The sequence below is a fragment of the Eubalaena glacialis genome, chromosome 12 (assembly GCF_028564815.1).
Source record: "Eubalaena glacialis isolate mEubGla1 chromosome 12, mEubGla1.1.hap2.+ XY, whole genome shotgun sequence".
In the NCBI taxonomy this organism is placed as follows: domain Eukaryota; kingdom Metazoa; phylum Chordata; class Mammalia; order Artiodactyla; family Balaenidae; genus Eubalaena; species Eubalaena glacialis.
The window spans coordinates 103,844,247-103,916,335 of record NC_083727.1 but is presented as its reverse complement, the minus strand read 5'-3'; positions in this window follow the sequence as shown (position 1 = coordinate 103,916,335).

Below are 72,089 nucleotides of genomic sequence, written 5' to 3'. Positions count from 1 at the left end.
CAATGAATCTTTTCTGCTATACAGCATTACGAAGCATTTCAGCTTTTGGTAAATGAAAGAGGAAGGAAATAGAATCATGAGGGGACCATTTCATTCCAGGCAGATTATTAGGAGCACAGGAAAAATGAAACTAAGATGATTTGCTGAGCAGTAACATAACTACAAATTAATGACAAGACGTCCTGATTTCACAAATATACGTGCATTAATCCTCCATCAAGTTTGAATCCAGGCCACGTTAAGGTATTATATCTTGTGATCATGGACACATCCAGCCTCTCTGAGATTCGTTTTCCTTATCCATAAAATGGGAATAATAATACTTGTTCTACTTAACAGAGTTGGCTCAGGAAGAGATACTGTGTGTGAAAGTAGAAAGTATTTTACTAAACATAAAGCATCAGGTATATGAAAACACTTTAACTATCAGCACAAAAAGACTTCTCAGTTTATTGTTTAGCTTAGTGAAAGGAATTATTGCACCTCTTCAAGAAAGGTACAAAATGTACTGTTGTAAACTTTGGGTACTTGTTACTGTTTTGTGGTAGAAGAAAGTGTTTCAAAGAATATGCCTCCCCAATTACAAAGAAATCAATGAAAAAAGAAATGCAAATTTCATCCATTATAATGTACAGTGTCCTCTGTGGACTGAAAGCGTTTTCATGAAAATGCAAGTTAGTCATGTCTACTTTGCTTGTTCTTTAGTACCTTTTTTGAAGGGTAGTAAAAATACAGAAGGGCACTCTAATTATAAGTATACAACTTAATAGTTTCACCTACAAAATGAACACCTCTTGTGACACCCAGATTAAAAATCAAAGTACTACCAGCATCCAGAAGCCTTCTCGTGGGCCTGTTCTCTCACTCCCAAGAGAAACCACTTCTAACAGTTTACATCAGCTTTGCTAAGTTTTATACTTCATATAACTGGAATAATACAGTATATATTTTTATGTGTCTGGCCTGTAGCATGATGTTTGTGAGAGTCATTACTCTGTTATACACAGTCATCGTGTGATTATTCTCATAGCTGTGTAGCATTTTTTGTGTGAATACACCACAGTTTGTGTAAATACACCACAGTTTGTGTATTCATTCTATTGCAAATGGGCATTTGAGTAGTTTCCAGTTTGGGGCTGTTTTCATTAGGGTTTCTCTGAACGTTCTGATCCTGTCTTTGGTGAACATATGCACACATTTCTGTTGATGGTAAGACATGCTTGCGTTCAGGCTTAACTAATCCTGCCAGTTTTCCAGCCAATTAACATTTCCACCAATAGGATATGTGAGTTCCTATGATGTTACCTTTTCACCAACACTTGCTATTTCCCTTCCAGGTTATTTTAGTCAATTATTTTAGTCATTCTTATTTATGTTTGTCGTAACTCATCATAGTTTTATTTTGCACTACCCTGGTGCTTAGTGAGATTGAGCACATTTTTGTTTATTAACTGCCCATTTGGATATTCTGTGTTTGCAATAACTGTTCATTCTTCTACTGGGTTGTCTTTTTTGTGATGATTTGTAGAAAATTTTCACGAATTGCTAATATCTTTTTTCCACTTGCAGTTTAGTTTTCCTGCTCACTCTCCTATTGTGCCTTTTGATGAACACAAATTCTTCCTTTTTTTGGTAAACAGTTGGCCCTCTGTAGCCACAGGTTCTGCATCTGCAGCTTCAACCAATGGCGGATCATGTACCATGTTTACGATCCATGGTTGGTTGAATCCTCAGATGCAGAAGCTACGGATACAGAGTGCTGACTGTGGATTTGAGCATCCATGGACTTTGGTATCCGCACTGGGTCTGAAAGGATCCTTTCCCCCCACCCACTGTGGAATTAAATAACACATCCATCACCATCACATCACATATTCAACCCTTTTTAAAAAAGAACATTTAAGTTTGGACCTCTCTGGTGGCACAGTGGTTAGGAATCCGCCTGCCAATGCAGGGGACACGGGTTCGAGCCCTGGTCTGGGAAGATCCCACATGTTGCAGAGCAACTAAGCCCATGTGCCACAACTACCGAGCCTGCACTCTAGAGCCCACGAGCCACAACTACTAAGCCCATGTGCCACAGCTACCGAAGCCCATGCGCCTAGAGCCCATGCTCCGGAACAAGAGAAGCCACCACAATGAGAAGCCCGCGCACTTCAACAAAGAGTAGCCCCTGCTCGCCGCAACTAGAGAAAGCCTGCGTGCAGCAACGAAGACCCAACTCAGCCAAAAATAAATGAATAAATAATTTATAAAAAACAAAAAACAAAAAAACAAAAGAACATTTAAGTTCTACTCTCAATGAATTTCAATTATACAATACAGCATTATCAACTACAGTCACTACATTATATGTTAGATCCTCAGACTTTATCCTTTTTATAATTGAAAGTTTTGTATGCTTTTATCAAACTCTCCCCTGTTTTAATATATTTCAATTTATTTTTCTTCTATAGTGTGTTTTTTTTTTTTTTTTTTTCTGATTAGTTGCTCTTTACCTAGGTTGTAGTCATGGATATTCTCTTACCCATGAAGCTGTTTAATAATTGGGAGTCAGTACCAACAATAAAGCTATACAAAAGAAAAAACACTTTCAGCTTGGTTAATCATATGCAATGAAGCAAATGACTAAGCAATGAATATGAAGAGATTAATCTTTTAGCTTTGTAATCAGCCATTTTAAATCATGTCAATTTTTTTAGGGTGAAATAATTGGCCTGTTTTTTCTTTCTTGTATATCTGATTTCAGAAACATCAAGATATTATCTGTGATGACAGGCTTCATCCTTTCCTACATGCCACCCTCTTCTGCCCCCGGCTACCCTCCAAAAAGATAGAACCTTTTACATGATTGCAGAGGGGATGCACATTTGCAAACGGGATAGTGTGAGGGATTTCAAGATAGGAATTAAGAGACAAAGAGGGAATGTTGACTATGGTTTGTGACCTAAGCTTCTGGCAGGTGTACATATATTAGCAAAAGTCAATATAACTTATTCCCCATTTTCATCTGTTGACATTTCCAGTAAATATTGAAATCAGAGCAGTTGCCTTTTGGTGTGCAGGGATTCCTTCTTTGAATGTCAAATATTCTTTTTTTTTTTGATGTGGACCTTTATTTTCTTAAGTCTTTATTGAATTTGTTACAATATTGCTTCTGTTTTATGTTTTGGTGTTTTTGGCCACGAGGCATGTGGGATCTTAGCTCCCTGACCAGGGATCGAACCTGCAGGCCCTGCATTGGAAGGAGAAGCCTTAACCACTGGACTGCCAGGGAAGTCCCCTAATGTCAAATATTTTTGAACACCAGACTAAAACATCTTTCCCCATCAATCTCCCCTGGCCCAATGAAGCTAGTGTTTTGCTACAAGAATAGACTTAGCAGATGTAATCAATTCTTTTTGTTTTGTTTTTGCTCCTCATGTAAGGCAATCAAAGCAAGCATGCATTGCAGCACCTAAAGTCAATTCAAAACATTTGTGGCAAATCAAAAAATACCTGGGAGGGGTAATGTAATTTCTTTGAATAAGGATTTGGGTTTAGATAGGAGAAAAAATTATTTGTGGTTTATATGATAGCCCTCAGAAGCTATAATATGCTTTTGGCTTTTAGGAACTTTTTAAGGATTAAGAGTTGGGTATAAAATGTCTGAGAGTTCTACATAAAAGGAATGAATAGAGACCTTAATGAGACTTTTTAATGAAATGGTTGAAACTACTCTGGTAAAAAAGCACTGAAATCCTCACCTACTCCGTTGGCCTCTCTGATTCCCATGAGTTTGGACCACATAGAACTAACTGCCTTCAGGGATGAAAGCACCCTCTCTGGGACTGGGTACCAGTCACTTCGGACAATCCCCCCTTCCTCTGGGTCACTGCAGTTGGTTTGTCCTGTTCATTACCTGTTCTTTATCTATAATGAATGCCCCCAAAGATTTGGGAGGTTCATTTTATGTTTGCCTTGAGGCATTAGTCTGAATTTGTTTCTGTAAAAGAGGCTTTTTTTTCTCTAAGCCTTCAGCTCAAGAAGGCAAAAATTAAATGACCTCAACACAGTTTAAGGAAGAAACTAGGAAACAGAATGGTCTCAGAGGGCTGTAAGTTTTCTTGCTCTCTTTTCATACTTGGCCTTTCTGGAAGGGTCCTAAGTGGGAACAGACTCTGGGGGCTTCCCCACAGCACTCTTTAAAGATCCAAATCTAAGTTGTGCAAATCATATTACAGCCTCCTTTCTAACCACTTCCTAATGTGGTGTGTCCTCAAACGTCTATGGAATTAAAGCAGATTCATTTAAAAAAATTCCTTATTGGGATAGGTAGATAATGACAAACATTACGATTTGCATTTTTAAGAAATTTGGATTGTGGAAGGAGTTGTGTCACTGAAAGAGACCAACCATAATAGACTCTTGGGGATGTTGAGAAATAAAATAGCACAAAGTAATGAAATGCACTGGTGTGTTTTTTTGGGTTTTTTTAAACATCTTTATTGGAGTATAATTGCTTTACAATGGTGCGTTAGTTTCTGCTTTATAACAAAGCGAATCAGCTCTACATATACTTATATCCCCATATCTCCTCCCTCTTGTGTCTCCCTCCCACCCTCCCTATCCCACCCCTCTAGGGGGTCCCAAAGCACCGAGCTGATCTCCCTGTGCTGTGTGGCTGCTGCCCACTAGCTATTTATTTTACATTTGGTAGTGTATATATGTCCATGCCACTCTCTCACTTCATCCCAGCTTACCCTTCCCCCTCCCTGTGTCCTCAAGCCCATTCTCTACATCTGCATCTTTATTCCTGTCTTGCCTCTAGGTTCTTCAAAACCTTTTTTTTTTTTTTTAAGATTCCACATATATATGTTAGCATATGGTATTTGTTTTTCTTTTTCTGACTTACTTCACTCTGTATGACAGACTCTAGGTCCATACACCTCACTACAAATAAATAAATTTCGTTTCTTTTTATGGCTGAGTAATATTCCATTGCATATATGTGCCACATCTTCTTTATGCATTCATCTCTCAATGGACAATTAGGTTGCTTCCATGTCCTGCCTATTGTAAATAGAGTTGCAATGAACATTGTGGTACATGACTCTTTTTGAATTATGGTTTTCTCAGGGTATCTGCCCAGTAGTGGGATTGCTGGGTCGTATGACAGTTCTATTTTTAGTTTTTTAAGGAACCTCCATACTGTTCTCCATAGTGGCTGTATCAATGTACATTCCCACCAACAGTGCAAGAGGGTTCCCTTTTCTCCACACCCTCTCCAGCATTTACTGTTTGTAGATTTTTTGATGATGCCCATTCTGACTGGTGTGAGGTGATACCTCATCACAGTTTTCATTTGCATTTATCTAATGATTAGTGATGTTGAGCATCCTTTCATGTGTTTGTTGGCAATCTGTATACCTTCTTTGGAGAAATGTCTATTTAGGTCTTCTGCCCATTTTTTGATTGGGTTGTTTTTTTTTTTTGATATTGAGCTGCATGAGCTGCTTGTGTATTTTGGAGATTAATCCTTTGTCAGTTGCTTTGTTTGCAAATATTTTCTCCCATTCTGAGGGTTGTCTTTTTGTCTTGTTTAGGGTTTCCTTTGCTGTGCAAAAGCTTTTAAGTTTCATTAGGTCCCATTTCTTTATTTTTATCTTAATTTCCATTTCTCTAGGAGGTGGGTCAAAAAGGATCTTGCTGTGATTTATGTCATAGAGTGTTCTGCCTATGTTTTCCTCTAAGAGTTTGATAGTGTCTGGCCTTACATTTAGGTCTTTAATCCATTTTGAGTTTATTTTTGTGTATGGTGTTAGGGAGTGTTCTAATTTCATTCTTTTACATGTAGCTGTCCAGTTTTCCCAGCACCACTTATTGAAGAGGCTGTCTTTTCTCCACTGTATATTCTTGCCTCCTTTATCAAAAATAAGGTGACCACATGTGCAAGGGTTTAGCTCTGGGCTTTCTATCATGTGCCATTCATCTATAGTTCTGTTTTTGTGCCAGTACCATACTGTCTTGATTACTGTAGCTTTGTAATATAGTCTGAAGTCCGGGAGCCTGATTCCTCCAGCTCCGTTTTTCTTTCTCAAGATTGCTTTGGCTATTCGGGGTCTTTTGTGTTTCCATACAAATTGTGAATTTTTTTGTTCTAGTTCTGTGAAAAATGCCATTGGCAGTTTGATAGGGATTGCATTGAACCTGTAGATTGCTTTGGGTAGTATAGTCATTTTCACAATGTTGATTCTTCCAATCCAAGAACATGGTACATCTCTCCATCTGTATCATCTTTAATTTCTTTCCTCAGAGTCTTATAGTTTTCTGCATACAGGTCTTTTGTCTCCTTAGGTAGGTTTATTCCTAGGTATTTTATTCTTTTTGTTGCAGGGGTAAATGGGAGTGTTTCCTTAATTTCTCTTTCAGATTTTTCATCATTAGTGTATAGGAATGCAAGAGATTTCTGTGCATTCATATTGTATCCTGCTATTTCACCAAATTCATTGATTAGTTCTAGTAGTTTTCTGTTAGCATCTTTAGGATTCTCTATGTGTAGCATCATGTCATCTGCAAACAGTGACAGCTTTACTTGTTCCTTTCCGATTTGGATTCCTTTTATTTCTTTTTCTTCTCTGATTGCTGTGGCTAAAACTTCCAAAACTATGCTGAATAATAGTGGTGAGAGTGAACAACCTTGTCTTGTTCCTGATCTTAGTGGAAATGGTTTCAGTTTTTCACCATTGAGAATGATGTTGGCTGTGGGTTTGTCATATATGGCCTTTATTATGTTGAGGTAAGTTCCGTCTATGCCTACTTTCTGGAGGGTTTTTATCATAAATGGGTGTTGAATTTTGTCAAAAGCTTTTTCTGCATCTATTGAGATGATCATATGGTTTTTCTCCTTCAATTTGTTAATATGGTTTATCACATTGATTGATTTGCATATATTGGAGAATTCTTGCATTCCTTGGATAAACCTCACTTGATCGTGGTGTATGATCCTTTTAATGTGCTGTTGGATTCTGTTTGCTAGTATTTTGCTGAGGATTTTTGCATCTATGTTCATCAGTGATATTGGCCTGTAGTTTTCTTTGTGACATCTTTGTCTGGTTTTGGTATCAGGGTGATGGTGGCCTCATAGAATGAGTTTGGGAGTGTTCCTCCCTCTGCTATATTTTTGAAGAGATTGAGAAGGATAGGTGTTAGCTCTTCTCTAGATGTTTGATAGAATGTGCCTGGTCCTGGGCTTTTGTTTGTTGGAAGATTTTTAATCACAGTCTCAATTTCAGTGCTTGTGATTGGTCTGTTTCTTCATTTTCTATTTCTTCCTGGTTCAGTCTTGGAAGGTTGTGGTTTTCTAAACATTTGTCCATTTCTTCCAGGTTGTCCATTTTACTGGCATATAGTTGCTTGTAGTAATCTCTCATGATCCTCTGTATTTCTGCAGTGTCAGTTGTTACTTCTCCCTTTTTCATTTCTAATTCTATTGATTTGAGTCTTCTCCCTTTTTTTCTTGATGAGTCTGGCTAATGGTTTACCAATTTTGTTTATCTTCCCAAAGAACCAGCTTTTAGTTTTATTGATCTTTGTTATTGTTTCCTTCTTTCTTTTTCATTTATTTCTGATCTGATTTTTATGATTTCTTCCCTTCTGCTAACTTTGGGGGTTTTTTGTTTTTCTTTCTCTAATTGCTTTAGGTGTAAGGTTAGATTGTTTATTTGAGATGTTTCTTGTTTCTTGAGGTAGGATTGTATTGCTCTAAACTTCCCTCTTAGAACTGCTTTTGCTGCATCGCATAGGTTTTGAGTCGTCGTGTTTTCATTGTCATTTGTTTCTAGGTATTTTTTGATTTCCTCTTTGATTCCTTCTGTTATCTCTTGGTTATTTAGTAGTGTATTGTTTAGCCTCCATGTGTTTGTATTTTTTACAGATTTTTTCCTGTAATAGATATCTAGTCTCATAGCGTTGTGGTTGGAAAAGATACTTGATACGATTTCAATTTTCTGAAATTTACCAAGGCTTGATTTCTGAGCCAAGATATGATCTATCCTGGAGAATGTTCCATGAGCACTTGAGAAGAGAGTGTATTCTGTTGTTTTTGGATGGAATGTCCTATAAATATCAATTAAGTCCATCTTGTTTAATGTATCATTTAAAGCTTGTGTTTCCTTATTTATTTTCATTTTGGATGATCTGTCCATTGGTGAAAGTGGGGTGTTAAAGTCCCCTACTTTGATTGTGTTACTGTCGATTTCCCCTTTTATAGCTGTTAGCATTTGCCTTATGTATTGAGGTGCTCCTATGTTGGGGGCATAAATATTTACAATTGTTATGTCTTCTTCTTGGATTGATCCCTTGATCATTATGTAGTGTCCCTCTTTGTCTCTTGTAACATACATTATTTTAAAGTCTATTTTATCTGGTATGAGAATTGTTACTCCAGCTTTCTTTTGATTTCCATTAGCATGGAATATCTTCTTCCATTCCCTCACTTGCAGTCTGTATGTGTCCCTAGGTCTGAAGTGGTCTCTTGTAGACAGCATATATACAGGTCTAGTTTTTGTATCCATTCAGCCAGTCCATGTCTTTTGGTTGGAGCATTTAATCCATTTACACTTAAGGTAGTTATCGATATGTATGTTCCTATTACCATTTTCTCAATTGTTTTGGGTTTGTTATTGTAGGTCTTCTCCTTCTCTTGTGTTTCCTGCCTAGAGAAGTTCCTTTAGCATTTGTTGTAAAGCTGGTTTGGTGGTGCTGAATTCTCTTAGCTTTTTCTTGTCTGTAAAGGTTTTAATTTCTCCATTGAATCTGAATGAGATCCTTGCTGGGTAGAGTACTCTTGGTTGTAGGTTTTTCCCTTTCATCACTTTAAATATGTCCTGCCACTCCTTTCTGGCTTGCAGAGTTTCTGCTGAAAGATCAGCTGTTAACCTTATGGGGATGCCCTTGTATGCTATTTGTTGCTTTTCCCTTGCTGCTTTTACTATTTTTTCTGTGTATTTAATTTTTGATAGTTTGATTAATATGTGTCTTGGCATGTTTCTCCTTGGGTTTATCCTGTATGGGACTCTGTGCTTCCTGGACTTGACTGACTATTTCCTTTCCCATATTAGGGAAGTTTTCAACTATAATCTCTTCAAATATTTTCTCAGTCCCTTTCTTTTTCTCTTCTTCTTCTGTGACCCCTATCATTCAAATGTTGGTGCGTTTAATGTTGTCCCAGATGTCTCTGAGACTGTCCTCAATTCTTTTCATTCTTTTTTCTTTATTCTGCTCTGCAGTAGTTATTTCCAGTATTTTATCTTCCAGGTCACTTAACCGTTGTTCTGCCTCAGTTATTCTGCTATTGATTCCTTCTAGAGAATTTTTAATTTATTTACTGTGTTGTTCATCATTGTTTGTTTGCTCTTTAGTTCTTCTAGGTCCTTGTTAAACGTTTCCTGTATTTTCTCCATTTTATTTCCAAGATTTTGGATCATCTTTACTATCATTACTCTGAATTCTTTTTCAGGTAGACTGCCTATTTCCTCTTCATTTGTTAGGTCTGGTGGATTTTTGCCTTGCTCCTTCATCTGCTGTGTGTTTCTCTGTCTTCTCATTTTGCTTAACTTACTGTGTTTGGGGTCTCCTTTTCACAGGCTGCAGGTTCGTTGTTCCTGTTGTTTTTGGTGTCTGCCCCCAGTGGCTGAGGTTGGTTCAGTGGGTTGTGTAGGCTTCCTGGCAGGGGGGACTGGTGGATGAGGCTGGACCTTGTCTTTCTGGTGGGCAGGACTGCATCCAGTGGTGTGTTTTGGGGTGTCTCTGACCTTATTATGATTTTAGGCAGCCTCTCTGCTAACGGGTGGGGTTGTGTTCCTGTCTTGCTAGTTGTTTGGCACAGGGGTTCAGCACTGTAGCTTGCTGGTCGTTGAGTAGAGCTGGGTCTTAGCATTGAGATGGAGATCTCTAGGAGAGCTTTCACCGTTTGATATTATGAGGAGTCAGGAGGTGTCTGGTGAACCAATGTCCTGAACTTGGCTCTCCCACCTGAGGCACAGGCCTAACACCTGGCCAGAGCACCAAGACCCTGTAAGCCACATGGATTTAAGTTATCTCTTTCTAGAACTCAACAGCTTTGTCCTCAGGCTGTATCCGTTGTTAGTAAGAGGTGCACGAGCTGACTGTGGCTACTAACTGGAGCGCAGAGACTTCTGTTTTTGGGAGTTGGGAGATCGCCTTGCTTTGGGGAAGCCAAGAAGGAGCGCCCAGCCCCCTGCGGGCGGTGTTTTAATAATTTTTAAAAAGTGAGTTATTGATTTATTTTATGGGGAATGAATTTTAAATGAATCCCTGAAGGCCTCCAGTCAGCATTTGCTTCCACCTTACAAAGAACAGCAAAGGCCCCCAAGAGCCCTTGGAGCGGAATGTTTCGAGAGAGGAGGGCAGGCATTGCTGAGCTATGAGGTGAGCATGTAATTGTGGGGATTTTCCAAATCCCTCCCCTCGCCCCTCTTTGTGGAAAACTCTCTTCCAAGTATGTGCTGACCCTTGACATCACTGGGGAAGTTGTGTCATCAATCTAATTTTAAAACATGACATTGAGAAAAGGGGCTGTCTACCTCTGTCTCCAAAGGACACCCCTGGAGTAGCCATTGGTGGTAAAGGATTTAGGTCCTAGCCACCTAATAACGCCCAAGACCCCTCTGTTCCTGAGCACCCCTACACCAGAGCCTGGTCCTACCCTCTCATGCATGGGTTGATCTATTCCTCTGATGTAAGATCTCTCGTGCATGTTTCACTGATGGTAAAGAGTTTGAGTCAAGACACAAGACAGGAATGCGTGTGCATACTTGTGGGTGCACACATATGTATTTTAAGCACTTCAGAATGAACTAGGTTGTTTTAACTCTCCTACAAATTTGTTAGCTTCTTGAGGCAGGAAGATTTCTTTTAATCTATATATTCCTCATCCTACTTAGCACGGTGCTTTGCATATTGAAGATGATGAATATCATGGAATGGATCATGCTTCTGGAAATTGTCCAGCAGTGTTTACAAGTGGGGTTAAACACTTTGTTTCTGGAGTCAAATAGCTTGAGCGGACTCCTGGCTGTGCCACTTGACCACTGTGTCACCATAAGCGAGTCCCTGAACCTCTCTGTGTCTGGGCTTCCTCCTCTAAAAAACTGAGATATTAATATCACCTACTTCACTGTTGTGAGCATTAACTGAGTTAATATATGTAAAGTAGAACCATGCTTGATATGTGATAAGAGCTCTTTAAGTGTGAACTCTGTTTTATTACTATTAGCACTTTACAGTTGATAGTGGGCTCTTCCATACAGTAACTCACTTGATTCTCACAAGAACCCTGTGAGATGTGAAGGATGTATATCTTTGTTTCATTTTGTAGTTGGAAGGACTAGATCTTACAACCAATCCGAGGCAGTGTTATAGGCGGTGTGTACCCACATCTAGTCTCCAAAACTAGATTTGGTCTTGTTACCACCCTGTCTCTACCATCACATACTCTGTCAACCTAGACAGAATTTTTAAAAAACCATATGAATACTTAATTATACTGTTATGAAGGAGAATCACAGACGTGTCAGAGCACTGGCCCCTGAGATCACTCTGAGAGCTCATGTTGACTTAACTCTCACCATGACCTTGTGCCTGATGAGACAAGGAAGCAGTGGAGATGTTGAGAATCACACAGGATGCCACCAATATCCACAGGGGCAGATAGATGTCACTGTGGTTGCCTCGGAGATGGAGCTGTTCTCGGGAATGATTGAAGCCAAGCTGGCCCTTAAAGGCATCTCATTCCTGGGCCACTGGGCAGAGAAAAGGCCAACCTCTCTATACATAAGTTTTTGTCCTTGAAGCCATGTCACCAAAGTCTTACTGTCCTCATTTCTGTGCCTGATGCCTGACTTGGGGCTCTGCACTTAGTGGGTGTTCATTAAATAACAGCTGAATGAATAGACACATGACTATCATGTATATGAGCACCAAAATTTTTAAAATGTGAAATTAGAAATCTATTTTACAATTATACACAACACTTGGTAAAAAAAAAAAAAAAGTCTGTTGGGAGGAAAAATTAGGTACAATCACTAAAACAAGCCTTTGGAATTATCAGTGGACTTAACGGATGCTTCCCATCCTGCTCCACCTTTAGATTAATATAAAAATTTATTTTTTCGCTTTTTAAAATAAAAATATTGGCCCAATTTAATATTGTGAGCTGTACCACTCAGAGTAATCCCAGTCCCCTTTGCCCTACCTTACTTTTCTTTCTTTCACAACTCCCTACTCCGTACCACGAATTCAATTTACTTATTATGTTCATTATTGATTATCTGACTGCCCACTTTGAAACTCTACCCCTTTGAGGACCAGAGTCTTTGCCTGTTTTGTTCACTAATGTATCTCAGGGTCCTAGAACAGTTCCTGGAGTATATTCCTGCTCACTAAGTATATTTTAAACAAACGATTAATGGTTCCCTTCAATGTGCAAGGCAAAATGAGTGATCTTGTATATAGGGATAAATAATGAATCAAGGACCGTTTCAAGGAATGTGTATGTATATATTCATTGATGCAAGGGGCTTATAGATCTGTATGTGTAAATATATATTAAAATTGAAAAATTTCAATATTTAAAGTTATTTATGTGGCTAAAACTTAAAGAGCTGTGCCCATCTCAACCCATTTTGACCAAAGTGTGTCCTCGCTCTCCTGTGTCTCCCCACCTCATGGATGGCGTGCTCTGAGTGTGCAGGTCACCTCCCAGGGCTTGACCCAGCCTGCCACATGCCCTGCCTGCCCTCCCTCCCATGCTCTAGAACGCAGCTCACAAACTGCGAGTCTCAGAGTAGCATCTGGCCTACACATGTGTATTGTTGGGCTTGCCGGGGGTTTGAAAATTCTTTAAGTCAATTGCCAACATTTAAAAATCTGGAGAATTCTCATAAACATCCAGATTTCCGCCTTCCCGTGCAAAGCCTCAGTATCTGTTGACACGGGGCTGGCATTCCCACAGGGCCTTGCTAGGCTGGGGCTGAGCAGCAGCTGGCCTGGCAGGTGAGCAGATGAGGCGCATGTCCTCCTGGTGACCAGTGTCCCCACTGGGCTCATCATACCCACTCACCTCCCTGCCTGGCCCTGGTAGGGCTGAGTTTGCAGCACCTGATTTATTTAAGACACTCCTCCTCCCCCCACCATACCGCTGCAAGCTTCCGGAAAGATGGGAATAGATAAGAATGCTCAATTCACACTGATAGGTAACTACATACTCTCTTTACATCTAGGGTCTGGCCTATGTATAAATAAAAACTTGATAATTCAGAAAATGGGCATAGATGCTTTCAATGAATACTTAGTTTTGACTAACTAAAATGTCTCATCGGACCATTATGTCTTCTGAATTCTTCCTCCACCACAATTATTATGTATTGCAGCAAACCCAAGATAATTAGGGCTCAGTTTCTTCTCCCACTTTGGACCCAAGTCTCCCTCCTGGCCTAGGAGAGGTGTTTTGTCATCAGCATCCTTCCAACGGGAGCTGACAGCTGGGATGGAGACAGGTTTGCAATTCCTCCCTGCCCCTCCATACAATGTGCTCATTAACTAAACAATCTCAGAAATAGTGTTATTTCTCTTTGAGGAAAAACAGGACAGTAGGGAAAATGGTTCAGCATGCTGCAAAACGTCTTCCTGAGGATTTTCCTTTTTTGAAAGGCGAGCCTACCACTTGAGCTTGTCCGAGTTCATCTATTAGGCAAGTGTGCCTTTTTGCTTGTAAAATAATCCGTCATCTAGGTCACTCTGGGCAAACTAGCCCCATAGGCTTGCCACTCTGTTTATCACAGAGGGGTTTCATCTGATGTGGGAATGCAGCGAGCTGCAGCCCAGCACACTTATTTACATCCAAATGAAAACATATAAAAAGAAAGCAGACATCTTAACATTAGTGGATGAAAGGTTACCGCTCACCTCACCTCTCCACCCTGAAAGGAGAAAACATGTGAAAACGGATGTGATGTGGTTATTTCTCCATTCTTTTTTTTTTTCTTCCTGCTCTTCCTGCTGACAAGGATGGAAAGGCTGCATGTGAGAGCTAAGTCATATCAGGTGGTACTGAGCCATTTGTAGGACAGCATGGGTGTGAATGTAAATTTTCATTGCTTTGCAACATTGCTAAGCAATTAATTAAAATGTTGTCACTGATACCCCTACTGCAGTTTAAATAACCCCACGCTCAGTAGAGGGTAGCTTGTTTTCAGTAAAAGAGGAAAACACACGGCTCAAAACATTTGACAGAAAATAAGTAACATGCAAATGTGCAGTGAGACAGATGCTGGGGCGCATGCAATAGCCTGGTGGAGAAAGAGGGGCCACCAGGACCAGGGTGCACCAAAGTGAGGGGAAACCGTCCTAGGACTGATTCTTTATTTATTTATTTATTTATTTATTTAAGGTTTTTAAAAGTAAATTTAGTTTTTCCTCTTCTGTGCAGTCCATGCAAGCTGTGAGTTCTGTAAGATTTTATTAATTAAAAGTTTGTTTAATATATAAGATAGATAAACAACAAGGACCTACTGCATAGCACAGGGAACTATATTACTATCTTTTTTTTTACTTTTTATTTTATGTTGGAGTATAGCCGATTAGCAATGTTGTGATAGTTTCAGGTGCACAGCAAAGCGACTCAGCCATACATATACACGTATACATTCTCCCGCAGACTCCACTCCCATCCAGGCTGCCACATAACACTGAGCAGAGTTCCCTGTGCTATACCATAGGTCCTTGTTGGTTATCCTTTTTAAATATAGCAGTGTGGACATGTCAATCCCGAACTACCTAACTATCCCTTCCCTCAACCCTTTCCTCCTGGTAACCATAAGTTCATTCTCTAAGTCTGTGAGTCCGTTTCTATTTTGTAAATATGTTCATTTGTATCAGTTCTTTTAAAATTCTGCATATAAGTGATATCACACAATATTTCTCTTTGTCTTCCTTCACTCAGTATGACAATCTCTAGTTCCATCCATGTTGCTGCAAATGGCATTATTTCTTTTTTATAACTGAGTGATATTCCATTGTGTATATGTACCACATCTTCTTTATCCATTCCTCTGTTGATGGACATTTAGGTTGCTTCCATGTCTTGGCTATTGTAAACAGTGCTGCAATGAACACTAGGGTGCATATATCCTTTCAGACCATGTTTTTCTCTGGATATACGTCCAGGAGTGGGATTGCAGGGTCATATGGTAGCTCTATTTTTAGTTTTTTAAAGAAACTCCATACTGCTCTGCATCATGGTTGTACCAATTTACCTTCCCACCAGCAGTGTAGGAGAGTTCCTTTCTCTCCACACCCTCTCCACCATTTATTATTTGTAGACTTTTTGGTGATGGCCATTCTGACTGGTGTGAGGTGATATCTCATTGTAGTTTTGATTTGCATTTCTCTAATCATTAGCGATGTTGAACATCTTCTCATGTGCCTCTTGGCCACCTGTATGTCTTCCTTGGAAAAATATCTACTTAGGTCTTCTGCCCATTTTTTGATTGGGTTGTTTGTTTTGATATTAAGCCACATGAGCTGTTTGTAGATTTTGGAGACTAATCCCTTGTCGGTCACATCATTTGCAAATATTTTCTCCCAATCTGTGTGTTGTCTTTTCGTTTTGTTTATGGTTTCCTTTGCTGTGCAAAAGCTTTTGAGTTTAATTAGGTCCCATTTGTTTATTTTTGTTTTTAGTTCCATTACCCTGGGAGACGGATCGGAAAAGATATTGCTGCAATTTATGTCAGAGAGTGTTCTGCCTATGTTTTCCTCTAGGAGTTTTATAGTGTCTGGTCTCACATTTAGGCCTTTAATTCATTTTGAGCTTATTTTTGTGTATGGTGTTAAAGAATGATCTAATTTCATTTTTTTACACATAGCTGTCCAGTTTTCCCAGCACCATTTGTTGAAGAGACTATACAATGGTGGAAAGACAGTCTTGCCTCCTTTGTCATAGATTAACTGACCATAGGTGTGTGGGTTTATTTCTGGGCTTTATATTCTGTTCCATTGATCTATAGTTCTAGTTTTGTGCCAGTACCATATTGTTTTGATGACTATACCTTTGCAGTATAGTCTGAAGTTAGGGAGCCTGATTCCCTCCAGCTCCGTTTTTCTTTCTCAAGATTAGATTGCTTTGGCTATTCAGGGTCTTTTGTGTCTCCATACAAATTTGAAGATTTTTTGTTCTGGTTCTGTGAAAAATGCCATTGGTAGTTTGATAGGGATTGCATTGAATCTGTACATTGCTTGGGTAGTACAGTCATTTTGATAGTATTGATTCTTCCAATCCAAGAACACGGTATATCTTTCCATCTGTTTGTGTCTTCTTTGATTTCTTTCATCAGCATCTTATAGTTTTTGGAGTACAGGTCTTTTGTCTCCTTGGTGGGTTTATTCCTGGGTATTTTATTCTTTTTGATGCAATGGTAAATGGGATTGTTTCTTGAATTTCTTTTTCTGATCTTTCATTGTTAGTGTATAGGAATGCAACAGATTTCTGTGTATTAATTTTGTAGCCTGCAACTATACCAAATTCATTGATGAGCTCTAGTAGTTTTCTGGTGGCATCTTTAGGATTTTCTATGTATAGCATCATGTCATCTGCAAACAGTGACAGTTTAACTTCTTCTTTTCCAATTTGGATTCCTTTTATTTCTTTTTCTTCTCTGACTGCCATAGTTAGGACTTCCAAAACTATGTTGAATAAAAGTGGTGAGAGTGGGCATCCTTGTCTTGTTCCTGATCTTAGAGCAAATGCTTTCAGCTTTTCACTGTTGAGTATGATGCTAGCTGTAGGTTTGTCGTATATGGCCTTTATTATGTTAATGTAGATTCCTTCTATGCTAGGGCTGATTCTTGATGAAAATGGCCCAAATCCAGTGTCAAAGATGCCTGGCAATTTCAGCACACAGGGAGAATCTGATCTGGTGAGTGGGTTGTTACAGTTGAAATCTCCAGAAAGTGACATGGGCAGATGGGCACAGTAGCCCACAGGGCGTAGTGACCCAGAAAAAGGGGACCCTGGCAGAGCTAAGCTGAGTGTGAGGACCTAGATGAGTTTAGGTGGCACAGGGTTCTAGGTGTTGGATGGGGAATGAAATCACAAATCAGAAAACTGAGGCAGCCCAGCCACCCAGCCCTATGGAGTGCACACACTTAATGTGGGCTGGGAAGGCTATAGCTCCAGATTCTCACAGGAGCCCAAGGCTCTTCTTGGCCATCACAGAACCACAGTAGTAAGATGAGTTCCAGACCCGGCCAGATGATGGGAGCCGTGTCTACTGTTATGTTACCAGTACCAGCCCCATAGATATCAGGGAAAGGCTGGGGCAGGACTGGGAAGCCAGGAGCTTACAGGCACCAAAACTGGCTAGGATATCTGAACACATACACACACACTTATCTCACCTACTAGAAGGATATACTCCAAAATGTTCACAGTAATTATCATTGGGTGGTAAGAATATGTAAGGGTTCTTTGTTGCTTTTTAAAAACTTTATGTCCCCTTAATTTTTTTTTAGCATAGAAATAAAACTTATGAAAATTTTGGTAAGAAGAAAAAAGGTTCTTAAATTATGCTTCACTTTAACTGAATGTATACTTGAAGCAAGTTTAAAGGTAGGCCACTTGAAAAAAACAAAAAAAGGAATGGTGAAGGTTTTTTTTCACATTATAATCTAATCTTAATCCTATACCATCCTCAAACCCTCTCTCCCCATCCTTGCAGGGTGGAGGGGGTTAAGGGAGCAAAAAAATCATTTTTGAGAGTTCCTCTGGCCTGGCCTTGAAATCTTAATTTGGGGAATAAAATGAAGGCTGCCAAAATAAGAATCAGAGTGCTTGTACTTGGATCAAGAGCAAAATCTTATCAGTTAATGTTTTAGTCTCTACTTTCAAGGATATGTATAATCTTCTTCCCTTTATTCACATATTTATCCTTAGCTATTTATGGAATTAAATAAATTTCTTTCGTAACATTTCGTAACATTACGTAAATAATGTTACGTAAAATTATGTAAATTTCTTTCGTAACATTTCGTAACATTACGTAAATTTCTCCTCGTAACATTTTAGCAGTATAACATCTAGCTTTCAGGAAATACCCGGTTATGCTTATTTACTGATTTGTACTCTGAAGGAGGCAGAGAGATGCAAAGCTACATTCCCTGGGGTCTCCAGCCCATTTTCCTCTATTCCTGCTCCTGCTAGAATTGCAGTGTTCAATTACAGAAATGGCAATAATTACTCATAATTGTGCTTCTCATATGCAATGATCGACTTCAAATGTTGTTAGCACAGCTCAGTATCTCAGTAGCAGCTCATTGGCAAGGTTGCCTATTACAATTTATTTGTATCACTCAGTTTATGTGAAGAGGCTAGAGACTAGGTAGTGGATGGATTGTATAGTTAGCTTTCTCAAAGGGAACAAAATCTGTCTTGTACTTTTGACAAAGTGTAACTATAGGGAAGTTGCTCAATCTCTGGGCATCAATGTCTTAATCTGTAAAATGGGTTGGATTTAGTGATCTCTATAAATGCCCTCTACCTTCAGAGATATATTGACTTTAATTGGCCAAATCTGAATTAATCTGGGGGTGGAAATGGGATGTCTTTTCAAGAGTAGGCGGTTCAACTTGTATATGGTGTCTGAAGGAAATATCAGAACCAAGAAAAGGTTTGATTGATAGAGAGGCATTAGATCTCAGTTGAAGATATTTCTCTTGCTACTATCCCTTAGTACTATGCCACATCCCTCCCCTGGCTTTGTCCAATAGGGAAAGACTGATGAGGAAAAGTGGAAGCAGGGAGTGACTGATTCAGAGAGGGGATTCCATTCAAAAGCATGGGTGTCCAAGGCAAAAGAAATAAAAGCAAAAATAAACAAATGGGACCTAATCAAACTTATAAGCTTTTGCACAGCAAAGGAAACTATCCACAAAGTGAAAAGACAACCTACAGAGTGGGAGAAAAATATTTGCAACTGATTTGACTGACAAGGGGTTAATATCCAAAATATACAAACAATTCATACAACTTAATATAAAAACCCCACAAGCAACCCAATTAAAAAATGGGCAGAATACCTAAATAGATATTTTTCCAAAGAAAAGACATACAGATGGTCAACAGGCACATGAAAAGATGTTCAACGTTGCTAATTATTATAGAAACTCAAATCAAAACCACAATGAGGTATCAACTCACACCAGTCAGAATGGCCATCACCAAAAAGTCTGCAAATAATAAAAGCTGGAGAGGGTGTGGAGAGAAAGGAACTCTCCTACACTGCTGGTGGGAATGTAAATTGGTACAACCACGATGGAGAGCAGTATGGAGGTTCCTTAGAAAACTAAAAATAGAACTACCATATGACCCAGCAATCCCACTCCTGGGCATATATCTGGAGAAAACTATAATTCAAAAAGGTACATGCACCCCAATGTTCATTGCAGTACTATTTACAATAGCCAAGACATGGAAGCAACTTAAATGTCCAGTGACAGAGGAATGGATAAAGAAGATGTGGTACATATATAAAATGGAATAGTACTAAGCTATAAAAAGAACAAAATAATATCATTTGCAGCAACATGGATGGACCTAGAGATTATCATACTAAATGAAGACAGAAAAAGACAAATATCATATGATATCACTCATATATGGAATCTAATCTTAAAAAATGATATAAATGAACTTATTTACAAAACAGGAACAGACTCACAGACTTTGAAAACAAACTTATGGTTACCAAAGGGAAAATGTGGGGGGAAGGGAAAAATTAGGAGTTTGGGATTAACATATACACACTACTATATATAAAATAGATAACCAACAGGGACCTACTGTATAGCACATGGAACTCAATATTCTGTAATAACCTATATGGGAAAATAATCTGAAAACCATATATATATGTTTTGTTGAAAACAACCAAAAACAAAAGCACGGGTGTCCCTTTCTAACTCCAGACCTGCTGTTGATTAGTTCTGGTCCTTTCTTCTCTCTTCCAGACCCTGGGGATTGACTTTTGTTCTTTATGGATTTGACAAGAGTAAAATATCTATTTCACCCACATGCTGAGAAGAGGAAAACTCTTACTTCTGACTGAAAGGATGCTTGTTAGAACACAAGTCTTACCGGTTGTGTAAAGCTCAAGTCTTCTGAACAGCTCCTATTCTCACCACTACACAGCCACTGTGGACCTGGAAGCTGACTTCCAGAGGCCCAACAAGAAAGGCAAAGTAGGCACTGATGCTGTAGTGCTGGCATCATATCCAGCCTCTCACCCAGGGAACTTCAATCAATTTCTCTTTTTGGACCAGTTTCATCACTGCAGAACTAAAGGGCTGGTAATCAACTAGTTTATTGATTATTCCTAGCATGTGATACAACTGCTCCTCTAATCACAGGTGAGCAAGGAGGAAGTAGAGAAATCATTACTTGGCTGGACTTCGGGTGTCAGGAAATGTCTGGGACTGGCTCCTACCACTGAAATGCTGATGGATAATGCATATGTAATAAATCTAGGATACAGCCTGGCCATTTGTCTTATTAAAAAGTTAGAGAATGTCAGGAAATGGATAAAGAAGGAAAAAGGGAAATGGAAGGAGAGATCATACCAACAGGTTTTAATAACCCTATAAACTATCTTGGGCTCCAGTTTTATTACCTGGCACCCTTGGTCAGTTGTTATTTCCTGGGGAGAGTCAAATCTTTGTCTAAAGGCTAGGGGGTTTTGGATTCTTCTAAAGATCCTTTTTGTTTGTTTAAAGAATGTTAAGAATTATAATGCTTTATAATGGATTGTTTGATGCTATGTTAATGATCTCCACGGAAAGAGGCTAGATGATCAAGACTGCAAAGGATAACAGAGTACAAATTAGCATTTTCTCAAGGAAGAGCTCTAGATCAAATCAGTTCCTCTCTGAACAGGACCAGGTGGTGACAAGAATATTATTGAAAATAATGACGATTGTGCTGGTATGATTTCCTCAAATGAGGAATGATTCAGAGTCATTTTTAGGCAAACTTGTGGCGGAGGTGGCATAAGAGCCTTTTCTTAGGCTTCATCTCCTCTGAAGCTCACAGACATCAAGCCACATGGAGGCCTTGCCTATGCCAGAGGCCTTTCCTGGATCCTTGTTCTGTCATCCTTGACACCACAATCCCCACAGCGGATACACATCTTTCCATCTTATACTATCAAGCTCTTTCCTTTCTCTATACTTTTGCCCCTGCTACTCCCTCTGTCTAGATGTTCTCTCACCCCTTACTTTGTCTTCCCAGCAAACTCTTATTTACCTTTCAAGGCTCAGCTCCAAATTATTTTTATCTGCTCTTTCCTGACCTTTTTGTAAAAAACTGTAAAAAATACGTACACCAAATTTAACATCTAACCATTTTTAGTGTTGTCTATTCACACTGTTGTGCAATAATCTAGAACTTCTTCATCTTGCAAAACTAAAACTCTGAACACACCCGCTATACACTAATTCTCCCTCCCCACTCTCCCCAGCCCTTGATAATCACTTTTCCACTTTCTATGATTTTGATTACTTTCAATATTTCCTATAAGTGGAATCATACAGTATCTGTCTTTGTGTGACTGGTTTGTTTTGCTCAGCATAACGTCCTCGAGGTTCATCCACGTTGTAGAATGGGACATGATCTCCTTCTGTTTTAATCCGTTCATCTGCCTTGACCTTCTTTTAACATCTCTGTTCCACATTGATAGGCTAAGCGTTCTAAAGTATTAATGATGCTCTGTCTCCTCTAAGGTTAACACACTTGCCTTTTTCCTCAATTAATAGAGTGTAGGTTGAAGGCAGATTCAAAATAGTCTATTTTCTTAGGAAGCCTACAATCTAATTGTGGAAATAAAAAAACCAACACATAAATATTACTGTACCATGCTCTAATTATATGTTATATATTTATAAAAGCTGCAGAAATTCTTGAGAGGGCTGTTATAATCTGAAAAGGAATATTACGAATTGCTTTAAAACAGTAAAGTTTGACAACTGTAATGAAGTGGAAACATTTCTTGAAAATTCCATTGACCAAACTAACATAAGACATAAAAAATTTGAATAGTCCCATATTTGTTCAAATAAATTGAATTATCAAAAAACCTTCTCACAAATAAAATGCCCAGATTGTTTCACTAGTAAAGTCTAGTAGTTTAATAAATATTACAAATTTATACAAAATTTTTTCAGAAAATAGAGATGAAGGGAGTACTTCTTATATCATTCTGAGGCCATCATTACCCTGATGCCAAAACTAGACAAAAATATTGCCAGCAAATAAAATAGTTCAACATCCCCCATCATATACACACAGAAATCCTTAACAAAATATCAGCAAATAGAATCCTGCAATACACACACACACACACACACACACACACACACACACACACATATATAGTGATCAAATTGTTCTAAGGAATGAAAGGATTTATTTAAGATTCTAATGTTAATCAATATAGTTCACCATATTAAGAAAATAAATATGGGAGAAAAACATATAATCATTTCAATAGATGCAGAAAAAACATAGTATTCAACACCCATTCATGGTTAAAAACTCTTAGCAAATTAAGAATAGAAAGGAATTTTCCCAATCTGATAAAGAATACCCACTGAAACCCAACAGCTAGCATCCTGTTTAGTAGTGAAACTCAACACTTTCCCCCTAAGTTTGGGAACAAGAAGAGAATGTTTGCTCTTACCATTTCTTTTGCACTTGAGGAATTACCTAGTGCAAAAAGACAAGAATAAACAAATAAAAGTCACAAAGATCAGATAAAAAGTAAAACTTTTTATTCACAGGAGTAAGCATTGTTTACATAGAAAATCCTAAGGAGCCTACAAAACAACTGCTAGAACTAATAAATGAATTTAGGAGGGATACAGTATAGAAGATCAATATTAAAAAACAATTTTATTTCTATGCGTTAGTAGTAAATAATTGGAAAGGAAAATAACAATTCCATTGAAAAAGCATTAAAAACATAAAATTCTCAGGAATAAACTTAAAATATATGCAAGACCTCAACACTGAAAACTATAACACATTGTTGAAAGAAATTAAAGACCTAAATAAATGGGAAAATATACAGTATTCATGAATTGAAAATTCAATATTAAGTTATGAATTCTCCCCCAATTTAAGTATAGATTGACTGTAATGTCAACCAAAATAACAATAGTTTTTTTAAATGTAGAAATTGAGAAACTGAATCAAAATTTGTAGGGGAAATCAAAGGACCTAGAATAGTCAAAACAATCTTGTAAAAGAAGAGCAATGTTAGAGGCTTCACTTTATCTAATTTCAAGATACTATTAGGCTGTAGTACTCAAGACAACTAGTTATTGGTATAAGGATAGGTAGGTAGACAAAGATCAATAGAACAGAGAGTCCATAAATAGACCCATATATATGTGGTCATTTGATTTCTCCCAAAGGCACCAAGACTACTAAAAAGGGGAAAAGAAAGTCTTTTCAACAAATGGTGCTGGAATAAATGTATAATTTTATGAAAAAGTATATCAACACTACCTTATACCATACTCAAAAATAAAATTGAGGTGAACAAACTTAAAAAGTTAAAATTAAAAAAGCTTCTAAAAACCATAAGAATATCTTCACAAAATTTGGGTAGGTAAAGATTTTTCAATAGAAGAGGAAAAGCACTAGTAATAAAAAATAAAAAATAAAAAATAAAAAAAAATAAAAAACTGAAAACTTCTACTTATCAAAAGACACCATTAAGAAAACGAAAAGGTAGGTGTGTTTTTCTTTAGTCAACAGTTTTGGCGACCATGAAGGGACCCAGAACAGACTTCTCTCCTTCACCTGAACTCTGTGAGGATCCAAGGCTTTGCCACCAGCAGAGGCACCTTGTGCTCGTCTACCTCCTTGGAGAGTCCAGATGAATTTGGATCTCTCCTGGGTTTTGGATCTCCCTTTTTTGGCTAATGGCCCTAAATTTTATTCAGTAGTGAAAAAGCTCCTCTCTGTGAGGAGTATGTTTTCCTTGAACTTAGTTTCAAAAAGAGGGACCTGGGTTACCCCAGTTGAAAAACACTGGTAAGATTTTGCTCAGTTGAAAGACACTGAGTGTATTACCCAAGTTGAGAGACACTGGGAAGATTTTATTATGTACATACAGAATTTATACTTACAAGTACTTGCTTAATTGGAAATTAAAGGAAATATCAACCTAAAAATGGCCAAATTGGGGTTCTTTTGACATTTGAATATTTTTTTTGCCTGTGCAGCTAGAAAAATCTGGCTTGATAAAACATCTTTTCAGAATTCTGACCTTAAAGGAACAAAACCCCTTCTAGGAGGAACTTGTATTTCTCTCCCTGTGTCTTTGAGATGTAAATGTTCTACATGATCTTCTTAGGCTTTTTTTTTCTCTCTGTTTGAGAGCTTGATCTTGGCACCTGCAAGATACACACACAATGTACATTTGGCAGCCAGTTAAATAGACTGGAATTCCAAGCAGTCTTTTAGTCTGGCTGTGGCAACTCTCAAGGAGATTTGTCATAAGGGGTTCCAGCCCATAAGGGTCCTTTGTCATCTCAATCTTAATTGGGTCATGTCTACAATAAAGGCCTTTACTTTCTTAAACTATTTTTGGAAGTAAACTTTCTGGATATTATGAAGGCTGCATCCTTTGCACTTTTTGTGGGGATGCCTCTTCAGTCTTACTGGTTTGAGTCATTATTAAGATACTACTCATTTAGAGAAATGCAAATCAAAACTACAATGAGGTATCACCTCACACTAGTCAGAATGGCCATCATCAAAAAGTCTACAAACAGTAAATGTTGGAGAGGGTGTGGAGAAGAAGGAACACTCCTACACTATAGGTGGGAATGTAAATTGGTACAGCCACTATGGAAAACAGTATGGAGGTTCTTCAAACAACTAAATACAGAGTTACCATATGATCCTGCGATCCCACTCCTGGGCATATATCTGGAGTAAACTCTAATTTGAAAAGATACAGGCACGTCAATGTTCATTGCTGCACAATCTACAATAGCCAAGACATGGAAACAACCTAAATGTCCATCGACAGATGAATGGATAAAGAAGATGTGGTATATATATACATTGGAATATTAGCCATAAGAAAGAATGAAATAATGCCATTTTCAGCAACACAGATGGACCTAGAGATTATCATATTAAGTGAAGTCAGTCAGTCAAAGAAAGACATATGATATCACTTCTATGTGGAATCTAAAAAAATGATACAAATGAACTTATTTACAAAACAGAAACAGACTCACAGACATAGAAAACAGACTTATGGTTATCAAAGGGGATAGTAGGTTGGGGGAGAGATAAATCAGGAGTTTGGGATTAACATATACACATTATTATGTATAAAATAGGTAAACAACAAGGACCTACAGCATAGCACAGGGAACTATACTCAATCTCTTGTAATAACTTACAATGGAAATGAATTTGAAAAAGAAAAATATATATATATGTATGTATGTATCACTGAATCACTTTGCTGTACACTTGAAACTCACTCAACATTGTAAATTAACTATACTTCAATAAAACACACATACACACACAAAGATACTACTCGTCAATGGCCAGACACTAGATCCTTTAAATTGGAGAAACTTCTAAGAAAATTACAACATGAGAAAACTCACTGGTAAAGGCAAACATACAGTAAAAGTAGGAAACCACCAATACACAAAGCTAGTAGGGAGGTTAAAAGACAAAAGTAGTAAAATCATCTGTATCCACAATAAGCAGTTAAACGATACACAAAACAGATACAAAATATGATATTAAAAGTAGTAATCATGAGGGGAGGAGTAAAAATGCACAGTTTAAAAAATGCATTTGAAATTAAGAGATCAGCAACTTAAAACAATCATGAATATATAGAGATGGCTATACAAAAACCTCATGGTAACCACAAACCAAAAATCTATAATAGATATACACACAGAAAAGAAAAAGGAACCCAAACATAGCACTAAAGACAGTCATGAAATCACAAGAGGAGAAAGCAAAAGAAGAAAGGAGAAAAACAGACCTACAAAAACAAATCCAAAACAATTAACAAAATGGTAAAAAGAACATACATATCAATAATTACCTTAAATATAAATGGACTAAATGCTCCAACCAAAAGACAGAGTGGCTGAATTGATACAAATCAAGACCTGTACATATGCTGCCTATAAGAGACTCACTTCAGATCTAGAGACACATACAGACTGAAAGTGAGGGAATGGAAAAAGGCATTCCATGCAAATGGAAATCAAAAGAATTCCAGAGGAGCAATACTTATACCAGACAAAATAGACTTTAAATTAAAGACTATTACAAGAGACAAAGAAGAACACTACATAATGATCAAGGGATCAATCCAAGAAGAAGACATAACAATTGTAAATATACATGCACCCAACATAGGAGCACCTCAAAATATAAGGCAAGTATTAACAGACATAAAAGGAGAAATTGACAGTAATACAATAATAGTAGGGGACCTTAACATCCCACTTACATCAGTAGACAGATCATCCAGGCAGAAAATCAATAAAGAAACACAGATCTTAAACAACACATTAGAGTAAATGGACTTGACATTTAAAGAGCATTCAATCCAAAAGCAGAATACACCTTCTTTTCTAGTGCACATGGAACATTCTCCAGGATAGATCACATGCTAGGCCACAAAACAAGCCTTGGTAAATGTAAGAAAGTTGAAATCATAACAAGCATCTTTTCTGACCACAATGCTATGAGACTAGAAATCAACTACAAGGAAAAAACTGCAAAAAAACACAGTGCAGACTAAACACTATACTACTAACCAATCAATGGATCACTGAAAAAAATCAAAGAGGAAATCAAAAATACCTAGAGACAAATGAAAATACAAGGATACAAAACTTATGGGATGCAGCAAAAGCTCTAAAAGGGAAGTTTATAGTGATACAAGCTTACCTCAGGGAACAAAAATCTCAAACAACCTAACCCTACACCTAAAGGAACTAGAGAAAGAAGAACAAACAAAACCCAAAGTTAGTAGAAGGAAGGAAATCATAAAGATCAGAGCATAAATAGAGACAAAAAAAAAAAAAAAACCCAGAAAGGATCAGTGAAACTAAAAATTGATTCCTTGATGAGATAAAATTGATAAACCTTTAGTCAGACTCATCAAGATAAAAAGGGAGAGGGCCCAGATACGTAAAACCAGAAATGAAAAAGGGGAAGTTACGACTGACACCATAGAAATACAAAGGATCATAAGAAACTACTATGAGCAACTATATGCCAATAAAATGGACAACCTAGAAAAAATGGACAAATTCTTTGCAAGGTATAATCTCCCAAGACTGAGCCAGGAAGAAATAAACAGACCAAACAAACAAAATATCAACAGACCAATTACCGGTACTGAAACTGAATCAGTAATTTAAAAACTGCCAACAAATAAAAGTCCAGGATCAGATGGCTTTACAGGTGAATAGTACCAAACATTGAGAGAAGAGTTAACACCTTTCCTCCTGTAAAACTGCAGAGAAAGGAACACTTCTGAACTCATTCTGTGAAGCCACCTTCACCCTGATACCAAAACCAGACAAAGATATCCAAAAAAAAAAAAATTACAGGCCAATACTACTGATGAACATAGACGCAAAAGTCCTCAACAAAATACTAGCACTATGAAACCAACAATACGTTAAAAGGATCATACACCATGATCAACTGGGATTTATCCCAGGGATGCAAGGATTTTTCAATATCCACAAATCAGTGTGATGCACCACATTAACAAACTGAAGAATAAAAACCATATGATCATATCATTAGATGCAGAAAAAGCTTTTGATAAAGTTCAACATCCACTTACGATAAAAACTCTCCAGAAAATGGGCACAGAGGGAACATATCTCAACATAATAAAGGTCATATATGACAAACCCACAGCCAACATCATACTCAATGGTCAAAAGCTGAAAACATTCCCTCTAAGATCAGGAACAAGAAAGGCTGCCCACTCTCACTTTTATTCAACATAGTTTTGGAAGTCCTAGTCACAGCAGTAGAACATCCTAAAGACACCACCAGAAAACTAGGGTTCATCAATGAATTTGGTAAAGTTGCAGGATACAAAGTTAATATACAGAAATCTGTTGCATTTCTATATACTAACAACAAAATACCAGGAATAGAAATTAAGGAAACAAACCAATTTACCATTGCATCAAAAAGAATAAAATACCTAGGAATAAACCTAAGGAGACGAAAGACCTGTACTCTGAAAACTATAAGACACTGATGAAAGAAATTGAAGACAACAAAGACAAATGGAAAGATATACTGTATTCTTGGACTGGAAGAATCAATATTGTTAAAATGATCATACTACCCAAGGCAATCTAAAGATTCAATGCAATCCTTATCAAAATACCAATGACATTTTTCACAGAACTAGAATAATTTAAAAATTTGTATGGAAACACAAAAGATCCTGAATAGCCAAAACAATCTTAAGAACAGAGCTGGAGGAATTAGGCTCCCTGACTTCAGACTATACTAAAAAGCTACAGTAATCAAAACAGCATGGTACCGACACAAAAACAGACACATAGATCAATGGAACAGGATAGAAAGCCCAGAAATAAACCCACGCACTTAAAGTCAATTAATCTATGACAAGGCAAGCATATACAATGGGGAAAAGACAGTCTCTTCAATAAGTGGTTCTGAAAAAACTGGACAGCTACATGTAAAAGAATGAAATTAGAACATTCTCTAACACCGTAAAGAAAATAAACTCAAAATGGATTAAAGACCTAAATGTAAGACCAGACACTATAAAACTCCTAGAGGAAAACATAGGCAGAACACTCTTTGACATAAATCACAGTGATATTTTTTTTTGGATCTGTCTTCTAAAGTAAAGGAAATATAAGCAAAAATAAACATATGGGACCTAATTAAACTTAAAAGTTTTGCACAGCAAAGGGAACCATAAACAAAATGAAAAGACAACCTGCTGAATGGGAGAAAATATTTGTAAATTATATGACCAATAAGGGATTAAGATCCAACATATATAAGCAGCTCCTACAACTCAATATCAAAAAACCCCAAACAACTCCATTAAAAAATGAGCAGAAGAACCAAATAGACACTTTTCCAAAAAGGAAATACATATGGCCAACAGGCACATGAAAAGATGCTCAACCTCACTAATCAGGGAAGTGCATATCAAAACCACAATGAGACATCACCTCACACCTGTCAGAATGGCTATCATCAAAAGAACACAAATAACAAATGTCAGCAAGAATGTGGAGAAAAGAGAGCCCTCATACACTGTTGGTGGGAATGTAAATTGCTGCAGTGACTGTGGAAAACAGTAATGGAGGTTTCTCAAAAAACTAAAAATAGAACTACCATATGACCCAGCAATTTCACTCCTGGGTATATATCAAAAAAAACCCCAAAACACTCATTGGAAAAGATAGATACACACCAATGTCCATAGCAGCATTATTTACAGTTGCTAAGATATGGAAGCAACGAACGTTTCCATTGATGGATGAATGGATAAAGAAGCTGTGGTATGTATACACAATGGAATACTACTCAGCCATAAAAAAGAATGAAATTTTGCCATTTGCAGCATCATGGATGGACTTGGAGGGCATTATGCTAAGTGAAATAAATTAGAGAAAGATAAATATTGTATGATATCACTTATATGTGGATCTAAAAAATACAACAAACTAGTAAATATAACAAAAGAGAAGCAGACTCTCAGATACAGAGAACAAACTAATGGTTACCAGTGGGGGAGGAGGGGCAATATAGGGGTGGGGGGGTGAGAAGTACAAACTACTGGGTGTAAGATAGGCTTAAGGATGTATTGTACAACACGGGGAATATAGCCAATATTTTGTAATAACTGTAAATGGAAAGTAACCTATAAAAGTTGTATAAAAATAAATTAAAAAAAAAAACTTGTTTGGGAAGCCTTATTTGTGGTCTCAACTTCCCCTCAATGAATCTTACAGATGCTAATAAAAACATTAGATTAATTAATGTTTATTAAATTAACAGGGAAATTTCAAGAAGCTGTGGGGAAAGTCTAAAGACTTCTCCCCAATAAGGTGGAAATTTTAAAGGAACCTGTCTGAACAGGATGGAAATATTTTGATGGTTATTAAGAAGTGAAAAATCTTTTGATGGTTATTAAGAAATGAAAAATCACCATCAAAAAATCTACAAACAGCAAATGCTGGAGAGGGTGTGGAGAAAAGGGAAGCTTCCTACACTGTTGCTGTGAATGTAAACTGGTATAGCCACTATCGAGAACAGTATGGAGGTTCCTTAAAAAACTAAAAATAGAGCTACCATATGATCCAGCAATCCCACTTCTGGGCATATATCTGGAGAAAACCATAATTCAAAAAAGACACATGCACCCCAATGTTCATTGCAGCACTATTTACAAGAGCCAAGACATGGCAGCAACCTAAATGTCCATCAAGGATGGACCACTTCCTGGCGGTCCAGTGGTTAAGACTCTGCACTTCCAATGCAGGGGGAGCTGGTTCAATCCCTGGTCAGGGAACTGAGATCCCACCCACCATGTGGTGCGGCCAAAAAAAAAAAAAAAGATGTGGTACATATATGCAATGGAATATTACTCAGCCATAAAAAAGAATGAAATAATGCCATTTGCAGCAACCTGGATGGACCTAGAGATTACCATAGTAAGGGAAGTAAGTCAGAGAAAGAAACATCATATGATATCGGTTATATGTAGAATCTAAAAAATGGATACAGATGAACTTATCTACAAAACAGAAATAGAATTTGGATGTAGAAAACAAACTTATGGTTACTAGGAGTTAAGCAGGGGAGAGGGATAAATTGGGAGACTGGGATTGATGTATACACACTGCTATATATAAAATGGGTAAATAATAAGGACCTACTGTATAGCACAGGGAACTCTACTCAATACTCTGTAATGGCCTATATGGGAACAGAATCTAAAAAAGAGTGGATATATGTATACTTATAACTGATTCACTTTGCTGTATACCTGAAACTAACACAACATTGTAAATCAACTATACTCCAATAAAAATTAAAAAAAAAAAAGAAATGAAATAAAATGGGCACTGATGGGATTGAACAAAGGTTTTGATACCATGCTACCTAAAGTTGAATGGGCCAAAGGGAACCCACTATTGGTCCCCCCAACCATAAAGGGCCCCAAACCAAGTCTACTCTATTTACCCCAGTTGAAAAAAAATTATTAAGTCTGAAAGAAAATTACACTGAGATACCTGATCAGAAATTACGTGGGGCAACAGTTAGGCCAATTAATCAAGTTGAAAGATTGACAAAAAGGGCCTGAGTCCCTTGGCTCAACGCCTCATTGGGGACCCCAAAGCCTTTTATACAAAAATGAATAAAACAGCCGGAGGATACAAAAGAAAGTTTCTGGGACTCCTTGTAAGACCTAGAATTGTTGATAGGGTCCTAATGGAAGTTAAAGGTAGAATACTTGATAGAAATGAGATGAACGTTTATAATAATTGGTGTATTTAAATGGGCTTTATATAAGATGGTTACATCTCTCTTGCCTAATTATATTATAGGATAGACATGTCTCAGTGGGGAATGCTTCCCCTGTGTGGTATTACAAGACAGGGCATATGAATCTGTCCCTCAGGCAATATTAATTAAACATACTAAAGGAAACTAATAGGGTTACCTGAGCCCACACAATATAAAGTAAAACTTTGGGGCTAATATTCAGGGACTAATAAAAGGAAATTAAAGAAAACACAGCTGGGCAAGTCAATCTTTTGATATCATTTAGGTGGCAAACTATTTCCTTGGGAAATTAGAAGCAACTGTCTCTGTTTTGCAAATCTCTACAAATCAAAGTGTAAATACATCCCACAATGACCTGGGACTTAAGCCCTATTAACTCAATCAGATAGAACTTGAAACTGAAAGAAAAAAGTAGAAAAGAGTCCCTTTAAAACTCAAACTGCTGGACCTACTAGAGAATGGACTTGAGGACAGGGGGAGGGGGAAGGGTAAGCTGGGACGAAGTGAGAGAGTGGCATGGACATATATACGCTACCAAATGTAAAATAGATAGCTAGTGGGAAGCAGCCTCATAGCACAGGGAGATCAGCTTGGTGCTTTGTGACCACCTAGAGGGGTGGGATAAGGAGGGTGGGAGGGAGGGAGAAGTAAGACAGAAGAGATATGGGGATATATGTATAGGTATAACTGATTCACTTTGTTATAAAGCAGAAACTAACACACCATTGTAAAGCAATTATACTCCAATAAAGATGTTAAGAAAAAAAAAAAAACTCAAACTGCTGGAAAGGCTCCCTCACCCAAAATCTAATTCACAGCCTCCTTAAAGATTTAATCAAGGACAAATACAAATCTTAAGTCTTTCCCACAAACAGTAAAAAGCCTTAGTCATCTGAGCAAATAAATTTAACTTATTCCAACTTATTTATAAACTACTAAGTTTATACTGTAATACCCGATTCATGACCAAGTTTTAAAATGAAGCCATGAGATCTCTAGTTATATCTGTTTGTATGTCTGTGTGTACATTATACATACATATCTCTACCTCCAGATACTATTATCAAAATTAAATTTATATAAGAGCTCTACTTAATTGACTTAAAAGTAAGCACTTACAAATTAAATGCTTCTAAGTGTGACAGAAACTAACCCAAATGAATGTCAAGTTCACATGATCTGGGAAATAGTCAATATTAATTAATATTCAGAATTAAAGTTTAAGTTGTTGGTTTAATTCATATAGCCATGTCTTACTTTTATTGCACGTAGGTTTATTTTACTAAAAGTCAGATAAGCCCCTATTATCTCTTATAAAATTTATCAGTGAAAAAAATAGCCTCAGATAATGGCTGACTTGGTCTAATATCTCAAAGTTTTCATGGGCAGTCAAACATAATTGAACGTAATTGTTAGGAACAAGTGAATTAGATAGATGGGGTAAGGGCTTTAGGTGAACTCTTTAAAAATAATTATATTTTGTGGTATGTCTACTTAAACATACTTTCTCCAGGTTTTTGGTAACTTGAAATTTTAGTTTTGCTAAGTTAAATGATGAAAATTCATTAAATACCAAGACCATTTACAAATAAAATAAGATACTGAAACATTAACACTGAACACAGGCTTCTTTTTACAGAGAAACTAAAGATATTTAGGACTATTAATAAAAATGTTTGGTGCCACACTAAAATTTTTAATAAAAAGCACATGTTTTTAAAAATCGTAAGTGGTATTTATAGTTTTGCCAATCTACAGAATGCTAATTAATGTAAAGGACAGTTTATAATTGCTTACTTCTTAGTTTTCACTAGAAATTAAGTTTTCAAAAAGAATTCTAATTAATATATGTAATTAAGACTACTAAAATTAATAAGGAAAACACCTTTGTATGAAGAGAAAAAAGGTATAAGGAGTGAAAATATTTTGTTAAGTAAAAGAAAGTAATTTTATCCTGGAGAGAGAAAGGGAAAGCATAGGATGAAACCTGAAAGTAAAAAGAAAGTTATGGAAGGTTTGAGGGCAAGGAGCCCCAAGAAGAGTTTTATGCGTGGTCAGGACTGGCTAAGATTAAAGTAAAATTTAATTGAATAAATCAATTTTAGTATTAAGAGTAGGCTGGTACAAAACTAAAATATGGTTCTCTCTGTGTTAAGAGAACAAAGTTTTCTTGAAATATTGATCTGTTTTTGATAACCAATTGTAAAGTTTCTTTTCCTTTTACTTAATCTATTAGAGGTTTCTGTATTTAACTTTAAGATCTTTTATTGTCACTTTGGTTGAATATTAAGTATTGTTTCAGAGTGACCTATGATCCTATTTGACCAAGTGTTTTAAAACCTTTGGGATATTCTTGACAAACTTCCAAGTCAAATTTTAAATAAAGTTATTTTGACCTCTAGCTAACTTTGGGATATTTTAAAAGGCCCCTGAAAGATCCCAAAGAGATATATTAAACTAATTAGGTTTATTTGGTATGTTAAATTACATGGGAAATATTGTGAAATAACTAGTGATAAATCTTCTTTGGTTATACTGTAAAGGTAAATGTCATTAATACAGATGTTCCAAAAATTATACGGAATTCCTAAAAATCTGCTATGTCCTAGTATAATGTAATCATATTTCTAGTTATCTAAAAATTCTATGTCACAGAAATACCCAAGTTTCTTGTCAGTTGCATTGTAATAAGATCATAAACCATGCCATTTTAAGTTGTCATTTATAGACAGTCACAGTTTTACTCTGATGCTTTTACAAAATGAAGATCTTTAAAGAGATTCACAAAAAGGACTTTACAAACAAGCTTTCTGATGACTTTTAGATCATACCACTGAACTGGGTAAGAAAACATAAAACTCTAGGGGAAAACCTGATGGCTTCATCCCGATCAACAGGAATTAATTACACGGGACTAAATGAACTGATAAATACGATTTATACTTTTATGACTCCTTGTCAGAAGTATTACTGGCTTTTAATCTTTGTTTTCCAGAAATCCTCTCCTCTTACACAATGACTTACAAGTTGATAAAGTATAACTTTGTAAAAAAAAGATTAAACATTTATTTTTTTTTCTCTACCTGATCCCTCCAGAATTTGGCTTCATCAGTTGGCTCCCCTCTGGACTTGATGGCTTGTTGTGATCCAGATTATGACTAGTTATACTAATCATTGTTTTAATTTGTTCTCTGCTGTTTTCAGACTGTTTATGCTTTGTGTCTCTCTGCTGTACTATAACCTTACTAATGTTACTAGCTATATTACTTATATTCTGTTTATTTTATAAGATTGTTATCTCTTGCATTACTCAATGTATAACCAGGCCTTTGACAAAATTAATGATGGTTAAATGTCTTGAGGCAATTGATCACATAGATAACTCTATACAGAATTGTAATAGTGCAACTCTATAACTCTACATAGAATTGTAATAGTGTAATAGTGCAACTCTAAGTCAGATGGAATCTTCATCTGACTTAGAAATAAAACTTCCTAGCACCATGGGATAAATTGGTCATGAAATGCCTCCCAAACCTTTGTTGAATTTATGACCAACAGGGAATATGGACAGGGAATGTTGCCTGCCATTCTAGTAAACAAATAATGTTGCCCCTCATTCCAGTTCTTCAACCATTAGCCACTGACAGTGTGTCCTGAGGGGAATTCAGGATGAAGAAAAACAAAGCATTCTCTGCTTTGGATACTGGCCCTAGATCGTTAAGATGCATATTTCAGTGAGCCCAGGCTCTTGTAACTTCCCATACATAGAAAAGCACTTAAAATCATTAACTTGAGATATCTGTTCTCTGTGATCTTTTGATGTTCAATTACATGTTTTTTATTCAGCAAAAAAACTCCTTTATTTCCTGGCTCCTCTCTTACCTCTTCAGAGCTATCTGAGAGGCTGTTTCCCAGGCTATAGTCCTTAGTTAAGATCCCCAAATAAAACAACTTGTAACCTAAAAAGAAAGCAAATGAAAAGGAAATCCACCAACCTGGAAAATATTTTCGCAATATGTATATTCAAGAAATACTTAAATATAAAGAACTTTTACAAATCGATAACAAAAAGTCAAGCAACCAATTAAAAATGGACAAAACCTGAACTGACACTTTACAAAAGATATACAAATGACCAATATGTAGAAGAATAGGTGCTCCATATTGTTTGTCTTTGGGGAAAGAGATTTTAAAGCCACAATGCAATACCACAGGTAACATTCCAAACCAACTAGAATGGCCAAAATTAAAAATACTGACAACCCTAAATGTTGGCCATGGTATGAAGCATTGAGAGCTATCATACATTCCCGATAGGACTGTAAAAAGGTACAACCACTTCAGGGAACTTTGGAAATTTTTTATAATATTAAACATACATATATCCTATGACTCAGCACTTCCACTCTTAGGTATTTATCAAAGAGAAATGAAAACATGTCCACAGAAAGACTTGTACAAGGACGTCCAGAGTATCTTTATAACACCCAAATACCCCAAATGTCCATTAAGAAAATGAATAAACAAATTGTGTAATATTTATGTAGTGAAATGCTAACAGCAGTAAGTAGGAATGAATACTTGTTGGCAAGGATGCGGAAAAACTGCAATTCTTGTACATTGCTAGTGTGAATGTAAAATAATGCAGCCTCTGTGGAAAGCAGTTTGGTGATTTCTCAAAAAGTTAAAACACAGAATTATCCTACCAATTTCACTCCTAGGTATATGCCCAGAAGAACTAGAAACAGGTACTCAAATACCTGTACACAAATACTCATAGCAGTGCTATTCAAAAGAGCAAAAAGGTGGAAACAAATGTCCATCAACCAATGAGCGGATAAACAAAATGTGATACATATATGAAATGCAATATTAGTCATCCACAAAGGAATGAAGTATTGATATATGCTACAATGCAGATGAATCTCAAAAATCATGCTAATGAAATCAGACACAAGGGCACATGTTGTATGATTTCATTTATATGAAGTGTCCAGAATAATTAAATCTATAGAGATAGAATGCATCTTAGTGGTTGTCAGGGGCTTGGGTTAGGAGAGAACAGGCAATGACTATTTAATGGATATGGAGTTTTCTTTTGGCGTGATGAAAATGTTTTGGAACTATATAAATAGAAGTGGTGGTTGCACAACAATGTGAATGCAATGAATGCTAGTGAGTCATGCACTAAAAAATAAAAGGAATGAATGACTTATACAATTGACCCTCGAAAAATATGGATTTGAACTGCACAGGTCCTTTTATATGTGCATTTTCTTTGTAACTAAATACTACAGTACTACAGGATCCATAGTTAATTGGATCACACGCAGAACCGCAGATATGGAGGAATCCCCTACATTGGGGGCAGGCTATTAAGTTATACATGGCTTTTCAACTGCACAGAGGTTCTGCACCCTTAACTCCCGGCATTATTCAAGGGCCAGCTGTATAAGTACCAATGTGGATGTGTCTCAAAAATGTTTTGAGCAACAGCACTTATATGCAAAATATGTACAATATGATTTAATTTTTAAAATTTTTATACAATTTTTAAAGGTTACTTTCCATTTACAGTTATTATAAAATATTGGCTATGTTCCCCGTGTTGTACAATAAATCCTTGAGCCTATCTTACACCCCATAGTTTATGTCCTCCCCTCCCCACTGGTAACCACTAGTTCTCTATATCTGTCAGTCTGCTTCTTTTTTGCTGTATGTACTAGTTTGTTGTATTTTTTAGATTCCACATATATATGATATACAGTATTTGTTTTTCTCTGACTTATTTCAGTTAGCATAATGCCCTCCAAGTCCATCCATGTTGCTACAAATGGCAAAATTTCATTCTTTTTTATGGCTGAGTAGTATTCCATTGTGTGTGTGTGTGTGTGTGTGTGTGTGTGTGTGTCTGTGTGTGTGTGTATCACAACTTTATCCATTCATCCATCAGTGAATACTTAGGTTGCTTCCATATCTTGGCAATTGTAAATAATGATGCTATGAACATTGGCATGCATCTATCTTTTCCAATGAGTGTTTTTTTTCTTTTGTTTTGCTTTGTTTTTGATATGTACCCAGGAGTGAAGTTGCTGGGTCATATGGTAGTTCTATTTTTAGTTTTTTGAGAAACCTCCATACTGTTTTCCACAGTTGCTGCAGCAATTTACATTCCCACCAACAGTGTACGAGGGCTCCCTTTTCTCCACATTCTTGCCAACATTTGTTATTTGTGTTCTTTTTGATGATGGCCATTCTGACAGGTGTGAGCTGATGTCTCATTGTGGTTTTGATATGCACTTCCCTGATTAGTGAGGTTGAGCATATTTTCATGTGCCTGTTGGCCATATGTATTTCCTTTTTGGAAAAATGTCTATTTAGTTCTTCTGCCTATTTTTAAATTGGGTTGTTTGTTTGATGTTGAGTTGTATGAGTTGTTTACATTTTGGAGATTAATCCCTTATTGGTCATATCATTTGCAAATATTTTCTCCCATTCAGTAGGTTGTCTTTGTTTTGTTTATGGTTTTCTTTGCTGTGCAAAAGCTTTTGAGTTTAATTAGGTCCCATTTGTTTATTTTTGCTTTTATTTCCTTTACTTTAGGAGACAGATCCAAAAAAATATTGTTGGATTTCTGTCAAAGAGTGTTTTGCCTATGCTTTCTTCTAAAAGTTTTATAGTATCCAGTCTTAACATTTAGGTCTTTAATCCATTTTGAGTTTATTTTTGTATATGGTGTAGAGAATGTTCTAATTTCATTCTGTTACTTGTAGCTTTCCAGTTTTCCCAGCACCACTTACTGAAGAGACTGTCTTTTCTCCATCATATATTCTTGCCTCCCTTGTCGTAGATTAATTAAGTATTTGGGTTTATTTCTGGGCTTTCCTGTTCCACTGATCTATGTTTTTGTGCCAGTACCATATTGTTTTGATTACTGTAGCTTTGTCGTATAGTCTGAAGTCAGGGAGCCTGATTCCTCCAGCTCTGTTTTTCTTTCAAGATTCTTTTGGCTATTTGGGGTCTTTTTTGTTTCCATACAAATTAAAATTTTTTGTTCTAGTTCTGTGAAAAATGCCATTGGTGTTTTGATAAGGATTGCATTGAACCTTTTTAAAAATTTTTTATTTATTTTTTGGCTGCGTTGGGTCTTCGTTGCTGCGTGCGGGCTTTCTCCAGTTGTGTTGAGAGGAGGCTGCTCTTTGTTGTGGTGCACAGGCTTCTCATTGCGGTGACTTCTCTTGCTGCAGAGCACGGGCTCTAGGCATGCTGGCTTCAGTAGTCGTGGCATGTGGGCTCAGTAGTTGTGGCTTGTGGGCTCTAGAGTGCAGGCTCAGCAGTTGTGGCGCAGTTGCTCCACAGCACGTGGGATCTTCCTGGACCATGGATCGAACCCGTGTCCTCTGCATTGGCAGGTGGATTCTTAACCACTGCACCACCAGAAAAGTCCCTGCATTGAATCTTTAGATTGTTTTGGGTAGTATGGTCATTTTAACAATATTGATTCTTCCAGTCCAAGAATACAGTGTATCTTTCCATCTGTTTGTGTTGTCTTCAATTTCTTTGTGTCTTACAGTTTTAGGGGTACAGGTCTTTTTGACTCCTTAGATAGGTTGATTCCTAGGTATTTTATCATACAATCACATCAAAAAGAATATGATTTAAGTCAAAATTTCCTGCTGATGGGCTGTGGGGATTCATTGGAAAGGAGCATTTTCTGTGATAGAAATGTTCCATGTCTTGATTGGGGCTGTGATAATACAGATGTATCTATTTGTGAAAACTCATTGACGTATGCACCAAGGTCTGTGCATTTAATGTGTACGTAAATATCAATTAAAGAAAAATTTAAAAGACCAAAATACTATGAAAATATGGGCAAAAAACCTGGACAATTCACAAGAAAGCTATTTAACCGTTCACAATAAGAGGAATGCAAATTAAAACTCCACTGAGCAATTTCTCATTTATCAGATTGGCAAAAATTTTAAATCTTGATATTATACTCTGACAGTAAGTATATGGGAGACCAGTTAGTTTTATACATTGTTATGGTGAGGAATTTGGAAATATCTAGCTCATGTACAGATGTATTTACCCTTTAATCTAGCACTCTCACTTCTAGCAATGTATGCATCTTAGTCTGTTAAGGCTGCTACAAAAAAGTACCACAGACTGGGTGGCTTATAAATAGAGATTTATTTCTATTTTCTGACAGTGGTGAAGACTGGTAGTCCAAGACCAAGGTGCCAGCATGGTTGAGTGAAGGTGGACTTCTCATACCCTCACTTGGTGGAAGGGGCTATAGAGCTCTTTTTTCTTTTTAAGAATAAAAATCCCATGCATAAGGGTCCTACTCTCATGAATTACAACATGCGAATTTTGGGGGGACACAGACATTCAGACAGGCAATATCCATGAGACACACCTCTAATAATAAAAAAATACATGTACAATAGGTTATTCATTGCACCATTAATTACTTACAGTTGCAAAATACTGGAAATGACCTAAATGCCCAAATACAGGAAATTGAATAAAATATGGTACAAATAATTGAACACTGTGCAGCTTTAAAAAATTAAAGATCTCTATGATATAGAGTGATTTCAAAGATATATTGGTACATTAAAAAAGTACCAATAGGGCTTCCCTGGTGGCGCAGTGGTTAAGAATCCGCCTGCCAATGCAGGGCACACGGGTTCGTGCCCCGGTCCGGGAAGATCCCACATGCCGCGGAGCGGCTAGGCCCGTGAGCCACAACTACTCAGCCTGCGCGTCTGGAGCCTGTGCTCCGCAACGGGAGAGGCCGCGACAGTGAGAGGCCCACGCACCGCGATGAAGAGTGGCCCCCGCTCGCCACAACTGGAGAAAGCCCTCGCACAGAAACGAAGACCCAACACAGCCATAAATAAATAAATAAATTAATTAAAAAAAAAAAAAAGTACCAGTAGACTCCTGGTTTTAGGCTCTGCATGCAAGGAGCTTGGAATCATGACTTCATCCTAATAAGAAGTATAAGCCTGAATAGATTGAAAAATCAAGAACTCTACTTGGGGATCCATAAGAGAGATGAGGACACAGGAGAAACTGCTGCCCTCAAGTTTGGAGACACAGGTAAATACAGGCATCACAGCTTTCCCAGAGCAGACAGTCATGTGTGAAAACCAGTGAGGGAATCAGTGCTGAGGTAGAAAACCTGACCTATAACTGGTGAATTGCTGGAAGCTCAGTGTGATAACTCAGAGTTAAAACTTAGGGGGACCCAGTCATGAGGGGCTCCCACAATATTGTGAGATTCACCTCCAGGAGCTTGACCAGGTTCCCACAGTAAATATTGGAGAAAAATCCCCTTGAGCCTCCTGCAGGTGAGGGGAAAAGGAATCATTTTACAATATACCAGAGCACTTTGTTCTTCTTAACAAGGCCTGCTCTCAGGTGAAACCCATTAACCAGAGCCTAATTTCTGGGAATTATCAAAGCCTAACTGACCTGGGATGGGGAGGGAGAAGGGAAATACCCAGTTCTAGTAGCTCTAGCCATTATGTTCCTAAGGGGGTGGGGTGGGGGGGTGGGGGGGAAACGGACCGAGAAACTCTTATGAAATTCACAATCCAGAGGCATAGGCTCACTACAAGACTGAGACCTAATCACAGGACTATAGAACTCTTCCCCTCCCTACATCTTATCATCACTTTACTGAAGGCTTATTTACAGCAGTTCCTTTTACCTGGTACGTACTGTTGGCTATCAAAAAATTGCAAGGCACATCAGAAGTCCAAACACATAATTTGAGGAGACAGAGCAAGGATCAGAACCAGACACAGCAGGGGTGTTGGAATTATCAGACCAGAAATTTAAAACTTTAAAGATTCAACTGAAATTAATTTAAAATTTAATATGCTAAGGTCTCCAATGGATAAAGTGGACAGCATGCAAGAACAGATGGGCTACGTAAACAGAGAGATGGAAATCCTAAGAGCCAAAAAGAAATGTTAGAAAAAACCCACTGTAACAGAAATGAAGAATGCCATTGATGGGCTTATTAGTAGATTGGACATGGCTGAGGAAAGAAGCTCTGAGCTTCTAACAACCAAAAAGCAAAGGGAATAAAGACTAGGAGAATACAGAATATCCAAAAACTGTGCAAAAACTGCAAAATGTGTAACGTGTAATGGGAATGCTATAAGGAGAAGAGAAAACAGAATATTTAAAATAATGACTGAAAATTCCTTAAGTTAATGTCAGACACCAAACCACAGATCTAAGAAGTTTAGAAAACACCTAATAGGATAAATACCACAAAGACTACACCTAGGCATATGATTTTCAAACTACAGAAAGTCAAAGATAAAGAAAATTATAACCTCAAAGAAGCTAGATGAAAAAACACCTTATATACGGAAGAACAAAGGTAAGAATTACATCCAATTTCACTTCAGAAAGTCTTAATACAAAATTATACATATAGTATGCTACTTTTTGGTTAAAAAGAGGAGAAATAAAAATATGTGTATTTGCTTTTGCAAAAGAGAACACAGGAAGTATAAACTAGAAATGAATGGAATTGCTTACCTTCTAGGGGTGGAGTATGGGGGAAAGGAGTAAAAGGGATACAGGAGGGAGGGAAACTTCTCTGAGTATACTATTGTACTTTAGAGTTTTGACTTTTGGACTCATACTAATATATTGTATGTTCAACAAATAAGCTTAAATCAATAAGCATGAGAGAAAAATGTCCTAAAACTGAATGTAAGCAGAAACAAGTGAGCCCACCTGCATTTCAAATAAATAACATAATCATAATGAACCCATTACTTTGATTTATATACCCTCAGTTTTAAGGGCCAAAAAAAAAAAAAAAAAGGAACCAATCTTTTTTTTAAAAAGATTTTTTAAAATAGTGGTGTGAATATGGCAATTCTGAAACTCACACGAATGGATTGTAGGACTGAGAAAGTGAGCAAACATACTGAGAGTGTTGGGAGTCCAGGTCTTGCTGTGAAATAATGGAGATACAAATATGGATGGGGAGGCAAGGTAGGATTAGATGTGGGGTTGGATTGGAATTAAGGAAATTTATATAAACTCCCGATCACCCCACAAGCCTGCAAGACTTGTAGTTGCCCAGCCCCGAGACCAAAGAAGGAGCTTGGAGTCAGCGACAGAGACACCCACGATTTACTGAACAGGGTATCTTACATGTCAGAAGTGAAGGTCTTGGAGTGGTACCCCTCCCTCCGTGTGCAGCGGTCGACTGCAGGCAGAACATGGCAGCACTCTTCATCACTAGTGGAGGGAGGAGGCTACCATTTATAGTGGGAACTGACGGCTGGTTGGCTCATCAGTTACCAGGGAAACCAGTGGCTGGGGCAGGGGGCAAGCACTATAGGCAGTTTTAAGCCCTATAATTAAGAGGATTGGCTAGTCCTGTGGGCGAAGCTGGGACTGGTTGAGTAGGGGGTGTACAGAGAGCAAGAGAACAGTCATCTTGAGTGGCCTGCCTATCTATCTATCTATCTATCTATCTATCTATCTATCTGTCATCTATCTATTTATCTATCCTTAGAAGCGATGACACCACAGTTGCAGTGAACAAACCTTGATTCCAGGTCCTGGTTTCTAAATATCATTTTCCACTAAAAGGAACATAGGTGGCTTGGAGAAATGGCTGAATGGCCGAGTCCAGGGTTGGGGTAGGAAGGATTCAAGATGAATCTGGAACATCTTGTGGTAACTGAAAGTAAGAAAGTCAGAATAAAATGATGGGGTCATGTCCCCAAAGACACAGGAGCCAGTTTGAGCCAAATCTGGGACAATTTGAGCATCAGTGGATTATAACCTATTGAATAAATTAAGCATCTCTGAGGTCATACTGATAACAAATAGCTAATTAGGTAAATATGGTAGATGGGAAAACTCTTTGTGAGAACAGAATGCTAACTAGTAAATATAAAAAGAATGGTGGTGCATGACAGCCTCAAATTGTACAGATATCCAAGGGTTATAATTAGACTGAGTCTCTACCTTTCTGCTGGGACCAATCACAACCTCAGGTATCCTTCTACCAATACTCCACCTGGCTTTCTGTTCCAGCCACAAAACAAGGACACTTTCCTTTTCACCCGCCAACTCAGACCAAGTGATTCTCATTTAAGCCAAGTGAGCGCCTGCGACTACACAGGTAATTACCACTGATTAAACCTTGGAATCACCTGGAAAACTTGTGCCTCTAACAGCATCTGGGCTCCAGCCTCAGAGATTCCAGTTTAATTGGTCTGGGGTGAGGTGCAGGTGTCAGCATTTTTAAAAAGGTTGCCAGATGATTCTTTTGTGTAGCCAGGTTGAGAACTACAGGAATCAAAAACCATAGAGATTTCAGCATAGAAAACAAAGCATAAGAATTCATCAATATTCAAGATCTTACCTTGCTACATAAAATATCAAAATTTTTATCCTATCTGGGTGTTTAGCTCCAACCAGTTTCCTATGTGACTACATCTGCTGTGGAAAGGAAGATAGAGGTTTGATCTTTACCCCGATGAGTCAGGGAAACTTCTGGTTTGGGGAGGACTAAATGCCTTCAGAATTAGGTGCTCCTTTAAGCATTTTGTGGTATTCCCACCTACTCCCTTTTTCAGGAAGGTCAGTAACTGGGAATACCACAAAATGATTTCTAGGCCATCTTTCCCTTTACTGGCAAAGCCACTTAAAAAAAATAAGTGTGAGTGAGGCAAGGAAGGAGAAAGGAAAATAGTGACTAAATTACACTGTTGCCCCACCTTGGTCTGCATATCGGTTTGGCTTGTGTATTCCTGATTTCCCGGTCAAAATGTTTTCTTCACATTTTTACAGGGAGCACTGAGGGCAGGGAAGTATCAGAGGGTTTTTTAATGGGACAGCTTTGATGATGTGATTTTAAAAAATTCCTTGGTACTAAACTGTAATCAGTACTACATTGATGTCATGGGTAATGGAAAAACAATTTTATGGATTTTCAAACCCAGTGTCTCTTCAACTCACACGCAATCAAGTTTAAAACCTCTAAAATTAATCTTCATGAACTGTTCACCAGGAAACCTGCTGTGAGCTGCCATCAGGGTTGATTTGGTTGCTAGTGGAAAAAAAGGAAGACAATGTAACTGGTGAAAAGGGAGGCTGCTTTTTGCACCTGTGTAGTCAATAGGTGAAGTCTTGTCCTACTTACTACCCGTAGCTATCATTTAACTTCTCTATAAATTTCTATCTTCATCCCTCCGTCTTCAGAACTGTTGGAGGGAGAGCCATGTGAGTGAGCAGAGGTGGAAGGGACTGTCACCTTAAAATGTTTCCATCTATTTAGATCTAAAATATGGCCCATCATTTAAAAAGAGGCACAAGCCTTGCATTCTGGAAATTACTTTTTCTGTCTGCTGACTACCTTCTTAGCCTCTATACCTGTTCCCAGTTTGCATACTTTCCATTTCTTCTCTCCATCTGGGGAAATTTTCCCGTCCTACACTTATTGCACTTCCTACTAATTTACACTTCCTATTTTTCCCATGAAGTCTCCCTAGACCATTTTAGCTGTCATTGCTCCTGCAGTCACCTAAAGCTTTTGCAGAACGCACCCCAAAATTTCGAACAAATTCTGTTTTTAGTGCTTGAGGCTACTTCACAGGCATGTCTTGTCTTTCTAACAAAACATTAAGCTTTGTTAAACTTTAAGCTGCTTCAAGAAAGGAATAGCTTATACTCCTGAATCTCCCCCAGCATCAAGCATAGCATTGACCATATTTTAGGTTAAGACCTTAGTTAATGATGAACTAAAACAAATACTGTATGCTAACACATATATATGGAATCTAAAAAAAAAAAAAGGTTATGAAGAACCTAGGGGCAGGACAGGAATAAAGACGCCGACGTAGAGAATGGACTTGAGGACACGGGGAGGAGGAAGGGTAAGCTGGGACAAAGTGAGAGAGTGGCATGGACATATATACACTAGCAAATGTAAAATAGATAGCTAGTGGGAAGCAGCCGCATAGCACAGGGAGATCAGCTCGGTGCTTTGTGACCACCTAGAGGGGTGGGATAGGGAGGGTGGGAAGGAGACACAAGAGGGAGGAGATATGGGGATATATGTATATGTATAGCTGATTCACTTTGTTGTAAAGCAGAAACTAACACACCGTTGTAAAGCAATTATACTCCAATAAAGATGTTAAAAAAAAAATGATGAACTAACCTTGAGTTACAGAGATTTTGCTTAATAAATTATGCAAATTATTTGACTGTGGTGTTTCCTTTTGGGACCTTGACTAATACAAAATGATATCATACTTTAGGTGTAAAAAGGACATAGCCACTTTGAAAATGCTATGACTTTTTCTTTTGTGAAGCCAAGAATCCTTCTGTAAAATGGAGAATCACCTTCTAATTTATCATTTAAGTAATGTCAATAATTTTTGAGTTTTTTGTCATGACACTTTTTAAAATTTTTATTTTTTTGTTGAAGTATTGTTGATTTACAATGTTTTAGGTATATAGCAAAGTGGTTCAGCTATACATATATATTCTTTTTCAGATTGTTTTCCATTATAGGTTATTACAAGATATTGAATATAGTTCCCTGTGCTATACAGTAGATCCTTGTTATCTATTTTATATATATATATTAGTCTGTATCTGTTAATCCCAAATTCCAAATTTATCCCATCTCCCCTTCCCCTTTGGTAACCATAAGTTTGTTTTCTACATCTGTGAGTCTATTTCCGTTTTGTAAGTTCATTTGTATCATTTTTTTAGATCCCACATATAAGTGATATCATATGATATTTATTATCATGACATTTCTACATAGAACTAAGGAAAATGAAAATGGAAAAACCATGGAAAAGGATGCAGTTTCACAAATGGCAGTTTTCTGATGCAGTCTGATCACAGGTTTTGATGTGTCTGGGTTTGGTGGTCAGTTTATGAGTAGTTCAGTCCTCAGTTTCTCTCACTCCCTCAGTCTCAGAGCTTGCCTTTCTCCCTCCCTTGGCTTCCCCAAGGACAGGGTTGCATTCGAGTTCTGAGTGGGTATTGTGGACATCAGACTCTGGAACCCCTTTTGGTCTGAATGAGTCATTACGGTTTCCACCCTCAGAGAATTAGTCCCCGGTGGTCTAGTTGCTCTCTGTTCTATGACCTTTTATGGCATTGCTCTGTATGCTTCTTTAAATGATTTAAGTCTTCTGAAATTTCTTCCTTGAGTGTTTCCCAATTCATTCAAAACCTCAGAAAAGATTCTGGTCTATAACGTTGAGTAACCATGTCCGCTTAACTAAGTATAACCCCTAAAATAACAGAAAAATGGGTACTGTGTATGATTCAGAAATTTATGAAGATAGAAGATTATAAATTTTTCCAGTGCTCATAAGTCTTAGATGATTATCAGGACTTGCTTGCAGAACAGCTGGAATTGGTATTAAGTCCGTGATCTACAGCTGAATCGGACATTGAGGTGAGCTCATGGAGGACCATGTGCCAATTTTAAGGTTGTACATACTTTCTGTGTAGCTTCCTAAGATTTCTTTACATATAGTGCTGCTGGTTTAGCACTCTTTGTCCTTTGCAGACATCTTCTTACTAATCCAGGTAACAGGTGAAGGCCAAAAAAGAAACTGTCACCTGAGAGACCAAGGCTCTAGGTGGAGCTGACTTTCCTCCATGACAGCTGAAGACTGACAGAGCTAACAGGCAATGAGACTGATGCTTGCCTTCAACTTGGGGATCAGGAAGGGGTGAGGGAGAGGCTTAGGCATCAAGTCTCCCGCCTTGAGCATTTGCAATCTTATACAGTGACATTTTCTGACACTGAGACGGTCAGAGGCAAGGATACTGGGCAGTGTTGCTGGTGAGGGAACCTGAGCACGTTCTCCCTGTCTCCATCAGAGAGCTGTCTAGAGTCCCACGAGAGGACCAACTTCTGGGTTTAGGGTAGCCCATTCCCATTTTCGGACTCCTTTAACTATTGGGAAATGTTCCTTTACACTTGGTATTTACATTTATTGTATTCAAATTTTCCTTTTGCATGTCTCCTTGAAACATTTGCCCAGTTTATTTGAGAAACTTTGAGGACATTCTGGTATGCATCTCAATTTGGTGGATAGAACCCCTAAGGTGATAGGAAAAGGAGATCTTGAGTAAGATTTGACAGCTTGGGAAAGAAGGATTATACATTTTATAAATTGTCATAAATAGTATATTTTGCTACGTAACCAACTTGATTTACTTATTTATGCCCCACCTCAATTTACAAATGATTTTAAATCACACAGCTTATATCACACATACATAAAATTAAATGATAATACAAAAATAGAAATAGAAACCCAAGACCAAGGGGAAGGAAAATACAAATATGCCACCCTTACAGAGTAACAGAATTGCTAGGATAGGGCTTCAAGTTCAACCCTTGGTCAAAAAGGTGAATGTAACCAATTAACGGTTTTCTTAGAGAAGAGGAAACAAAACAGTTCTTCAGCAGACGCAAAGCTTTGTTTCACACAGAGATTAGAAGAGACTCACTCAAGGACTCTATATAGTGAATGCTGAGTCTTATAATAATCTATGTCCTCAACAACAGTTCTAGAGTAAACAAGGACTGTTTTTTTTAAATGGTTGTTACTCAAAGCAGCCTTTGATGAAAGCTAGCACGTTAACGTGAGCACTTGTGAAGTCATTCTGAAAGGAGCTAGACTTCACCAAGTGCTTAATTATATAATCTTTTGGAGGTAAAACTTGATTCAAAAATAGTATTCATAGCTTCTTAAATTACTTAACATTTTTTTAACATTTTGAAAATAATGCATGTATAGACATGCACAGGTAAATCAAATGATCCTGAACCATATAAAGAACTTCCCTTCATCACCTCCTCTCCAGTTAATCCTGTTCCCCAGAAGTAGTCACATTGCTCTTTACTTCTTTTGGAATTGACTGTTCTAGTTTAAAATTACACTTTAATTTCTTGGTTTATCAACTTTAGATTATATCTATTAACCCAGTGATTTATGAGAAATTAAAAGACCTCTAACCCATCTATCTTTCCTTCTGTTTCCTAAATGTGTTAGTTATATTATTATTTGCAGTTTTTTTCTGGTACTTGTCTTTAGGGCTGTATTTCAATATATAAATTCTACAGAGCACCTATTAACAGCACACAGAGGAGAGCTTTAGCACACTTCCATTTCCATTTCCACCTCATGCCCTTGCTCCTGATTCTATTTATTATACAGTTTTTACATTGTCAAGGGTTATAATATTTCCATTATATTCTGTAATTATATTGTTTTTCATTTTCTATGTATGGTTTCTAAACATTGAAACTGGGAAATAACATTTAATATATATTAAATTATATATATGTATTTGTGTGTGTATATATATATATTACTCTATATATCACTATATCACCGTATATGTAATGTGTCACTTTGGAAGCATGTAGTGTGATTAAACCCACAGAAAAGGAAATACAAGTTTTTAAACAAACAAACACCTTCCCAACTGAGTTCCTTAAAGGAGATTATTTTAAGCACCAAGGTTAAATTGGTTTTCTTTCTAGCTTTGGTCTTTCCTTAGTCATACATACATGCGACTCTTTCCTCTTTTCCTCACTTCTATCCTCATTCTCAAGTACATGGTTCTGAGAAAATCGCAGTCTGAAGACTTCCACAAGCTCCCATCACTGCATCTATTCACTCCCCGCATCTCCATCCACATAAGTAACCTTTGCTCCTTTTATACATCTCACCTGAATTCTCCCTGCTCTGAGCCAAGCCCAGCTCCTCTCATTCCGCCTCCAATCCCATCCCCTTTTGCATATGCAAGCACATTGCTCCAGCAATTCCCCTTTTCATTCCTACTTCATCAATTTAATTTCCCCCTCTTGAGATATGTATACATATAGCTAATTCACTTTGCTGTACAGCAGAAACCAACACAACATTGTAAAGCAACTATACTCCAATAAAAATTAATTAAAAAATTTCCCCCTCTCTACTGGATCTTCCCATGAACCTTCAAAGAGGATGTTATATTCCATAACAACAAAATATTCTTTCCTGACCTCACTTTCCCCTCCAGCTACCCTCTATGTCTTCCTTACTTGTATAGTAAAAAAAACTCTAAAGATTGACTAATACTCACTGCCGCCAATATCTTCCCAAGTTTCCACAGAACCACTCTTATCTAGATCACTAATTACGTTCATGTTGCCAAATCCAGTGGTCAACTTACTTGTCCTGCCAGCAGTTTTGATCACTGTTTCTTCCCTGAAACATGTTCTTTTTTTGGCTTCCATGACATGATACTCCCTTGAGTTTCTGCCTATTTCTGTGGTTGCTACTTCTCAGATTTGTTTGTTCCTTTCTTCTCATCTCTCTGACCTCTAAATGTTAGTACATCCTAGAACCCAGTTCTTAGATCTCTTCCCTTTTCCCATCTCTACTCACTTTGGAACTTTATCCAGCCTCAGGTTTTTAAATAACATTTCTACCTTGATGATTCATATGTATGTATGTGTATGTTTATATACGTATATATGTATGATATAAAAATAGCTCTCTCGCTCTCTTTCTCTCTCTTGTATCCTCTCCTGAAGCCAGACTTGTTTATCCAACTTCCTTCTCTATAACTCCACATGGATATTTAATTTCAAACCCAACATGTTCAAAACTGAAATCTTGGTCTTCTCCTCCATGTCTGTTTCTTTCAGCCTTCTTCATCTTAGGCAATGGCAGTTCTATCTTCTAGTTTCTCAGGTCAAAAATGTTGGAGTCACACTTGAGTCCTGTTAGCTTTACCTCCACAATGTACCTAGAATATGAACCCTTTCCACCCCCTCCTCTGATACCACCCTGGTCTGACCCTCTCTCATACATCTCTTGTTTCCCTGAATCTTCCCTTCACCCCCTTCAGTTTATTTCCAGTACATCAGCTCAAGTGATAGATCATGTCACCCCCTCTGCCTGAAACTCTTCAGTAACTTCCTATTTTACTCAGTAAAAATTGATGTTTACCAATGGCGTAATAGGTCCCATGTAATTTGTCTCCTATTACCTCTCCTCCTTGTTTACTCTACTCCAGCCACAATGGCCTCCTTGGTGGTCCTAGAGCACAACGAGCATGCTCTTGCCTCAGGGCCTTTGCACATGATGAGCACCGCCCTCCCCCACCCCCCAATGCTCTACCCCAGACATCTGAATGGCTAATCCCTTACCTCTTCCAGGTCTCGACTGAGATGTTGCTTTCATAGTGAGGCTGCCCTGATAAAACTACTTAAAGTTGCATCCCTGCAATATTCCCTATCCCTGCTGGATCGCTATCTAACAGTCTAAATATTTCACTTATTTACCTTGTTCCTTATCTGTTTCCCTCTTACTAGAATGTGGGCTCCATGCGGGAAAGGATTTTTGTCTTTTCTATTTATTGCTGCAGAAACTTCTCATTTTTTGAGATAATTTGTATTCCCAACTAGAAGCGTTAAGATTTTCTTTATATCTTTGATTAATTGCTTTTTTTAAGAGTATGTATCTAGGTTTATCTCTTGAAATCCCTTCTTCTCCACTTGGTTGTTGGTGGCTCTTTCATATTTGATGATCTGTTTTTCTCTCTAGAGCAGAGAAATTTTCTTCTACCATTTCTTTTCTTTCTTTTTTCCCCTCCTTCTACATAGTCCCTGTAATCTCTTTCTCAGACACCTTTTGGTCATATGCCATGTCTTTTAACTTCTCTCGCATATTTTCCATTGCTTTAAATTTCCTCCCTTTTGGGAGATTGCCTTGATTTATCTTTCAGCTCATTGACTTCAGCTGTATGTATTTTATTATGCAGTTCTTTCACTGCCTTTTTGAAAATATATTTTTAATAACATAAATCTCTTTCTTGTTCTCTAATTGCTCTCTTTCACATAGTAGTTTGTTATGATAAAAATAACATTCCCAAATGTCTCTGAAGATGCTAATTCAGATTTTTGAAAAGACCTCTTCTGTTGTTTACCCCATGGTTAGTTACTTTATAATTTCATTTTAGACTCTCATTTTAATGCTGTTAGTTTTCCTTACCTTTCCTGATAAGCCTTTATGGTCCACACATATTTAACATAGGTGGCTGACAGGTATTTACCCTGAAATTCATTTGATTAGGTTTTCATAACATAACACATTGATTTTTATCTGGTTATAAATAAATGCATACCTAGTATATAAAACATATAAAATACAGGAAAATAAAGGAAGGAAAAAAGTCATGCATAAGTCATTACCTATAAATAACCACTGTTAACATTTTTGTGTATTTTCTTCCTCGCATTTTCTAACATACACACACACACACACACACACACACACACACACACACACACACAGTGCCTACCTCTTGCTATTTAAGATACACCAGCACATTTTGGGAAAGACAAGGTCTCTGCTGTCATGAAGATTATAGTCTAGTAGCAGGAAAAGATAAAACTAAAACAATCACATAGATTAGAGCATAATTACAAATTGCTATAATCCAGAAAGAAAAAAGACATGGTTCTATTATTTCATATACAAAATAAAAGAAAACTGAGCTGAACTGGGGTGACAGGAATGCCTTCCTTAGGGACTTGTGATTATGTCCTGAGTGGCACTAAACTAGCTGAAGAGAGGGAGAAGATAATTTGATAAAGAAGAAATATATATGTATATATCCATCCCTGTGGTAGGAGAGAAAAGTGGCTCTAAAGAAAGAGAAAGAAGGGTGGCATGTGGGAATGAAGGAGAGAATGGGGTAGGCTGCATTTAAGACTTTTGTCTTTATCTTAAAAGCATTTGGACTCGAGTTAGGAGATTATTACAGTCATCCAGGTGAGACAGGATGATCACATAAACTAGTGTGGTGACATGGAAGTGGGGAGAAGCACTTAGAGGGAAATGTCACAGGTGCCTCTGGGATTTCTGACTAATACAACTAGATGAATAGGGGTGCTATACACTGCAGGGAACACTATCGGGGGCCATGTTTGTGGGGGGGTTTTGAGTTCTGCCTTGCACATGTTAGATTTGCAGAACCTTTGAGACAGTCAAGTGGAGACAGTCAAGTGAAGACATTCGATTACTCATGTTTAAAGCTCAAAGAGAGGTCTGAGCTGGATGGGTGATATACATTGAAGACTCATAGGCCTGGAGATGGGAAGTGAAGCTGTGGCCTGGGGAGTTGCTTAACATATGGAGCCTCTTCCAAAAAAGATGGCACCAGCTAATATTGCATCAATAGTGCAAGAGTGCCTGTTTCTTCATGCCTTTGACTATACTACTTAGCATTATGAAATTGTCTGATCTTTTCCTAATTGACAGATAAAAAATAGTATATCCCTGTTACTTTGGCCTGAGTTTTTAAGTGGGGTTGAACATCTGTTTCTACATTTATTAGCCATGAATTTTGTTTTCTATAACTCTGAAATGTGAAAATATATTATTCTGGAGAGAAAGTTTGTAGATTCATTGGTTCTCAAACTGACCCTCAAATGGTTCAGAACCACTTATGGGGAGTTGTTCTGAAGAAGGAAGTTTAATATTCCACTGGTTAGCCCAGCAAATATTTAACCACTGCTTTCACTGTCCCCTAAAGCCATCTCTCCCACAGGTTAACATGTCCTCAGTGCATTAACCTTTTGAGTTTCTGTCTTCTTAAATTGAGCCTGAGTATGGTAGTGGTCATCCTGCTTTGGCTTCGGGATCACCGGTACAGCCCTGGACACATCTGGCATATTCTATGTTCCTCTTTGGCTTCGGGGTCACCAGTGCAGTCCTGGACACATCTGGCATATTCTATGTTCCTCTTTTCTCCTTTTTACATGCAGAGTCTTCCTGCTTCTAATATTTTTGTCTCACAAAACCAGGAAGATCTGGTGATGTTTCATGACACTGACTGAAACTCATTCCCTCTAATCTGCTAATGTCTAGATATTCAGCTGGCCAAATATTTCTTTCTAATCACAGAAAACAACATCAGCAAATGTGTCAGGGGTGGGACTGGGGGTTGGGGAGGCAAAGGTGCACATCCAGGGCAGGCTGCTTCTCTTTGCTATCCAGGAGGTGTGGTTTAGTCATTGAAAAGAATTCCTGGGCTGTCAGTAGGGGGAGTGTGAGTCAAATTTTTCATTTGAAAAATGCCAGAAAGGGGGGTGGGAACGCTGGAACATAGAAAACACTGAAAACTTAGGAAGGAATTTGTGGGGCTGTGTCCTGGCTCTTACACTGAGTGTGGGTCTGGACCCGCTGGACGCACAGCCCTTGGTGTGGGATTCATCTGCAGCCAGGAGCTCTAGGCAGAGCTGATGGCGGAGGCCAGGGAGGGGGAGGGGGGGACCACACTCTTTACTCTTCCGGGGAGAGGGAGGGATGTAGGGCTGGTAGGATGCCTGCGCACACTTTCCAAGGTAGGTGCATGCCGCTTTGATCTTGCAGCTGATGTTCCGTGAAGAGAGATCCTTCACAATATGAGCTCAGGCACCATGACATCAGATGGTAAATAAACATTTAATGAGTCCTGCTTGGTACAAACCACTGTTGTTTTTTGTTTTTTGTTTTGTTTTGTTGAGCAGAGAAAGGTTTACTGCAGGGCCAAGCAAGGAGAATGGGGGACTCATGCTCAAAAGACTGTTCTAAAGACAACAGAGGGTAGATAGAAAAGTAGAGAGAGAAAAAAAAAGATATAATCCTTGGACTTACAGTTTTAAGTCTTCTTTGGAAATCTGTAATATTTTCATTTCCACCCTTGTTTCACTTCATCAATATCTCCGTCTTTAAAATTTTCATCCTTTTGTCTCTGTGTCTGTATTTGAAAACAAGCTCAAGTCCATTTCCCAGTTCAAAAGAGACTTTTCTTGATCTGACGTTGCTCCTTTACCCCCACCCTGCCCTATCGCTCTCCCCTTCCACAACCAGACGTCTTGAAAGTGGTCTCATGTCCATCACTGCTCATGAATCCCATCCTCAACTACACTTTGGGTTCTGCCCACATCACTCCATGAAACTCTTTGGGCCAAGTCATGGAAGATGGCATTCATTGGAAACGATCCCTCCTAGCCCCACCTCCAGCTACCCAGTTTCCTTTCACACAATCATGGGAAGGAATTTACTGTGTGCTATTCCAGAGATACTGCATATATATTTAATAAAACATATTAATATATCTTTTAATATCTCCTTCTACATAAAGATGCTATCCCAGGCACACTGTTTTATACTTCCTTTTTAAATATGCAATGTACCTTGGTAACCTTTCCATATAAGGAAGTTTATTTATTTATTTTTTTAAAGGGCAAGGTGTCCATCATATCGAGCTAATAAAATGTATTTAGCCAGTCTGCTTTTAATGGACATTTACTAGTTTTTGATATTTTGCTCTTACAAACAATGCTGCAATGAATGAATATGAATATGTCACTCCATACTGGTGTGACAGTAACTGCAGGATAGATTCTGAGAATTGGGATTGCTGGGTCCAAGGTAGATGTGTTTGTAATTTTAATATATGTTGCCGAATCATTATTACTCCGGCCAGAAATAAGGGTAAAATGTCCGATTCTCTACTGTGCTCAAAATTTTGCTTTTTGCTCATTTGACAGGTGAAAAGCAGTATCTCTGAGTTTTAACTGGGCATCTCTTATGTTTAAGAGCCATTGCGGATGACTATTTTCTAAATGTGGATCAGCTCATGTAACACATTCTTGATATTTCCAATAGCTCCCATCACCTTTGAGATACAGCTAAACTCCTAAGATGGCCTTTCCTTTCCCTCCAGCCTGCTTTGTCACTGCACCCTCTTCCCACACTCAGCCCTACAGGCTCACCGAGTAGCTTTCTGTTCCTGGAACACTACTTTCTTGCCTCGTCTGCCGTGTCCTCCCCCTCCAGGTGGCATGCAGTAAACTACTGTCTGTCACCTCAGGGAAGTCCTCTGTGCTTTCCACCTCCAGATGCCCCGCACTTAGATCTATTAGGTCCTTGTGATTTCTCTGTCTCCAGCATGACTCTTGACAGGGTGTTGGCCCTTAATAAATATTTGTTGAATGGATGAGACGCTGAATAGCCCTACCACTAAACAGACATTGTAAGCAGGATTTCTAAGCAGGATTTCAGCCGCTGAATGAAAATTTCTAGATACACTTATCCTTATTCTGTTCCTATCTGTGCACTTTCTTTTGTCTCTCTTTTCCTTTTCTTTTTCCCCCTAAATTAAAAACAACCATGGAAATAAATTCCTCTCAGAGTCCATGCAATGCAAAGTCATTTTGCTTTGAGAAGTGATGGTTCAAAGGAGTATGCTCTTTGTGGTGGCTTTTATTAAAGAAAAGGTCAAATTTTTGAGACACTGTATAGGTTTAACTTTCTCTTAATGGGAATGGAAAATAGTTGGCTGTTCATTAGCGGGAGCCGTTACTGCCTGACTTGTTTGAACTGAACACGAGGGCTCAGAGCCCGGTTCTCTTCAGTACAGAGGAGTTTCCTGGCTCCAGCTGGGCTCCAAGCAGAACTAGCTCCCACATCATTCTTTAGGGAGTGTCTCTACTGGTAAGGAGAAGGCTGCCCCCCCTCAGCAAGCCTGGTTGCTGGTCCCATCTCAGGCAACACTGGGCCACAGGACTGCAAAGTTCTCTCATCAGCAAAGCAAGGGGTTCAGACTGGTTAGTTGCTAAGCTCCCCATTAGTTCTGACATTCTTTAATTTAAAATATTTTTTGGGTGTGGAATAATGATTCGGCAACATATATTAAATTAAATATTTTTTAATTTAAAATATTTTTTGGGTAATATTTAATTTAAAATATTTTTTGGGTAATTTAAAATATTTTTAAATATTTTTAAAAAATTAAAATATTTTAATTTAAAATTTTTTTGGGTATCGTAAGAAGGAAACCTTCTTACAATATTGGTGGGAATGTAAATTGATACAACCACTACGGAGAACAGTATGGAGGTTCCTTAAAAAACTAAATATAGAGCTACCATATGATCCAGCAATCCCACTCCTGGGCACAGATCTGGAGAAAACCATAATTCAAAAAGATACATGCACCCCAATGTTCACTGCAGCACTATTTATGATAGTCAAGACATGGAAACAACCTAAATGTGCATTGGCAGAGGAATGGATAAAGAAGACATAGTACATATATACAATGGAATATTGCTCAGCCATAAAAAGAATGAAATAACGCCATTTGCTGCAACATGGATGGACCTAGAGATTATCATACTAAGTGAAGTCAGACACAGAAAGACTAATACCATATGATATCACTTATATGTGGAATCTATTAAAATGGTACAAACAAACTTATTTACAAAACGTAAACAGACTCACAGATGTAGACGACAAACGTATGGTTACCAAAGGGAAAGGTGGGGAGGGATAAATTAGGAGATTGGGATTAATATATACACATGACTACATATAAAATATATAACTAGTAAGGACCTACTGTATAGCACAGGGAACTTTACTCAATATTCTGTAATAACCCTATATGGGAAAAGCATCTAAAAAAGAGTGGATAAGTTATGTTCAAAAATTGAGAAAGTAGGAGTCCCCTGGTGGCCTAGTGTTAGGATTCCGGGCTTTCACTGCTGTGGCCTGGGTTCAATCCTTGATCAGGGAATGGCATGGCCAAAAAAAAAAAAAAAGAAGGCAAGGAAGAGTATAAAGTACTTTAGATTTTATTTGATCGAATCAATCCTGTGTAAAAGCATTCTGATACTTAAAAAATTAGTTTTGTTTTTCTGGAACATCGACGTATATAGAACTCTTGAAAAATCCTGACTATACATTGGGTTTTACTGGTGTGCTATTTCTGAATCATGCTGGGTTTCCCCCCCCCCAGTGCGTTTCCCCAAAATTCACATATGTGGTATTGACCATCCCCTTGAGACTCTAAACGGGCGAGTGCTCTAAGTGGGTAGCGGCATGTTGACCCACGCTGCGGGCAGAGGCCAGGGCAGGAGAGGCATAATTGCGGTGGTCTGGGAGACATAGGCTGTCTCCTGTGGAAGGGCCGTGGCTATCACTTAGAAATGGCATCTCTCCAGAGGTGCAGCAGTGTTAAACACAAAGCCGAACGTGCTTCCAGAGCCACATGGGAGGAGAAAGGGTTACTCTAACCTAGGCCATGGGTGCTGTGTTTCCCTTGGAGGGTTTTACTTCTCTGGGCTTCCCATACTTATCAGCTGCAACCCTCTGGGGTGTGGTTCTCCAAGGATTTTGCCCCCAATATCGTTGAAGGCCTTTCTGTGCACTCACTAGTCCGTTCCAAAGGAATTTCACTAAGAGAATCTTCTGATTTCAAATTTGTATTTTTTATCTGAATAATAATACGTTCATCAAATAGTTATCATGGTTGCCTTTGAGGAGTTAAGACTTTAAAGTTTAATACAAAAGTATTGAAAGCAAGTATATGTACATGTACATGTATGTATGTATTCATACGTATTTGATTTTATACATTTTTATACATAAAATCAAACTCAAGGGGACAGAGCCTTTCATCCCATAATTGGAATCTTGGCCTCCAATAAGAAAATGCATCTTTTTATGACTTACAAACTTGACATTTGAATCTTTTATATTTTGGTAGGAAGTAAGTCAGAACTCCAAGAAGATTTTTCTGGAGGCTGCCTTGCTCACAGGTCATAGGTCAGAAACTTATCAGACCCCACAGAAGAAGGACAGGGACTGCTCCCTTCTTTTGGCTCCTCCAAATCCCCTTGAAGCTCCCCACTTGCTGAGAGTAATTCTAAACCTGTGTGTATGGGAGCTGCCAACATCACTAGTAGCATCATAGAGAAGCATGTAGATGCTCTTTCAGGGTATTTCATTCCAAGAATGTGGTTTCTTTCTGTATGTGGTTTCTTTTCAATGTGCAATGCATTACTGCCCAGGTTTGGGAGAGGAAAAAAATAAAGATGGATACATGTAATTAAAATAAAACCAGGGCCATAGGAGACTGTTTATAGAACAGTAAAATGTTTAAAAAAAAAATCAGAGGATCGCAGCCCCTCACCCCAAAGGAGAAACCATTATTTTTCTTCTATAAAATCTATGCAGTTACAAAGCTGCATGCACCCTGGTGACAGGTCTCCATAGGCGGAGGCAGGCTGCAGTGTCAGTGCCTAGGCTTGTGGACAGTCTTCTGACACGCTCACCTGCCGGAGACAGCTCTACTTCTCTCCCTGCACTTGGTGAAGGGACTCATTCTCGACTGAGAAGGACTGAACTGAGATCCTGAGAACGTACTGCTCAGGGTGTGAAGCGGAGTCCACTGGCTAGAAGTGTGGGTCATATTCAACAAACCAGATGAAAACTAGCTGCCACTATCCGGACTCCCATCCCACCCCCCTCATGCTTTGATCAATTTAATCCTGAGGTGTCGATCAGAAACGAGAAGGAGAGATTAACCAGTAGCAACAAAAAGTCAAAGAGGATGCCCTAGTTTATGGCTGCAGCATCACAGGGTCAGTTTGTTTCCCCACGTGCCTTTCAAATTCAAGAGGCCGAGCCAATCAGAGCCTGTTCTTTGGGACGACGTTTATTTCCATCATTAGCCAAGCGAGTGGGGATTATTTTTGCAGGGGCTTATAAAGGTCACCGAAGCTTGTTTGGTATTTTCTAGCCATTTCTTAAAGCATCTGGATAAGCTTTCCTTCTTCCTCTTACTGCTCCCCACCCCACAGCTTCCAGAACTCTATCCCTACTTCCTCTCTCAAGAGTAAATCGTTACTTCCTCTCACAAGAGTAAATCGTTACTTCCTCTCAAGAAGGACAGGGTGTCTGACCTTAGGGACCACGGGCGTGTCACGTGGAGGCATGTCAAGCTGCCCCTATGGCTCACCTCATCTCCCTATCTCCAGGATGGACCCCAGAGCTGGGGTCATCACACAGGAGCTTTAGCAAACTTACGTGAAGCTCTGATCAGACGGGATATTTGGAGACACTCAGAAAGTTCCATCTTGAACCCTCATGTGGTCCTCTGTTAAGAATGTTTTCCCTTAAACTTTGAGAGATGAGTCATAGATAGCAAGAGTGAGAGCTGGAAAAAATGATCCTCCCTGGAGACCTGGCAGTGAAAGTTCTGCCTTCAAAGCAAGTTCTTCATGGAAAATGTCCTTTCTCAAGTAGTACCGAATCTTCTAATTATGCAAGAAAACTTTGGATTGGCCATTGCTACCCAAATGTGTCAGCCTGCCATTCTGTGACTTTTGGAAATGCTATTTGCACAGTCTGTTTTTCTCCTAGGGCTTACTGACACACACGACAGCAACTCCGAGGCCTTCCCAACTACAACATGTTAAATATCAGTTAAACTTAGTGTTGTCTTGACCACAGTCCTAAGAGTCTGGCCCTATGTTGCCAAACAGGAATGCAAACTTGGCCCACTGTCCCCTGTCTTTTTACAGATGCTGTCACCCCTTGGATTCTTCTATCCCAACTGAGTGCAGACCATTACACAGAGCAGGAGGCATCCAGCAAAAGCAAGAACATTCCCACACATGTATGCATTGTTTTAAGTGAGCTGCGTAAGAATATATTTAAGGTACCTCAAGAGTCTGAATCCTGGAAGATTTGCTATTAAGGGTATCTTTTGCATAACCATTCTTTAAATTTTGATGACCCAGGTGTGACGTGTGCAATTCCTTCCTATTGACAAAGCATTTGGTTAACTGGTCTTTGACTGGGTGATACCTTTTACAGCATTAGGGCAGTGTAATTCCTTAGAGCATTATGTGGTGCTTGATTTTACTCTGGGGGAAAACATCCTTTTCATTTTCTTAGAGACATTTAATTAATAAATGAACCCAGATATTTAGATTTTTTTATTCTCTAAAAATAGGCTTTTCAAATCTGCAGGGGCTAGAGACGAAAAAGATGATATAGAGGTGGGTTAACTTCTGAACATCTCAAACTTGATATGGTCCAAACTGGACCTTCCACCCCCAAACCTGTTGTTCCTTCTGTGGTCCTTCTCCGTGACTGGCTCTACAGCAGGTCTGAAATGTCTCCTTGGTTACCAAAATCCCACTCTTTCCAAATTTAAAGCCTATCTGTCCCATCTCCTCCACCATGGCTTTCATTCAGTTCCTTCCCATTTCTTTCCCTGTCGGTCTCCTCGCTTCTCCAGCTCATATTCCCCCCTCCACACTGCAGCTGGGATCATCTCCCTGAAATGTCAACTTGAGAGTATCACTTAAAGGCTCAAGATCTCTCACAGGCTCTTCATTGCCCATAAGAAAAGACCTTCGTTACTAGAATGACACAGAAAGCCCTTTGTGAGCTAGTTGTCTCCTCCTCTGTTTCACCTCTTGCTATTGTCTGCCCTTAGCCCTTTGTTTCAGAAATACTTAACCAATTGTAATTTCCCAAATCTTTCATTTTGCTTCTTGCTTCTATGCCTTGGAATGCTCGGGACGTTTCTCCATTTTTGTGTTGAATAAATTCCTACTTATCCTTCGAAATCCTACTCAGGCATCCCTTCCTCTTTAAGCCTTTTTCTGTATGTTGAATCTTCTTGTTTTATTGTGTGTATTATTCTGTATTGTAAATAAATGCTGGTTCATATATGTACTTCTTTCTTTATTTGAAAATCATCTGGCATGGTTTATAGTAATTGAATTGAATATGGTGAAGAATTTTAATGAAATTGCTACTGCAGAAAAAATACCTGAGCACTTAATCCTCAATCATGTTGCCTAGAAGGTGACATTATTGGACTTGGAAGCCAGACACATAGCCTCAAGCTTAGGGGTCTATTACATCTCAGATTGCACCAAGTAATATACTGAGTGTGAGTGAGTTTACAGAAATATTTGTAAATAGCTGCCTACCAGGTACTCATAATTTCACTGGTAATACAAAGCTAACACTTCATGGGTAATAATTAATATGCTAACTACTTAATGACTTTCCTTTTATTTTTAATGAAACTCAACCTTTGTACGTAGACATGTGGCTTATTAGCACACCTTCATGCAGTGCCTGTTATTACTGTTTGCATCCATTACTTTACTTCTAGTCTTTCAAACAGTTACACTGGCTATTTCTTACTTTCAGTTTTTTATAAGTTCAACATTTCTATGCCTTTATTGTGTGGACTCCCTACCTGTGGACATTCATCAGAGTCACAGTTTTACAGCTGGATGGGATTGTTAAAACATCATCTGATTCATTTCTTTTTAAAGTAACAGAGCAAAGCGAGAAGCAGGGAAGTATTTCATGTGACCTTGTGTAGCTGGTTGGCAGCTGAGCCAAGATCAGCTGGTCTTGAGACTTCCTTCCAAGCCTGCTGCCCTCTCCAGCGCCCAGGTGGTCTCCTTCCATTGGCTTCTTCACTGATCTCTTCCTCCCTCCCAACCTCTTTCAGAGAAGTCAGTTCACTTGACCAGATAGTACATGTTCTTCCTGTTTCCTCTCTGCTTCTGGTTATTAGGGGGAAAAAAAGTTGGTCCTGGTGGCATTTTCTAGATTTCATCTTTCATATTACTTCTATAAAAGTCAAAATGCTACTTTTACTGTAAAATGCCTGTGACTTGGGTAAGGTTTTTGCTTTCCCTTATTTGATTTTATGGTTTTCTTGTATTCTTACTGGGTATATTTTATGTTTATTTAGACCATCTATTTTTTTATTTGTGTGGTTAAAATATGAGATCCTTTTCATTTTTCTTTCCTTCAGATTTTCCTTAATATAAAACAATCCTAGATTTTGCTTAGCACGTACCATTTCCTTATAAAATATTATGGGATATCAATATTCTTCAGTTAAAAGAAGAACTCCTTTCATAGAATTCTTGAATCTCAAGGTCAGAAGACTTATGCTCCAAGCTAATTTCCAATGCTTCCATTCCCTTTAAACACCCTCCCTCTGTGTTCAGCCTTTGCTTGAAGATGTCCAAAGATAGGGAGCTCAGTATTTCTATGAAATTCCAACGGCCTCTGGACACACTACCTTTTAAAATCTTCTTTTCGATCCAGTTGAATCAGTCTCTCTCAGTAATATAATTCTGGGTTCAGAGCCATAAAAAACAACTCTAGCTCTGCTTCAGCCAACTGATCGTGTATTTGAAAGTGGCTTTCATTTCCCCCGTGCCTGTTCTTCCTCAGGCTAAAACAATCCCATTTCCTCCAAACCACTGTCCAATAATTTGGTTTTAAGTTCCCTCATCATCCCAACTGCCTATTAAAGGCCCAGAACTTACACATACATCTATTCTTTTTCAGATTCTTTTCCCATATAGGTTATTACAGAGTACTGAGTACTGTTCCCTGTGCTGTACAGTAGGTCCTTGTTAATTATCTATTTTATATACAGTAGTGTTTATGTACCTGTATAGCTGAATCACTTTGCTGTACCCCTGAAACTAGCACAACATTGTAAATCAACTATACTCCAATAAAAAAAAAAAAGGCCCAGAACTGACTGCAGTTCCCCAGGTGTATGCTGACCAGAGAGGCCCAGCTCCCCCCTTATTCCTGACCTGTGCAGTCATGCTTTTCATGTGGGGCAACTTCCTGCCACGTCACACGGAGTAGTTTGTTATGGGGTGAATTGCGTCCTCTGCAAAAGATAGATCAAAGTCCTAACCCCTAGTACCTCAGAAGGTGGCCTTGTTTGGAAACGGGTTTTACAGAGGTAACTAAGTAAAATGAGGTCTTTAGGGCGGGCCCTAGTCCAACGTGACTGGTGTGCTTATGAAAAGGGGAAATTAGGACACAGAGACAGACACGCACAGAGGGAAGATGCTGTGAAGGTGGAGGGAGGAGACGGCTACGTGACTGGTATGGTGCATCAACAAGCCAAGGAACACCAAGGATTTTTGGCAAACGCCAGAAGCCAGAAGAGGCAAGGAAGAATTCTCCCTTAGAGCCATAGAGAGAGCATGGCCCGGCCAACAGCTTGATTTCAGATTTCTGGCTTCCGGAACTGTGAGACAACAAATTTCTCTCGTTCTAAGTCACTCAGTTCTTGGTACATTGTTGTGGCAGCCCTGGGAAGACGATACCCTGTTCTTTCACCAAAGCTCCCTGCTTTTTATTCCTCATTCTGTAACCTTTCTTTCCCTTCTCTCGAATAATATCCTGGTCTTTCCAATCCATGTAAAAAGCTCTTTATTTATTTTAAGTTTCATTTTTGTTTGATTTGGCTCATTACTTAAGCCAGTTGAGATCTTTTATGTCCTGTTTCCATCACGTGGGTATTTGCTATCTGTTTCAACTTAGAACCTCCTAGAGTTGCTGGGAGTCCTTATTCAAAACACTGGTAAAAGCATTGAATGAGATATTTACAATAGACACTCTTGAAATTCCCTTTAGGTTGACACTGACTTTCTTTACTGCTGTTGTTCAACCTGTTTTAAATGCAACTAACTTCCTTGATCCAATTTATAATTCTCTGTTTTGAATACAAGACAAAATACTATGAAAGACATTGTCTAACATCTTGCTGCAATCAAGATATGCCATTTTACATCCTTCTTCTTTGCCAGTTTAGTAGCTCTACCAACAATTAGTTTAATCTGGGATAATTTATTTCTTATTATCCCTACTTTCTTTTCATTTTGAACTTGATTTTCTTAGTCAACTCAAACCAAGCTTTTAATAATTCAGTCAAGAATCTTGCCCCGGGCTTCCCTGGTGGCGCAGTGGTTAAGAATCTGGCTGCCAATGCAGGGGACACGGGTTCGAGCCCTGGTCTGGGAAGATCCCACATGCCGCGGAGCAACTAGGCCCGTGAGCCACAATTACTGAGCCTGCGCGTCTGGAGCCTGTGCTCCGCAACGGAAGAGGCCGCGACAGTGAGAGGCCCGCGCACAGCGATGAAGAGTGGCCCCCGCTCGCCACAACTGGAGAAAGCCCTCGCACAGAAACGAAGACCCAACACAGCCAAAAATAAATATAAATAAAAAGGAGACTGGTATTTAAAAAAAAAAAAAAAAAAGAATCTTGCCCCAAACACCTATCAAATCTTTTGGTTTATGCTTTGTGGAATCTGTCTCTTCTCTTTGGAAATGGGAACCACAATTCTCTTCTGTGTTTTCTGGCTATTCAAGGATTCAATTCAGAGAACTCATTTGCATCCCCCAAGCCTTTCCTCCGCCCCCTCCAAATATTCATATGTATTTTGTCCAGATCATGAGACTTAAGTTCTTATAATTTCTACACTTATCTTGGTTTTAATTCACTCTTATCATTATTTCTTCTGACCTTTTCAGGCTGAAGATTGTTTTTGACAGAGAAGATGAAAGACATGAGTTTAAAGTCCTATGCATATATGACACATGTAATGCATATATAAACATCTGATAATAATTACATCTTAATGTTCTTACATTTGTGAAATAATAAAAGCATTTTAATACATACTCCATTCTGTAGGTGGGAAGATACCATTATCACCTATGTTCTCTTAAATTTTTACTTGATGCAAGGGTCAGTCACTGAATATTTTCTTTTAAGCATCCTTTTCTCAAGGTTGACTACAATTTCTCTTGCCAAGAAATAAAGATTTGTTTCTACTTGATAAAGTTTCAGAATGTCCTGGAACAGCCTGGTACATTTTAAGTAGATAATTTTAGAAGAGGGCAGAATGTAGGTCAATACCAAAATATGTTATATGCATTGTCATATGCATTGTTTGTGAGACTGCGTACCACACTAGAGAAAGCAAATTCTGTATATAATATGGCAAAATACCCAGGGCTTAACTGTTTAAGGAGCATCACATAAAATTTGAGTTGACAGGAAATCAAGTTCAAAATACATGCTTTGTCATTGGTAAGGCATCTGTAAGAGGCATTGGACCCAGGAGTAGACTGTCCTTGTCATATTTTGGAAATTATTAGCCAGATCTGCCTGTTACTTAAAGTAGGACGTGACAGCCAGATGATTAAAACCTGACACTAGGCCCTCCACACTGGAGCTGCAGCTGGGCAAGCAAGAAATAGCACAGAGAGAGAGTGGGAAGATGCAGTCCTCAGACACTCTTCAGGCAAATGGTTGGAGTCAGTGCCGGGGAACCCAGAGCAAGTCATGCTTCAATTCAACCAATATTTATTAGGTAGCTGCTTTGTGCCAGACATTGTGCTAAGTGGGGGCGGTCCAGGTAGGCAATGCGTAACGCAGACACTAGGCTGGTGTTTAGCATCAGATCTTTACTCCCTAAGAAGCAGTCTTGGAAAGATACATGCAGGACCACAGGCCTTGCAGGGGAGCTAGGATCCCAGGAAGGTATCAGAATGAATAGGGAAGTGATCACATGGGGAGAGCTCAGGAAAGGGAGCTCAGGGGCAGGGTGTTATCAGATGAGCACCCTGTTAGGTAAGTAGGGATGTGACTTACACAGCATAGCAGGCATTTAGGGGTCACCCTTTTGTCACCATAGCCTCAGTTCAACCGTGACTAGAGTGCTTGGCAGAGCATCTATATTTTAATTCTGGCCAGATTGCATGAAGGTGTCCGGTGGTGGAAGGGACAAGATGATAAGGGAGGGTAAGGTTGTTTCTGAATCCCTTAAACTAGGAACTAGGAACTTGAGCCTGTTGGTGTTTTCGAAGTCACCAATGATTATCTGCATTATTTTTCTTGCATCTGTGAGCATCAAATTGTGGATGAGACGGCTCAAAACTACCCATTAGGGGGCTTCCCTGGTGGCGCAGTGGTTGAGAATCTGCCTGCCAATGCAGGGGACATGGGTTCGAGCCCCGGTCTGGGAAGATCCCACATGCCACGGAGCGACTAGGCCCGTGAGGCACAACTACTGAGCCTGCGCGTCTGGAGCCTGTGCTCCGCAACAAGAGAGGCCGCGATAGTGAGAGGCCCGCGCACCGCGATGAAGAGTGGCCCCCGCTCGCCGCAACTAGAGAAAGCCCTCATACAGAAACGAAGACCCAACACGGCCATAAATAAATAAATAATTAAGTGTAAAATTAAAAAAAAAACAAAAAAAACTACCCATTAGAGTTGTAGATGCCATAGATCCTTCCAGGGAGACTCTAAAACTAGGGGATAAATCAAAAGAAGTATCATTTGGCTCTCAGAAAATTCTGGAAGATGTTAACCTTGGGAAATGCAGGCACCCAATAAAACTCTGAGGTCCCCCATTATGACCCTGCTCCTGTGATTATAGTTATTCTTAGACCCCTTTCCTATTAACCAGGACCCCTTCTGGCCTGGACAAGTCTTTGAATATTGATATAACTTCTGATTGCTTTAAAATTTCTCTTTTATTGTCACAAACTTGACTAAAGGACATTAAAAAAAATCACTCACTGAACTGTCTCTTTATGCAGCTGGTCTGTCATTTGAATAACTAACAACATTTTCCTCTCAAGAATGATCTGAGAACATATTTGATAGGCAGAAATACATTTTCTCCAGTACTTGAGATTGCTTTCGTAGCTATCAGACATTTCTCAAAGATCTGGTGAGCTAGATTTATTTGTGAACATCTTGGTAATGATAGCAAATTGTGCCATTTTTCTTATCATTTTAACTAACAGACTTCTTGATTAATCTGATGTTCCTGTCAGAAACAGACTTCACATCCTCTTAAGAATGAAAACTTTCTGGACACTTTATTGACTGCCTTATATGATTTTTCTCTAGTTAATATACAATTGACATGCTTTTAACACCTTCTGAAGTAAAGGAAAGATTGGGAAACAGTCCACAGCATTAATTTGTACTCTAAATGTGTGGTGGGTGTTTATCCTTTGATAAAGGGGAACACTCTTTCAAACAACATGAAGGATAACATAATCCCTGGTTCTAAACAAAAGCTCTAAAAGTCCTACTGCCCTCCCTTATTTTCTCCCTCCCTTCTCCTTCTTCCTTCCTTTTCTCTCTTCTATGCTTCCGCAACTATTTACTGAGGGCCATCTCTGACTGTTGGTCACTGTGCCCTGCCCTCATGGGGCTTATGCTTAAGTGGGAGAGGCAGTTGCTAAGCAACTAATTATGAAAGTTAATTTATAAGCAATTCTGGTTCTTGCTTGTTACCAACTGGGTTTTTCTCACTGATGATCTGAAGTTCCTCGCTCTGTGACCTTTGCTGGTACCTGTCTAACAAATCTCCCAGCTGTTGATGGAGGAATTCACAAACCACAGTGATTGGGCCTCCTCAAATTCACAGAGCCCTCTGCCATCACCTGGGACCCTCAGGGCTCATAACTCTGTATTGTGTCTACTAAATGTATTTCCAAGGCAGTTCTTCCTAAACATTTCCCATTCTGTTTAATCATCAAACCTCCACTCTGCACAATCTCCCACCCTCTTGTCTCCTGAGAGGTCAAGGCCAGCAAAATTTTTCAGCTCAGAATTTCTGTATCCAGCTCAAGATTTATGTTCCAAAAATCTATTGATTCTTCTGTTAAAAAGTCTCTTTTCTCCTTCTCTTGGAATAAGTCTCACTTTTCCTTTCTGAGGACTTACTCTCTCTAGCCCATGTCCTCTGATCTTCTTTGGACATTTGTTCTATAAGCCATGTTCTCTCTCCCCCCACCCCCCAACTCTGATTTTTATCATCCTTTAATTGATTTTCCTTCACAACCTCTACAGGGGCTCAAATCTCCTTCACACTTAAAAAGAAGAGGCAAAATCAAACAACAGCAACATCAACAACCGCTAACACAAAAACGAACAGCCCTGCTAACTTCTTATGCTATCTATTAACTGATCTCACTGTTTCCTTTCAGAATATTTCAGCCTGCATTATTTGCCTCTCATTCCTTACCACTCACTTTTTGACCTCCTCCCTGACCTCATAATTAGCACTGTTTTCTTTTGAAGGTGACGTGGAGTGACTACCCATTGACCCATTCACTTATTTAAGAAACAATTACTTGGTTACTTTTATATGTCAGGCACTATGGGAGGTTTGGGGTAGGGCTCCAATCCATGCCTTTGGAGAAAAATTGCTCTGCAGGGTAACTATTAGAACAGATGTGGGATGTGCAAGATATGGTGACTCCCAACCACCATAGCCTTTTCATTCATTTCTACAGGAACAGATGGTTCTGAATACTTTGTTCTTCTTATAGATTCCGTGGCATTGCACTATCTAGATTTGTTCTTACCTGTTGGAGGCTCTCCTTCTCTGCCTCTTTCATTTGTGGTTGGACATCTCTACTACTTTTTGCCCCTTCTATGTAGACACAGCCTCCACTTCTGTATGTGATCCTTTTGCTACATTGCCAGCCATGGCTCTGTTAACTGCAGCAGAAAGATGAAGACTGTGAAAAGTTGAGACCTTGAATTACGCATCCACCCTGAACACCAGGCTCAGAGGGAAAGATCCAGCAGGAAACCATGGGGAAAAGTCCAGAGTGGTATACAGAGAGAGGGCAGGGGCTCGGTCAATACACAGCATCAAGAGATGTTACACATATAGGACATGAAGATCTTGAGAATTAAGGCCCTTGTCAGCTCTCCTGACTTATCTCGGTCACCTCCATGCTGTATTCTCTACACTATCTCCAGGTTTGTCTTGGGGAAGCATAGTGCTAATCATGTCACTGTCTTTTAAAAACACCTTCAGTAACTCCTAGCATTCAAGACTCCTTATGATTTGGTGTTTTAAGCCTCCTTTTTCCATTCTTCCTACTTGGGATTGTATGCTTTAACCAAACTGTCCTACTCGCTAGTTCCTGAACACTCTCCATGGTGTTTTCCTCTCTGTGTTTGCTTTTCCAATGGCTCTTCCCGCTATGACCTCCCTCTCTTCATCTCTATCCCTAATCATTTTATCCTTTACAGTTAGCCAAATGAAGTTTCCTCCAACATGTTCCTGATCATATCACCCAGAGAAGATTGCATCATTTTCCAAATTACTGATGCTAATTTTTAATATTCCTTTTGACATTTGCTACAGTAAAGAACACAATAAGATATCTGTGTGTTCATCTCTCTTATTAGGCTGAGTCCTCCTTGAAGGAAGAAGCCACGTAATAAACATCTTTGTATGAATTTTCAGTTCCCAAGACAGTGTTTTGCACATTGAAAATGCTCAATAAATGTATATTGAGCGATCCCTTAAATTGTGCTTCGAAGGAAAGTTGTCATTATTAGTTTGTTCTTTGATTCATATAAATTCGTATTCCTTTCTGGAAATAAATTATCCAGAAATCCGTGTTTTGAATTTATATTAAGCGTATGATCCAGTGAACGACAAGCTTCTCTGGGAAACATTAAACTGAGAATGCTATGTTCCGTCTTTTCAATCAAATATGAATTTCCCATTCAAAAGAAAAAAGCATACTTTTAGAAGGTTGAACAGGATGGCACTTTTGAAAAACCTTTCCAACTGCATTCAGTTTAGATTAATTCAAGGAAATTATCTGACTCTGAGCCCACACTTTTTTCACGTAGTGTCAATTGGAACATTTTCATTCACTTCTAGCTTTTCTCTCTCCAGTCCTATGATCTCTAAAAACCAGTCTTAGAGGAGGAGTTTCATCCAGATCAAGGCTGTTGAGATGAACAGTGGAGCAGAGGGCAGTGTGTACAGTTAGTGGTACATCCATCATCTTGGAGGAGGAGTAACTCAGTAATGGGGTCCTGGGTAAGGACCAGCTGTAACTGATGAGGGTGGAGGAGGATATCAACAGCCACCAAAAATATTAGATTTCTTGATTCAGGGATGTCTAGCTGACCAACAAGGCCAAGTTATCATTGCTGGACTTTCCAAAGGTAAGCGCTAGAGACACAGTGGAAAGCCAAGGTAAGTAGTTCTTGGCTAGTCATCCACTAAAAATGAGTGTCTATCATGCTCCTGTCTTTAACTGGCATTAAACAGACATAGACAACTACTGAACTAAAAAGAAGAGGATTCTCAAGTCATTGCAGGTACTTGTACACTCTCCAGCCTTAAAGTGAAAGAAAATGTCCCCTGCTGTCCTGTCCATCTTAAAAGCCTTGATCTGACTAAATGCTCTCCTCTCAAATTAGTTTTTAGAAGTCACAGGACTCCCAAATGCCATTCACTTCCCAAAGTTTGGGCCCTTATGCCCTCCTTAAGGTATACTCTCTGCTCTCTCTATATTAGCATCATCTCTGTCAATGGGGTCCTCGCCACAGCTTTGGGCTACCTTCCTCCTTTTTGGCTATTACACTGGAAACTTCAACCAGAGAAGTTCAATTCCTCTTTGGGAAATGTACAATGTATAATATCAACAGGCTTCTCCGATTACAAATGTACACTGCTGTGCTTCCATGTTGTTCAAACTCACTGTTCCCCTATCAAAAACCCAAACCAGCTGTTTTAAAACTTCAGTTCGATAGACTCTCAACCTAGGGTACCTAATATTTCATAAATAAAAATATAATCTATTGCAAATTCACAAACATTATTTATTATTTAGTTATTATTTCTTGGCTTGCTAAACTGTACCAGGCATCTCCTTCTTACTTTAACTTCACCTTCCATTTATACCATTAAAAACTACCTGTTTCCTAAAAGTTTCAAGCAGCAAAGTGTATTTTCTATTCCAGAATATTAATTTGCACCAATGTTCTATTCTTTTACACACACACACACACACTCACCCTTCGTACATCTCCAGCCCTATTAAGCTTCACTCACTCTCACTTTCCTATCATCACGATGCCTACAGCTTCTAAGCTAAAAAGCTGAACATGTTATCTGATAAATGACTTGTTATTTCCAGCATAGGAGATAAATTCTAGATCTAAAATGAAGGAATTTCTAGTCCTTTTATGGTATAGCCACAGCCCATCAGGATATCTGAAATTTAGCTAAGTCTGGAAAGCCTGATATATGAAATAATCACATGCATAGACTTCCCTTTTTGCTATAATATATAATTTGGCCCTTGACTATATTCTGTTTAATGATCTTCTATTGTCTAAAAGTTTGCTCTTTGGGAGTGTGGAGGTCATGCTATATATTCCTTTTCATTTCTTTAATTTTTTCCTGGGCGACTATGCATAATGCCAGTTACAGTGTATGTCTCCATCATCAAATAAATTATATAAAAACAGTGTATTAAATATGACATGAAATCTTGTTGTTTGCCAGGCATTTGTACAGGACAATAAATGATTCTTTTTCTCACGTGTTATCCTTTTAACTTTCAGCATCTTTATTAGTTTTCTATTGCTTCTGTAACAAATTACTACAAACTTAGTGGCTTAAAGCAATACACATTTATTATCTTAGAGTTCTGTGGGTCAGAGTCCCACATGGGTCTCACAGAGCTAAAATCAAGGTTTTTGACAGGGATGCATTCATTTCTGGAGGCTCTTGGGGAGAATCTTCTTACTTGCCTTTTCCAGCTTCTAGGCGTTTCCACCTTCCTCAACTTGTGGGC